The sequence below is a fragment of the Siphateles boraxobius genome, unplaced genomic scaffold (genome assembly GCF_051911475.1).
Source record: "Siphateles boraxobius isolate OS27281-9 unplaced genomic scaffold, OSU_SipBor_1 22, whole genome shotgun sequence".
In the NCBI taxonomy this organism is placed as follows: domain Eukaryota; kingdom Metazoa; phylum Chordata; class Actinopteri; order Cypriniformes; family Leuciscidae; genus Siphateles; species Siphateles boraxobius.
In genome coordinates, this window is record NW_027508833.1 from 13953018 (window position 1) to 14021233 (window position 68216).

General features: G+C 44.5%; 2 long non-coding RNA genes across 2 annotated transcripts; both read left to right on the forward strand.

Annotated features, from left to right (window-relative positions):
* The first annotated feature begins 4583 nt into the window (after window positions 1-4583).
* Window positions 4584-5390, forward strand: LOC143746355 (uncharacterized). The gene is made up of 3 exons (XR_013206508.1): window positions 4584-4922; window positions 5071-5188; window positions 5312-5390. It is a non-coding gene; the product is annotated as an uncharacterized LOC143746355 (long non-coding RNA).
* Window positions 5391-8054: 2664 nt separating this feature from the next.
* Window positions 8055-45361, forward strand: LOC143746356 (uncharacterized). Its single transcript, XR_013206509.1, has 3 exons — window positions 8055-8193; window positions 8280-8452; window positions 45333-45361. It is a non-coding gene; the product is annotated as an uncharacterized LOC143746356 (long non-coding RNA).
* Window positions 45362-68216: the final 22855 nt, after the last annotated feature.

Consider the following 68216-nt stretch of genomic DNA (forward strand, 5'->3'; position numbering starts at 1 on the left):
AGGTTGTATAGTATTTACAGTCATTACGTTCCTGTGTATATTGCGTGAATGACGGGTGGTTGAGCAGATATTGTGTTTTGCGGTAGGTGGTATGCCATACGGAACCGTTGCCACTGAAACTGCACATTAACGCACCAGTGGGGCTCGACAGCCTTAGTCAAACGGGTTGGCGCGTATGGTTGGGTTGCGGAGAGATTGTGAGATTGTGGTTAGGTCTCAGCAGCAAGAGGGAAGTAGAGGTCAGTAAGCTGGGCTGAGTTGAGTGGGGGACGGAGGGGGGTGACTCTGGGACGCCAGAGTCACTGTCGAGCCCTCTTGAGGTGTCGTGGGCTAGTCGACGAAACACTGAGGACGGAAGGTGCCCACTTGAAGACCCTAGAGATGTTCCCTACTCCGCTCAATCCAGAGGGTTGTTATGGGGGGACCGCACTGTTGTTGCAGCCGTTGTGTGTGCTGACGCGCAAATACACAGCTATTAACACCAGACAGAAGGAGATTCACGTCACCAGATGGAAAGAAGCGTAAATGGATGGAGAAGCATAGGTTACTGTAAAGCTACGTCTTAGTTGGTGCTTATCTTGGCGAAAGCCGAGTACAAATCAGCATGAAGTTTTAACATCTACTCTCGTGTAATGGAAATCACACATCCATCGTTTTGACAGAAAGTTTAACCGGAAGGGGCGGAACTAGGTCAAAGGTAACAGGAAGGGGCGGGACAGGAAGGGGAGGAACCGGAAGTGGCAGGGAAGATCAAAGGATAGCCACGCCCACCTGTCAATCAATCTTTTTGACAGTTAGTGTCTCATATTAACTACTCAGCTGCTTTACTCCAGTTTCTCTCAATGAACTTGGACTGTGTGTGAGACCTTTTGGATGTGTAAAGAACACAGGACATTAGTTAATATTGATCCCGATCGATCCTGTCAGCTGTGAGGAGATTTTAATAATCAGTGAAGTTACGCTGCTGTTCCTCGTGCGCAAATGCGCACAGTGTCATAGTAATGCGCCCCTAAAATAACAAAAACATTGTAAGCCTAACAAGACCATATATCAGGTGTGATGAATCTTTAAACAAGCATGATCAATGCATGATCTGTAAAATGGCTCAAAGTTGCCAAGTGTAAAATACACTCCAATCATTTGTGTCTTTTTAGCTGACCCAAGGGGATTCACAATCTCAAAGGCATCCTCGCACAAGATAAATTGGATTGTAATCTCAGGCTGCTTAAACAAGTCATTGCATTTGAATACAGAGCAAACACAGATGTCAGAGAACACAGAAGAGTGTATGCTGATGTTTGGCACACTGCTCCCACACCACTGGGTTTATTAACATTGTTTTTTAAGTGTTCTTCAATGGAATATACTGTGCATAACGTTGGTTTCAGTTCTCATCACGACCAAGACACATACTTTGTGGATGCACGTACGAATTTTTTTTTCTGATAATACTGTCTTTGGTATTTTGTGGAAAGTAATGAATTAAAAGCTGAATGTAAATCTTGGTGTGGCGAGTGGGACTTTTTTCCCTCTTCTTCTGCCTCACCCTTGGGGGCGTGGAACACCTTTTAACCTGTTCAACGTCTTAAATTTTGATGAAAACACCGACTACGCCACCCAGGGAGTTTCACGCAGGGAAATAGAATTAGACTAGTTCAATAATTAACCCTCCAAATTTACAGGAAGCACACAAGTTCGGTTCATGCACGAAGCCAGAGACGTAGTTCCAGTAAAACAACAATCATTTTATTTATATTAAAATAAACATAAAATATAGAGTAACATTCACACTAAAATGAAGAAAATAAAGAAAAAAAAGAAAAAAAAGGGAGTGCGGAGGCCTTACCAGTGGAGGAAACCGGGTCAAAAGGTGTGGGATCTCAGTGGTTAAGGACTCCCTAATCACAGGTACACACAAAAATAACCCAAACTCAAAATACACCAAAAAAAAAAAGGGAAAACAGCACACGGGAGGAGACACCACCACCGAGGACACCGACGCCCCACTTCCGGCACTCAGCACTAAAAGAAGAACATTCAGTTAATGAAGACAGGAAATCGAACAATAACCCATAAAATCAATGAAAACAAACAAAAAGGGAATCTTCTTTATACACACTTAAACCAAAGAAATATAAACAAATCAAAAATCACTTAATCATAATCAAAAAAAAAAAAAGAATCACACACTAATAAACACAAGACGGGCCAGAAAAAGGCAAAGTTATAGTCTGTCACAGTCACTGAAATACAGACTGGTCAAACGCCCAATTGCGCGACTAATCCCGCACTGTAAAGCATCAAGGCGTCCAGAACCCGGAGCTCATATAGCTTTCCCCCAATAACAGTCTGTCGTTGAACAGAAATCAGTTGAGACAAACAACAATCCGTAGAGACAAAACAGCAGCGTGGCGGGAAGGGAGAGACTCGCGCAGAAACCGGCAGTAGCCCCTCAATGCAGTACATGAGATCCACGGTGAGGAGTCGGATCAAGATCCAAGGGGTGGAGATGGGTAGGATTAGGGTTGGGTTTAGGGATTAGGGGTGTGTTTAGGGATCAGGGGGCGAAGTTGGCTAGGTTTAGATGTATGTAAGGTGGGAGGAGTTGGATCTGGATCCGACTTCTCCCCGTGGATTTCATGTTCCGCAGTGAGAACCATCTCGAAACCGGTGCAAGCGCTTCACAGTCCTGACGTACATAAATCACATTCAATAACGGTGCCTAATTAAATATACACACAATGCCGACTGGCATACATACATACCCGTCAGGGAGCTTCACATCTATATACTAATCGTGTCGTTAGTACAGCTACACGAAGCCTACAATAAAACGGCCCATTACTTTACACTCAGTCACGAAGATGTTTAAAGAGGAAACAGATTCAACCTACCAGCAGCACAACGCAACCCGGTTCCGTTACAGGAAAGATCGGGTTTGTGACAGGAGAAACACTGCAAAAGACATCGCACAGACGCACACTGTAATGCCCATTGCAACACTAACGAGGCTTCTAGGAAATTAAAAAGTTAGCTACGCTATATTATCTGTCCGATAACCGCGACTTCACCACGAACGCGAGAGGGCCCACAGCGGAAGTGCCTCTGATGACAAAAACGTAAAGTGTCACGAGGGCCCACCCTCTGCCCATATAGCATGCAGTTTCGTCCTGATTGGTCCAGAAAGTGTGAATAACACCGCTGCAATCAATCAACCGGCTACATTGGCCTTGCAAAATCTGCACCACAGATTCAATATCACATTGTGAAAAGGCCGTTTTTGACTTGGGTATTTCCCTGAACATCTTCTGTGTACTGGTGACAGATATAATTTAAACCATTGAATTCCTCCACAATCATCTGAATGGTTGACGATGGCACCAGATATTTGGCTTGTAGCTGCATATAAAACAGGCAAAGATTTTTCATGTACAATGACTTTGCGTTACATTTCGTCAGTGAGTCTGTGAATTCACTTTCATCAACCTCATCCTCAGTAACATCAAAAACTGCTGAAGAAGGTTGCTCAGATAAAGTATCCATAATCCGTAATTGTGCAAATGTAGAAGTCCTGTGCTTTCGTGAAACATGGGCAGTGAAACTTGATCTTTAACTGAAATTTTTTCAGAAGGACAACACACTCCCTTGGCTAAATGTGCTAAATGACCTGAGATGAGAAAGGACATTGTTCATGTCTGTAAATTGTTGTTGGCAGTCTGTATTGTTGCAAACAAACGTGTCCGTCGAATCATCAAAATGAGCATGTGGTCTTTTGTGATGGCGATAAACATGAGCTTTGGAGCATTGTTTTTTTGAGAATTTACATTTGCATTCGCCAGGCATAGGCATATCTTGTCAGTCAGTCCTCGATTTCCCTGCTGTGCTGAATTATGAATAATATGAAGTAACAGCGCATGGTTCGTGGTCAAAATGAACACAGATTGACATGAAAATGTAGAAATCTCACTATCTCACTGAAATTGCAGAGCTCTTTAATTCAATTAGAGAACTCATCAGAGGAGTGAGGATACATTTGAGGTTACATACTCGTTACATTTGCAGATTCAAGGTTGATGATGACAGGTGCATGTGAATTGAATGAAACGAGGGATGACAGAAGTTTTGCAGTTTATGATATGTCCAGATAACTTGGATGTCCAGGGTGTAGGTGGTCCAGTTGCTACTTAAGTTTAATTTTGAATTCAAGATACTGTATGGTTGTGTGTGCTTTATTAAAATTATTCATGGTGGTGTAATGAAATATTTGCTTGTGGTTACTTTTTATGTTTTGTAGGTCAGCCTGCTGGAAGAAGGGTGAGGCCGACATGGCATGTGAGTATTTTTCTGCTTCCAGGACCTGACATCTCCAGACTACCGTGCTCCACTATAATCACAAAATGGATTAGGTAACTTTAATTATTACTACTCGCTTGTTGTATGTTTTTTTTAGCAATATAGTATATGTCTGGAGCAGTCAGTTTACGTATTTATGTATAATATTTGAGCTGTAGCTTTTAAATTACTTTTAATAATGTGACTTTTAAATTACAAATTTAATGTTGCCTGAGACTTATTCCTAAACTGCCAGTATTTATAAATTCAAGAGGGTTGGCTAGTGGTTTGGTTTAGCCTCAGGAAGTGCAGTCTTTTTCATGAATGTTCTTTTTTTCAATAGGGAGGCCGCTTCATGAAACGCAGCAAAATCAGTTCTCCAAAGTTAATCTAAATGCAGTCTATCTGAATTTAATCAATACATTTGCCAGAGTTACCCACAAGTAAGCCTAAAGTTGGTAGGCTTTGAGTTGGCCAGGGCAGACAGATGCAAGAAACTCCAAAAAATTCTAGTTGCCTCTGTCAGGGAGCTGAAGGTAGCCATTGGTAAAAGTAGACTGTATATCATACCTTTGGCTGAGGTATATCAGGTATTTCAAGCAAGTTGTGTTGGTACTGTAGTCTCTAACATAGGATTTGTTCCTATGAACGGTTCAATATTGACAATGTTTCTTAAGGAATTGGGATCTGATGACATTGCATCCTTTTTTTTTTTATGATTTATTTATGCATTTTAAGATACATTACAAAACAGTGGGAGACAAAAAAGGCACTAAAATATGTAACAGTAAACAGATACGACGTTGCATCTTCTGAACAAATTGAAGAAACAAGACAACACGCATGCATCACTGAGGTAACTAAAATAAATGTATTTATAATTAATAAGCAGTTGACAAGGTAATTTTGGATAACATGAGTTACTTTAAAAATGAAGTACCGGTATTCCTTTCTAAACTAAATTTATTTTTATTTTTAGACCATTGAGGAATGTAGGGCTATGTGCGAGAAACAGGATCGTGAATTTAACGCATCATTATTGGCAGACAGAGAAAAGGTATGTTTTTACATAGTACATTTAAATAAATTAATTTAAAAGAACGCATTATAAACTAAATTTCCTACATTAGGAGATGAGACAGCAAAATTTAAAGTCTTAAACTTTAATTCTTAAAGCTGTCAAATATAATAATTGATTTGTTGAAGGTAATTGACGAAAGACGACAGAGGATGGTATTGTTCCCAGAGCCTTCTGATGGTGTGCCTCTTCGGTTAAAATTCCCAAATGGACTTATGAAAACCAGGCAATCTATGATGTCAGAATCAATTAAGGTAATGTGTCATAGTATGATGTTTTGTTTATGGTACTTAAACATCCCTGCAAACTTGTCATCTTTAGGCAAAATTCACCAATCTGAAACTGAAATTAAATAAAACTACTGATTTCAGCACATTTTTAGAAGAATTCAAAGACTTTTATTATTACAGTTGATCTCCCTGTCCTTCTCAGAACCTGCTTGACAATGTTAAATCCTTAGCACCCATCCATTTATTAAAAAAGTTGTAGCAGGGTTGGAAATATTACTGTTTTTGATTGCATATATTCAAATTGCCATTTTAATAAAAACAATAGCATTCCATAAAAATAACTATCCATTTTGATTTCATATTTCTTTTTTTTTCTATTTCAATTTATTTTCCCCAAGACACTGTTTGATTTTGTGGGGCAAGAATACTCATCCACTGAACATTTTAGCATAAGAGCTAAAATCAACTGATAATCCCCTTTGATTCTAAATGTCAACTTGAAACTTGCATAAACCAATCATAAACTGAACAATTACATTTTAGATGGGTAAATCGTCTGTGAGCAGCACAGCAAAAATAGACAGTGTGAAATTGCCCCTTAACTGTTTTGATGTTGTCATTTCTTTGTGTATTGTAAACCAGCCTTTACCTTCTATTACCCATCACCAGGTACCAACGGAGTTGCAGATGGCCTGAACTATTTCACCTCCGTGCACGTCTGCCCCTTCACCTCCACGCACGTCTGCCCCATCACCTCTGCGCACGTCTGCCCCTTCACCTTCACATTCTTTCTCACCTATTTCCTCACCTACCCATGCACACCTGCATGCACAGTGGTCTCCTGGAACTTCACCTCCTGGATCTCCTGACATCTCAGGTTCTCGCTGGTCTCCTACACCTCCAAACTGGTCCCCTTTATCTATTTCCTCTGAATCAATTGAGGAAACTGAATCTGTGTATCTGTTTCATGACATTGGCTTTTTTAGTATTGCTACAACATTTTATGTCATTAATGAAATGTTTATTTTTTTATTTTTTTATACAGAGCTAATCTACAGGCCATTTTAATGAAGCTGGTTAACAAAGTGGATTCGGTGTATTCATAATTTGGTGTGAGAGACCCGGGTTCGAATCCACTGTGAGACACCAATGTGTCCCTGAGCAAGACACTTAACCCCTAGTTGCTCCAGAGGCGTGCGATCTCTGACATATATAGCAATTGTAAGTCGCTTTGGATAAAAGCGTCAGCTAAATGAATAAATGTAAAAATGTAAATGTAAATGCAATACAGCATGCTAAAATCTTTGAGGGGCCTGAACAGTGTAGGCAGTTAACGCTTGATACACATGGTAAGTATTTAAAACATCTGTTACTAGGGATGTAGGATATTGGAAAGCTGACGTTGTAATATGTTTTTTGTTAAGGGACACCTGAAGGTATGTTGATTTTTATATATTGAGATAAGAACTTCAAGAGATTACTTTTATAGCTCTTTATGTAAAGAATTAATAATTCTAGAACAATCAGGATGAATATTGACACACAAAGACATAAGCAACTACGATTACAAGGATACCTTCTGAGACTGGCATTTTGACATTTGTGTGTATGTCGCTCTGGCACAAATAGGCGCAGAAGAGAACACTTTCACTGTGTTATAATGGTTAGACTCTGCAATTGTTCCATACAGATAAACAATCCCCGTTCTAGACATCGCACATCCTGTAATGTGACTGTTGTGGATACGCATATCACTATATCAATGCTTAAATATATCATGGAGACCTAATTGTAACTCTTGTTCCCTGATGAAGGGAACGGTGATGTTGCTTGTAAGGTGATGAGGCTTGTAAAACTTAGAGCCACTGCACAAACTGATTGGTACATGACAAGCACCGCAAGAGTATACAGAGCTGTCTGCTCTAATCGCTCTTGTGGTACTTTGAAAATAAATGGCTAGTGGAATTAGCTTAGCAAGCCACTCCCACAGACAAATGGGTATATTAGATGGCAGACTATTATACAAGATGGCAGCCTGCATCTGCTCAGTTAGCTCTATGCTGAGGAGCTGAGACCGTGTCCTGGTCAGCAAGAGAGATGATTATTTGTTTGTGTGCAACCTGTGTGCTCTGAGCAAAGCAAAGATCTGAATGAGTGGATGCAGGCCGCCATCTTGTATTCCCCCATATGTCTGGGGAAGTGGCTTGTCATGCAAATTCCATTGGTCATTTCTTTACTACTCGGAGGTAATTGGGCTTCCAAGTGAGACCCCAATATGTCAGTATCAACATGACGTCAAACATTACTGACAGAAAGGGAACTTTTAATTGATTAACTTTTTATCCTAAAATATGCACATCTGTTTTTTGATTTCAGCTCTGACACCAGGCTTTATACATTAATTGGCATGATGATTTCAGTGTGTGTCATTCATGGTGGTGTTGACCACACTTTTTTTCCAAATGACTGTTCCTGCAGCTTTGTGGGAAAAATACAGAACGTGCTGTCTTTGATGAAGTTGGAGACCAGTCCTTCAAAGAAAAACTACTCAAGGTAATCTTTTAAGACCATAATCTCACCTACAGCATCTATTTTAAAACATCGAAAAAGTCAGCTGTTTTAGTGACTGCTTGTTTTAGATAAAGGAGGCAGAGAACGTAGAACTGGCAAACAATGCCATAAGTAAGGCAGAGGACAGCCTGAGCATAATGGGAGCACTTCGAACTGTCAGATCGTTGCAAGAAAGAGATTTCTTGGTCCAGTCGGCCTTGGGTTTCTACACCAATGGACGTACTCGTGCTGCATTGGCACAGTAAGTTATTACCCCTTGACATCCAGTATGCTGACTTTTATACTGTCCTCTAAGAGATGCTCTAGGCACATGTTTTCTTTTCTTTTTTTTTCCTGAAGAGATATACACAGTTTTTAAAAACGTAATGACACATATTTGCTACATTTTATCTGTGAAATGAGTTCAGTCCCTTTAATAAAATCAACACATGATTTATCTCATCCATCCGTGATGTATAAAATATTTTATTATTTGGTCTGCCTGACCCACGGATATAGTCAAGTCACCTTTATTTATATAGCGTTTTTAACAATATGGACTGTTTCAAAGCAGCTTTACAGTGATAATAGGAAATTAAAGTAACAGAGATTGTTTTGTCTTTACAGCATCTCTAGAATAAAGTTATTGTCTAGCTAAAGTTAGTTGTGATGGATTCACTTTCGTCGCAACTATCAATATTTAACTTAGGGGCCGCTAACACGACACCGTTCTAACAGAAAACCTTTAATGCTCATTTGCATAAAACAGTGCCTGGTGGGTCTGAGAAATCTTTTCTTGCTTCCGCGTAGCCACGCGAATCGGAATTGTCCCGATACTGTTTTATCAGTACAGAGGGAAGGAGGCCTTCACTAGAGAGAGACTAGTGACACTTCAGGACTGCGTTGTCGTTTTGTCCAGGCACAGGTCCTTCATCAGATCCGGATACGGCCTGGAATTTTTGAGATCGCAATAGACGTGACGGACTATAATGTGTTAAGAGCTCGCTCAAGTACCGGGGAGCTAAACCATTTAGTGCTTTGTAAGTAATCAGCACTATTTAAAAATGTATATAATGTTTAATAGGGAGCCAATGCTGTCTTGACAGAACCGGGTTTTTTTTTTCATTGAGGGTATATGACGTAATTTAGATATATTTTTAAGATGAAAAAATGCGGTTTTACAGATACTAGACACGTGTGCGTATATATAACATGTATAATGTATATGTATATAACCGCGTTTCGCTCATTACAAATGTACACACATGCCAGGTACATTAGCATCGGCTAAACTTCACTTCGGACAAATCGGCATGATTAAAAAAACATATGTGATCATATTTTTCCTTTAGATAACAAGTAAATAGACTTAAAAGGGTACTATTAAAGGGTGTTGTAAACCTCTTTCTTCTTAAGTGTAGGAGACTTAGAAGCGAAGACCAGGAGACTCGGGGTTGTATCTTTTAAGCAGGATTCTTTAATTGCTGTAGTTTGCCTTGTCCAAAATCTTACCCAAGTCTAACTAAGGGAAACGTTCCCTTGCAATTTATACACATTTAGGGGCAGGGCTTAACATTGTGATGAACAGAGCATGTAAATGATGAATGAATGAATTAAACACTTGATACTGTGGACGCATAGATAGTATGCCAGTAGAACAAATCACAACATAATTGCTATTTCCTTTATCCACAGCCAGGGTTTACCAATCAAGTTACCGAACCATGAAGAATTATCTTCAGTCATCAGGTGTACTTTTGCTGAAAGATCAAGAATGTCTTGTTGGATTTTGTTCAAGTTCTCTGTTGGATCCATTAAACCAGTGCAGCACTCAGGCAACAGGACGGCGAACAGGACGGCCGAGGGACGTGAGAGAACGGCGCGAGGCCGATGGTGTGATTGCTAATGAGCAACACCTGTGAAGCAAACCGGTCTCGCATCTCTCACGGAGGAGCGGAAGCATAAAGGAGGAGCGACGACGTTGATGATCGAGAGAGGAACAGGCCTGTATTTTAGTTGTGTTTTGTTTTTGTATTTTATTTTAGCCAGCAGTCGTCCGCGAGGGGCTGCTGGCAGTTATATTTATTTTCGGTAGCCAGCAGTCGTCCGCGAGTAGCTGCTGGCTGTATTTTGGTTTGTTTGTTTTATTTTAAATAAAGTTTATTTAATTGTTCGCCGGTTCCCGCCTCCTTCTTCCCTGAACATTGCTACAACACCATAAGATGGTATTAATGCTCCAAGAGTTCTTGACCACCATGTTTATGCACAAGAGAGTCCTGGAATGCAGCCATCTGCTTCGTTGGTGGTAGGAGCTTAATTTTGTAGCTGTGGGGAGCTTGGGGTGGAGTGTGTATTTTCTCTGATAGCTGGTAGAACATAAACAAGGGTGCACCTTCCGTTGAATTGGCTGGGGAGGATGCTGTAGACAGAAGTTCCACATAACCAAAAAGTGTCAGTTGGTGGAGAGATCATACACAACTGATTTATTGCAAATAAATTGGGAAGGGAGGGGTTTCTGGAGAAACACTCTGCTAAGTCATTTTCCTCTTTCTTATCTGTTGTAGTAACGTACACATGGGATTCTGTTCCTCTTTCAATCACAAAGCTGCAACGTTCACAAGGAATTTCACCCAGCGGAGTCCATGCTGGAGCATTATATCCATGCACCAATAGAACATTATTGGCAGGAGTAGGTCTGTCATGATGGGAGTAGCTGATGTTAGTTTGCAGGATGGTAGTCCTGGAATGCAAAACGGAGAAGCTGGAGGAATTGTTGTGTTGTGACATGTATCCTTGTTGTATAATCCACTGGTATGATGATTGAATAAGGTACACGTGTCAGATTTTGAGATCGGGTGTGCCACCCAGGGGATTCCTGTTCCTACTGAAGGTGTGTGTGGCATGCAAACGTTTTTTTCAGCAAACAGGGCATTTCTTGACATATTCATCAGCTCTAAGAATATGTTGCTTCTGGAGTCCACACTTTGCGCGATGTCCATGATGCTTAGTAGGACACAGAGATGTATAAAGTACTAGAGTCCCAGACTCGAGTAAAAGTACAAGTGCTCTATCAAACAAGTGACTTGAGTAGAAGTTGAAGTGCTCTTTAAGCACCATACTTAAGTGGAAGTACTAAAGTATTCAACAATTTTTGTACTTAAGTATTGCAAGTAGTTTATTTTAAAATGTACTACTCAAGTACTGAAAGTAAAAGTACAAGTATTGTTTTATGTAGTTATTAAAGAAAGCAGTCAAAAGTTTGAACATCATATTGTTTATTCAAAAGGTTTAGCCAGTAGGCCAAAGTGGCCACATTCAAGTATTTCTTATGTAAAAACAAAAGTGATTAGAGCACCTAAAAACACTGAGCTTAACTCTTTGTATACAAAAACAGACCAAGTATGCCCTTCCCCCTTTAAAGCATCCCTCCCCTCTCTTCCCTGCTTGTGCTTTATTTTATCCACAGCTTATTCCCTTCTTAAACTAGTGTGCATAAAGCAATCATTTTTTGGAAGTTACACATTTACTTTTCATCCTCAACTTGTTAGGGGAACTAAAGATCTCAAAGGCCAGTAGGCCACATTCAAGTATTTCTTATGTAAAAACAAAAGTGATTAGAGCACCTAACACTGAGATTAACTCTTTGTAAACAAAAACAGATTAAGTATGCCCTTCCCCCTTTAAAGCATCCCGCCCCTCTCTTCCCTGCTTGTGTTTTTTTATGCACAGCTTATTCCCTTCTTAAACTGGTATGCATAAAGCAGTCATATTTAGGAAGTTAGAAACCTTTTGTCTATCCTCAAAAGTAGTTGGTTTTCCAAATTGAATGTATTCAGTCTCGCTCTTCTAGGGCTAAAGACTAGTCCTGCGATACTAAAAAGCCTCTCGCAGGCTGCTGATGCTGGAAGGGGTGTGTTTAACTTAACAGACAATTTGCACACAGCTGGAAAAGACTTGAGCAAGTCCATGTTATCTGCTGAACAGGACAAGTACGCATCTAGCTGTTTGATGGCGTCTTGTGCCTTCGAACCCTGCATGCCAGAAAAGAAGTCGTCCTCTTCGAATGAGCTGGACCTGTTGACCTCACCGGACTGCAACGAGGGGTCTTCAATGCGTCGTTTGATATAGTCCATTCCTGAAATATAAGAGTGTTCTATAAACAATAATAGTTTCAACCCATCATGACAGTAACCACAGATTTGACATGATGACATTGTCAGTAAGAGAATGATTTTAATGGAAATGACGACTCTATACTTTAAATAATTCCCTTAAACAAAAATCCACCTTTTGCAGAATTTACAGCCTGGCAGACCTTAGACAGGAAGGCTTGGCCTTCATACTACTAGTGAGTCTCTGCGTTGTGTATTTTTTTCTTTCATGATAGTTGGTTCGACAGTGGGTCTAGTTGTTTTCTTGAGGTTGTGGCTTCATACGCAGGTGAGGAGGTTGGTGCGTATGGGTCTCGGGACAGTCATCAAGATGTGTCTGCACAGAGTAAGAAAGAAAAACAAAAGACAGTAGATCAGTATTTGTTCAAACACTAGGATTGTGAACTTTTTCTAAGTCTGCTAAACAGTAGAGCAGTATTTGTTCAAACACTAGGGTTGTAAACTTTTCTGAGTCTGCTATTGTTGTTCCCTCTTTCCCTATTTCTTAAACCCTTTGACACCTAAGGAACAGTGAGGTAAGGATGGACTAGGATAGGGAAGGCCTATGAGGGAAGTCTTCACCCCAGGGTTAACCTCCGACGCCTGCTGCATTCGGTTCTTCCCGGGGCTCCTCACTGGTTCCGTGTCCTAACCTATCGTAGGTGGGGGAACAACTTTACAGTGTGACACGTGAGACCAGGTTTTCCTTCCCTGACACAATACTGCAGCTGCTGTAATCAACATCACTTGATGTGGTCCATGCCACTTAGGCTCTAATGGCTTGTTTCTGAATTACTTTATCATGAACCATTGACCTTGGATGATTGTGTGTCCACCTTCTGGTGGAGTCTGCCAACATGACTCAACTCTCTCTCTGGCACTCTGTACCGCCTTTGTTATGTTTTCACAGTAAGCAATCAGGGCATCTGAGGCAATGTGTACATCAGCATTTCTAAGATCAATCAGACCTGGCATCTGCATGGGGCGTCCAGTAATAATCTCATGAGGGCTCAGTCCTACTGTTCTGTTAGGTGATGCTCTCATACTACACAGTGCTGCTGGCAGCGCTTCGACCCATGGTACTTCTTCCTGATGCATTTTGCTTAGCCTGGTTTTGATTGTTCTGTTCGATCGTTCAACCTGTCCTGATGCTTGTGGCCTGTATGGGCAGTGAAGATTCCACTTAATCTTCAAAATTCTCGACACTTCCTTGACTACCTGTCCTGTGAAGTGTGTACCTTGATCTGAGTCAATGCAATCTGGTAATCCCCATCTGGGAAAGAAATCAGTGACAAGACATTTAGCAGTATGTGCAGCTGTAGCACTCCCTGTTGGATAAGCTTCTATCCATCTTGAGAAATTATCTATTACTACCAAAACATCAGTTTTTCCCTTACAACGAGGCAATGATATGTAATCAACTTGCAGGTGATGGTCCTGGTGGGGCTGGGGTATGTGCTGCTGGTGTAGTGGCTGCTGGTACATCATTATTTTCCTGACATGTAACACACCTCTAGGCTGTTTCTGTGGCTACATTTCATTTGAGAACCTGTGATTCATCGTTGCTGGACCACTGTGACCCAAATTGTGTATTTGTTGAGCCAAATATGGCAACAGTGATTCGGGAGCGACATACTTTCCCCCTTTGGTCCAGCAACCGGATGAATCCACTGTGGCTCCTTTGTCTAACCATGTCCATGCTTCATACAGAGGAACGTCTTTGTACAGATCAATTATTGATTCAGGAGGCAGAATTGTCTTCTGTGCTGTACTACCTGAACACACTTGTATAGTCGCATAGAAACAAGGCTGTTTAGCCGCTACATTAGCAAGAGAGTTACCTTTAGCTTCTGTAGTATTAGTTGTGAGATGTGCTTTGTGGGGCAGTCATGGCCTAATGGTAGCAGAGTTGGACTGGTGACCCAAAGGTTGCTGGTTCAATTCCAGTACCGGCAGGAATATGACTGAGGTGTCCTTGAGCAAGGCACCTAACCCCCAATCGCTCCCCGGGCGCCACTCAAGGCTGCCCGCTGCTCCGGGTGTGTGTATCCACGTTTGCAGTGTGTGTGTGTACACTACTCACTACTCTGCTCCTAATGTGTGTGCACTTACTTGGATGGGTTAAATGCAGAGGTCAAATTCCAAGTATGGGTTACCATACTTGGCCATCACGTGTCACTTTCACTTTCACTTTCACTTTCACTTTGATCACTGCAAATTTCTTTCGAAGTTTCATGGCAAACATTAGATCTTTCACTAATCCAGCATGCTTAATGGGGGATCCAGCAGAAGTTAGAAACTGTCTGGTTTGCCAAATGACACCAAAATCATGAATTACCCCAAAAGCATACCTGGAATCTGTATAGATATTTGCAACCGATCCTGAAGTTAGCGTACATGCTCTTGTTAGGGCTACTAGTTCTGCAGCTTGAGCTGAAAAGTGATCTGGAAGACGTCCGGAAGCTAACTCTTCCGTGGTGGACATTACTGCATAACCTGCTCGTCTGTTACCTTCAATTACTGGAGCTGAATCGTCAACAAACAACTCAAATTCTGAATTCTCTATGAGAATTTCTTTTACTTCACTCGTAGGTGTATATAAGCGTAACACAATCGTGAGTCATTTCTCCCAAACTGGAGGAGGTTACAGAAGTGACCTTTGCTTGATTCTTTAGTGTGGACACTGCATGAGGGCATTTTACATTTACAGTCTGACCTAACACCATTATTGTTGAAGCCTGAAGAGCCAGATGAACTGCCTGCAATGCTCTAAGACATGGGCCCATACCTTGAGTGACTATGTCAAGTTTACCAGAATAGTAATGAATTGGGTGTAAACTGCCCCCATGATCTTGCATTAGACATGCAGTCATAAAGCCCAAGTGTTCATGGTCATAAAGCACAAAGGGTCTATCAGATTGGGCAATTCCTAATGCTGATGCTTGACATAGTGCTCTCTTTAAATCATTGAATGCTTTGAGGTGAAGTTCTTCCATACAAACAGTATCTGAATCTTTACCATGGCCTTTCAACAAGTCATAGAGAGGCTGAACAATCAAGGCATATTCTTCAATCCACCGTCTACAGTAACCTGCTGTTCCTAAAAATGAGCAGAGTGTTTTAATGGTAGTAGGCGGAGGTATGGTTTTGACTGAAGCTGCTCGATCCTGTGTATTGGATCTATTTCCTGCACCAATTGTTTGACACAGAAATGTGACTTGCTTTTTAGCAATTTGAGCTTTGTGAAAGCTGCATTTGTGTCCTTCTTTATGCAAATAGTCCAACAATGCTGCCAATTCAGTTTGATGCACCTTGTGATCTGTTTAGGTTATCAAAATATCATCGAAATATTGGATCATAGTGGACTGTTTTACCGGACATTCTGGGTCACACAAATCTCGTCTGACAGCCTGATGGTATATGGTTGGGGAGTTTTGAAATACCTGTGGCAAACGTGTCCACTGGTATTGCTCATAGTCAGTGTTAGGGGTAACGATTTACAAAGTAACGGATTACAGTAACGATATTACTTTTTTGGGTAATGAAGTAAAGTAACACATTAAACTAAAAATATCGGTAACTACACTACTTTATTATTCTATAGGAACACGCTTTCCTGCGTTACCCAAGCCGTGTTTGCCTGTGTGTTAAGTTCTGTCTAGTGGTGCATGCGCACCGTTGCCATAGAGATCGATTTGAGACATAGCTGCCGGTGGCGAAGGAGAGAGGGAAATGGAGACGGAGTCAGGGGGTTTCGGCCAGTGGCGATATTCACATTACTTTCAGTTTATTGCTCGAAAGGACAAAAATATTTGTGTGAAATGCACTCTAGTAAACCTTAAGATTATTAATTGTGACATTAGAACAAAATATGTGGATATAAAAACATTTATGTAGGCTATAGAACTAAATTAACGATCTCTTAAATATTTTCTAATTTCACTAAACATTTCATTAAGTTTCGTGGACATTTTTTTAAAACATGGATTTTAGGCTCATTGTGTAAACATAAGCAACTGATTTAGACACGCAAACTGGGTGCCGGTGCGGTGAGACTGGGTGCGCGCTGCACGCGCTGTTACAAAAATGCCGCGCACACCGCCAAGAGAAATGGGGTCTTGAGCACCCAACGCGCAAGATCGCCCACACCACAATGACATAATTTTTGCCGCACGCACCTTCGCGCTCGTGCGGACGCATCGAGTATAAACAAGGCTCGCTTTCTCAAGTCTTGGGTAACACAAAACGAAATGAACAGGCTTGTTGCAGGGTTCATTGTAGAAGACATACTTCCCCTGTCGACCATTAATCGCCCAGGTTTAGAAAAATGCATTTTAAATTAAGATTAAGAATTTTATGGGATAAAGTGACCTTTATTTTATTATTTTTCATTGCCCACTTAATTTTTTGTTTTTATTGCCATGATTCGTATAAAAAGCTGGTTTTGTTCTCAGGAGAAGAGTTTTATTCTCATGTTTCCCAAAGCCTGTGTTTTGAAACTTGTGTGTGTTGACCCCATTTTAAAATGATCGCACCATAGCCTCCTTTATCCTGTTGTTTGTGGATTTTACAGTGAGACATATGTCTTTGTGCAGACAGGGATATTGTTCTTTCATGCCATTTTGTATAAATTTGTACAATAAACACTATGCAGACAGGCTAAGTGATGATAGGGCTATGATGTTTGTCCATGTATCTACACGGTAAATTAAGAAACGGGAAAGTAAAGTAATAAGTAGTGAAGTTACTTTTCAAACGCAGTAACTAGTAAAGTAATCTCATTACAATTTACAGAAGTAATTGGTAACTAGTAACTAATTACTTTTTTTGAGTAACTACCCCAACACTGCTCATAGTCAACTGTGAAAGCTAACCATGGCTGGCTGTCAGAGTGCAATGGTACAGAAAATAATCCATTAGACATCAATTACTGAAAAAATCTGACACTCTAATGGTAAGCCATTACAAATTGTGGACGGATCTGCCACTAGGGGGGTGATTTTATCAATATGTTTATTTGCTACTCTGTAGTCTGTGGTGAGTCTCCATGTCCCATTGGATTTCTTGATGGGCCATATGGTTGAATTACATGGACTGTTGGTTTTAACTAGCACTCCTTGCGTCAGCAATTTTTCTAAAATAGGCTTGATCCCATGTATAGCTTCCTTATTGATCGGATATTTTTTGGTGACCGGAGGTGGAGTTCCTGTCAATTTGACTGGTTCTACACCTGTCAATAATCCACAATCATCCTTTAGCCCAAATTGGATGATTCTGTAAGAAAGCATACTCTAGAGGGATTGCATTATTGGTAGAAACTTGTGCAGAGGAAATTTTGAGGCTAGCAGATTCTGAGGACATGTCTAAAGTTAGATGTACTTGTCTCAGGAGATTTAATGGTTCACATAGCAGTTTTTTAGTCAGAGTTTTCGGGCCAAATTGTACCTCTATGTGCGAGGTTTCATACAAAACAGAATCTTCACCTATCACGCCAGTTAAACAAAGTTTGGTTTTCTTGTATGGGATAAACCCGGTTTAAACCTTTAGTTTAAACCGGTACGGTTTAAACCTATAGCCAATTTTGTAGGAATTACTGTAATTTCTGCACCTGTATCAAGCAAAAACTCAATCTCTTTCTCTTGTATGCTACCTTTCACAAAAATTATTTTGTCATTATGATGGATCAAAGCCTGAGATTGGAGCCTACCTAGAGATTGGCATGGGGTACTTTCCATAAGATCATCTTTCAATGCAAATCAAACCAGCTATTAGGCTAACTGAAATAAAACCATGACAATCTCTAGGTATGGTGAAGGGTGTGTGATGATGTGGGTCTATTTTAATTCCAAAGGCCAAGGGATCCTTTATCAGGATGCATATTATCCTGGATCCATGAAATAACTGGCCTTTAAAAATAAAAATCTGCCTGTCTCTATGGGAATTTAACATAGGGGTGTCCTGACTTATGCACCCTGTATTTTAAGGAAGAACATTTATTTATTTATGATACATTATTCATTCACAAAGAAAATTGGTGTCCTTAAAGGTTGGATTTTTCCTCATTTTTTAAATTAAGGCATTAAGATCAATTTCCAAAAGATGATTTTTTTATTCCTCTTTTTAGGCAACTTTAGCATGGGTGTCCTAACTTATTCACATCACTGTATATCTAGAAATGGCAAAGCTCTTCTGTATTCGGCCACAAGGCCATCTGACCAGATACGAATCAGTGGTCCTTTGTCATCGAGCACACTTTCAGAGTCATCCACTATTCCACTGTACGTTACGGCTGACTGGTAAAATCTCTCAGTATATTCGCTCACATTTTCTTCTTTCTTTTGTACACAGCTAGTAATTCTAGACCAATCTATTGGTCCTAGATATTCTTTAGGATTTTCAAAACACATTCTCTCATATCACTTCTACTTGCATGTTGTACGGAGAACGGGTACTGGCTCTGCCTCAGGCTCTGGAACTGCAGACACTGGCTCCGGCCCTGGAACAGGAGACACTGGTTCCGGCTCTGGAACAGGAGACACTGGCTCCGGCTCTGGAACAGGAGACACTGGTTCCGGCTCTGGAACAGGAGACACTGGCTCCGGCTCTGGAACAGGAGACACGGGCATGTCCAGGATCCGAGCCAGATGCTCCAGATAGTCCAGGTCCATGAAGGCAGACGGCACTGGCTCTGCCTCCGGCTCTGGAACGGGTACTGGCTCTGCCTCCGGCTCTGGAACGGGTACTGGCTCTGCCTCCGGCTCTGGAACGGGTACTGGCTCTGCCTCCGGCTCTGGAACGGGTACTGGCTCTGCCTCCGGGGGTACTGGTTCCGCCTCCGGCTCTGGAACGGGTACTGGCTTCGCCTCCGGCTCTGGAACGGGTACTGGCTCCGCCTCCGGTTCTGGAACGGGTACTGGCCCCGCCTCCGGTTCTGGAACGGGTACTGGCTCCGCCTCCGGCTCTGGAACGGGCACTGGCTCTGCCTCCGGCTCTGGAACGGGCACTGGCTCTGCCTCCGGCTCTGGAACGGGCATTGGCTCTGCCTCAGGCTCATGAATGGGCACTGGCTCTGCCTCAGGCTCTGGAACTGCAGACACTGGCTCCGGCCCTGGAACAGGAGACACTGGTTCCGGCTCTGGAACAGGAGACACGGGCATGTCCAGGATCCGAGCCAGATGCTCCAGACAGTCCAGGTCCATGAAGGCAGACGGCACTGGCTCTGCCTCCGGCTCTGGAACGGGTACTGGCTCTGCCTCCGGCTCTGGAACGGGCATTGGCTCTGCCTCAGGCTCATGAACGGGCACTGGCTCTGCCTCAGGCTCTGGAACTGCAGACACTGGCTCCGGCCCTGGAACAGGAGACACTGGTTCCGGCTCTGGAACAGGAGACACGGGCATGTCCAGGATCCGAGCCAGATGCTCCAGACAGTCCAGGTCCATGAAGGCAGACAGCACTGGCTCTGCCACCGCAGGGAACTACACTAACATTTTCCACTGGTGGCACTTGCGCTACTAACTTTTTCAGTTACTAGCTTAAAACATGATTTGGTCGCACAAATTATTTATATAGTAAGCCGCTCTGGATAATAATGACCAATAGTGAAACTGTATTGCATACAGATGTGCTTTTTATTTTACTCTCCATCTTTTAAAACACATGCCTTCTTGTTTTCTTTAAAAATGGTTGGGGATAGATTTACTGCAATAGAAAATACAGTAGCCTACACAATAAAGTGCTAAATTAATTTCTTTTGGATTTCACCATGCTATGGTTGGCACAGATGGGCAGACTTCTGAACTCTTAAGGAAAAGTAAAATAAATATAATATGTCATTGTGAAGCTTCAATGATTCGTGTTTGAATTGTTTTGACGCAGTTACAAATTTGGACAGTCCTGCAATTGAAGGCCCACAGAATTTACAGTAGGGCTGCACGATATTGGTAAAAAAATGACATTGCGATATTTGATTTTTCTGCGATATATATTGCGATATAAAAACAATTTCACCAGATGACTTGAATAGCTCTACTTGGAAAGAATGAATCATTCTAGAATGACTCTTGAGTTCAGTGTTGGACAGATCAGTTGTTATTTTAACCATTCATTAAAGTGAATCGGTTCAAAGGAGTCAGTTCGCGAATTGGACGTGTCATTAACGGACCACGGCACACGTTGTGTGATTATCCAGGCAGTTTAGGACATCGCACAAGATTTGTCTCAACACAGAAAACATTTCATCACCAGATAGATTTTTTGTTTTGTTTATTGAAAGAGTGGTTTATGCCATCTGAATGTGTGGAAAGCTTTTCAGAGAAGATGAGGCAACGTTATTTTAGCACAATTCACAACCAGTGGTAGTTCAGAAAAAAAAAAACTTCGGTCTTCCGACCTTTTACCATCGTGTATTCTCAAAGATATTCAGTCAACTCAATTCATTATTATGAGCGAGGGAGGGAGAGAGAGCGCGCGCGCGACTGGGGCTTTCACTCTCTCTGCTCGTTCTCTCAGTTAAACAAGCGCGAAGCCAACTTGATGTGTTGAATGCTCAGAGCGCGTTATAAAACGTATTCTTAAAATACACATTTCTGTTTTAATAAATGCTCATAGTAAATCATAGCATATTGCCTAAAACATTAGGTAGGTACAAAAATAATCAAACGGTGATACATTTGCGACCCATTAAAAATTAGGGTCGCAATGGCATTTCAAAAGGTCGCATATGCGACCATTTTGGTCGCAGTGTAGTTCCCTGCTCCGGCTCTGGAACGGGTACTGGCTCTGCCTACGGCTCTGGAACGGATACTGGCTCCGCCTCCGGCTCTGGAACGGGTACTGGCTCCGCCTCCGGCTCTGGAACGGGTACTGGCTCCGCCTCCGGCTCCGGAACGGGTACTGGCTCCGCCTCCGGCTCTGGAACGGGCACTGGCTCCGCCTCCGGCTCTGGAACGGGCATTGGCTCTGCCTCCGGTTCTGGAACGGGCACTGGCTCTGCCTCCGGCTCTGGAACGGGCACAGGCTCTGCCTCCGGCTCTGGAACAGCAGACACTGGCTCCGGCTCTGGAACAGGAGACACTGGCTCCGGCTCTGGAACAGGAGACACTGGCTCCGGCTCTGGAACAGGAGACACGGGCATGTCCAGGATCCGAGCCAGACGCTCCAGATAGTCCAGGTCCATGAAGGCAGACGGCACTGGCTCTGCCTCCGGCTCTGGAACGGGTACTGGCTCCGCCTCCGGCTCTGGAACGGGCACTGGCTCCGCCTCCGGCTCTGGAACGGGTACTGGCTCCGCCTCCGGCTCTGGAACGGGCACTGGCTCCGCCTCCGGCTCTGGAACGGGCATTGGCTCTGCCTCCGGTTCTGGAACGGGCACTGGCTCTGCCTCCGGCTCTGGAACGGGCACTGGCTCTGCCTCCGGCTCTGGAACAGCAGACACTGGCTCCGGCTCTGGAACAGGAGACACTGGCTCCGGCTCTGGAACAGGAGACACTGGCTCCGGCTCTGGAACAGGAGACACGGGCATGTCCAGGATCCGAGCCAGACGCTCCAGATAGTCCAGGTCCATGAAGGCAGACGGCACTGGCTCTGCCTCCGGCTCTGGAACGGGTACTGGCTCTGCCTCCGGCTCTGGAATGGGTACTGGCTCTGCCTCCGGCTCTGGAACGGATACTGGCTCTGCCTCCGGCTCTGGAACGGGCATTGGCTCTGCCTCAGGCTCATGAACGGGCACTGGCTCTGCCTCAGGCTCTGGAACTGCAGACACTGGCTCCGGCCCTGTAACAGGAGACACTGGTTCCGGCTCTGGAACAGGAGACACGGGCATGTCCAGGATCCGAGCCAGATGCTCCAGACAGTCCAGGTCCATGAAGGCAGACGGCACTGGCTCTGCCTCCGGCTCTGGAACGGGTACTGGCTCTGCCTCCGGCTCTGGAACGGGTACTGGCTCTGCCTCCGGCTCTGGAACGGGTACTGGCTCCGCCTCCGGCTCTGGAACGGGTACTGGCTCCGCCTCCGGCTCTGGAACGGGTACTGGCTCCGCCTCCGGCTCTGGAACGGGTACTGGCTCCGCCTCCGGCTCTGGAACGGGCACTGGCTCCGCCTCCGGCTCTGGAACGGGCACTGGCTCCGCCTCCGGCTCTGGAACGGGCATTGGCTCTGCCTCCGGTTCTGGAACGGGCACTGGCTCTGCCTCCGGCTCTGGAACGGGCACTGGCTCTGCCTCCGGCTCTGGAACAGCAGACACTGGCTCCGGCTCTGGAACAGGAGACACTGGCTCCGGCTCTGGAACAGGAGACACTGGCTCCGGCTCTGGAACAGGAGACACGGGCATGTCCAGGATCCGAGCCAGACGCTCCAGATAGTCCAGGTCCATGAAGGCAGACGGCACTGGCTCTGCCTCCGGCTCTGGAACGGGTACTGGCTCCGCCTCCGGCTCTGGAACGGGTACTGGCTCCGCCTCCGGCTCTGGAACGGGCACTGGCTCCGCCTCCGGCTCTGGAACGGGTACTGGCTCCGCCTCCGGCTCTGGAACGGGCACTGGCTCCGCCTCCGGCTCTGGAACGGGCATTGGCTCTGCCTCCGGCTCTGGAACAGGCACTGGCTCTGCCTCCGGCTCTGGAACAGCAGACACTGGCTCCGGCTCTGGAACAGGAGACACTGGCTCCGGCTCTGGAACAGGAGACACTGGCTCCGGCTCTGGAACAGGAGACACGGGCATGTCCAGGATCCGAGCCAGACGCTCCAGATAGTCCAGGTCCATGAAGGCAGACGGCACTGGCTCTGCCTCCGGCTCTGGAACGGGTACTGGCTCTGCCTCCGGCTCTGGAATGGGTACTGGCTCTGCCTCCGGCTCTGGAACGGGTACTGGCTCTGCCTCCGGCTCTGGAACGGATACTGGCTCTGCCTCCGGCTCTGGAACGGGCATTGGCTCTGCCTCAGGCTCATGAACGGGCACTGGCTCTGCCTCAGGCTCTGGAACTGCAGACACTGGCTCCGGCCCTGGAACAGGAGACACTGGTTCCGGCTCTGGAACAGGAGACACTGGCTCCGGCTCTGGAACAGGAGACACGGGCATGTCCAGGATCCGAGCCAGATGCTCCAGATAGTCCAGGTCCATGAAGGCAGACGGCACTGGCTCTGCCTCCGGCTCTGGAACGGGTACTGGCTCCACCTCCGGCTCTGGAACGGGTACTGGCTCCGCCTCCGGCTCTGGAACGGGCACTGGCTCCGCCTCCGGCTCTGGAACGGGTACTGGCTCCGCCTCCGGCTCTGGAACGGGCACTGGCTCCGCCTCCGGCTCTGGAACGGGCATTGGCTCTGCCTCCGGTTCTGGAACGGGCACTGGTTCTGCCTCCGGCTCTGGAACGGGCATTGGCTCTGCCTCCGGCTCTGGAACAGCAGACACTGGCTCCGGCTCTGGAACAGGAGACACTGGCTCCGGCTCTGGAACAGGAGACACTGGCTCCGGCTCTGGAACAGGAGACACGGGCATGTCCAGGATTCGAGCCAGACGCTCCAGATAGTCCAGGTCCATGAAGGCAGACGGCACTGGCTCTGCCTCCGGCTCTGGAACGGGTACTGGCTCTGCCTCCGGCTCTGGAATGGGTACTGGCTCTGCCTCCGGCTCTGGAACGGCTACTGGCTCTGCCTCCGGCTCTGGAACGGGTACTGGCTCTGCCTCCGGCTCTGGAACGGATACTGGCTCTGCCTCCGGCTCTGGAACGGGCATTGGCTCTGCCTCAGGCTCATGAACGGGCACTGGCTCTGCCTCAGGCTCTGGAACTGCAGACACTGGCTCCGGCCCTGGAACAGGAGACACTGGTTCCGGCTCTGGAACAGGAGACACTGGCTCCGGCTCTGGAACAGGAGACACGGGCATGTCCAGGATCCGAGCCAGATGCTCCAGATAGTCCAGGTCCATGAAGGCAGACGGCACTGGCTCTGCCTCCGGCTCTGGAACGGGTACTGGCTCTGCCTCCGGCTCTGGAAAGGGTACTGGCTCTGCCTCCGGCTCTGGAACGGGTACTGGCTCTGCCTCCGGCTCTGGAAAGGGTACTGGCTCTGCCATCCGGCTCTGGAACGGGTACTGGCTCTGCGTCCGGCTCTGGAACGGGTACTGGCTCCGCCTCCGGCTGTGGAACGGGTACTGGCTCCGCCTCCGGCTCTGGAACGGGTACTGGCTCCGCCTCCGGTTCTGGAACGGTTACTGGCTCCGCCTCCGGCTCTGGAACGGGTACTGGCTCCGCCTCCGGCTCTGGAACGGGCACTGGCTTCGCCTCCGGCTCTGGAACGGGTACTGGCTCCGCCTCCGGCTCTGGAACGGGCACTGGCTCTGCCTCCGGCTCTGGAACGGGCATTGGCTCTGCCTCAGGCTCATGAACGGGCACTGGCTCTGCCTCAGGCTCTGGAACTGCAGACACTGGCTCCGGCCCTGGAACAGGAGACACTGGCTCCGGCCCTGGAACAGGAGACACTGGTTCCGGATCTGGAACAGGAGACACGGGCATGTCCAGGATCCGAGCCAGATGCTCCAGACATTCCAGGTCCATGAAGGCAGACGGCACTGGCTCTGCCTCCGGCTCTGGAACGGGTACTGGCTCTGCCTCCGGTTCTGGAACGGGTACTGGCTCTGCCTCCGGCTCTGGAACGGGTACTGGCTCTGCCTCCGGCTCTGGAACGGGTACTGGCTCTGCCTCCGGCTCTGGAACGGGTACTGGCTCTGCCTCCGGCTCTGGAACGGGTACTGGCTCCGCCTCCGGCTCCGGAACGGGTACTGGTTCCGCCTCCGGCTCTGGAACGGGTACTGGCTCCGCCTCCGGCTCTGGAACGGGCACTGGCTACGGCTCTGGAACAGGAGACACGGGCATGTCCAGGATCCGAGCCAGACGCTCCAGATAGTCCAGGTCCATGAAGGCAGACGGCACTGGCTCTGCCTCCGGCTCTGGAACGGGTACTGGCTCTGCCTCCGGCTCTGGAACGGGTACTGGCTCTGCCTCCGGCTCTGGAACGGGTACTGGCTCCGCCTCCGGCTCTGGAACGGGTACTGGCTCCGCCTCCGGCTCTGGAACGGGTACTGGCTCCGCCTCCGGCTCTGGAACGGGTACTGGCTCCGCCTCCGGCTCTGGAACGGGCACTGACTCTGCCTCCGGCTCTGGAACAGGCATTGGCTCTCTCCTCTGGTTCTGGAACGGGCACTGGCTCTGCCTCCGGCTCTGGAACGGGCACTGGCTCTGCCTCCGGCTCTGGAACAGCAGACACTGGCTCCGGCTCTGGAACAGGAGAAACTGGCTCCGGCTCTGGAACAGGAGACACGGGCATGTCCAGGATCCGAGCCAGACGCTCCAGATAGTCCAGGTCCATGAAGGCAGACGGAACGTGAACAGTCTCTGACTGGGCAGACGGAACGTGAACAGTCTCTGACTGGGCAGACGGAACGTGAACAGTCTCTTACTGGGCAGACGGAACGTGAACAGTCTCTGACTGGGCAGACGGAACGTGAACAGTCTCTGACTGGGCAGACGGAACGTGAACAGTCTCTGACTGGGAAGACGGAACGTGAACAGACTCTGACTGGGCAGACGGGACGTGAACAGTCTCTGACTGGGCAGACGGAACGTGAACAGTCTCTGACTGGGCAGACGGGACGTGAACAGTCTCTGACTGGGCAGACGTGACGTGAACAGTCTCTGACTGGGCAGACGGAACGTGAACAGTCTCTGACTGGGCAGACGGAACGTGAACAGTCTCTGACTGGGCAGACGGAACGTGAACAGTCTCTGACTGGGCAGACGGAACGTGAACAGTCTCTGACTGGGCAGACGGAACGTGAACAGTCTCTGACTGGGAAGACGGAACGTGAACAGTCTCTGACTGGGCAGACGGAACGTGAACAGACTCTGACTGGGCAGACGGAACGTGAACAGTCTCTGACTGGGCAGACGGAACGTGAACAGTCTCTGACTGGGCAGACGGGACGTGAACAGTCTCTGACTGGGCAGACGTGACGTGGAAAATCTCTGACTGGGTAGACGCAGGTCTCCTTCTCCTCCTCCGTCTTTTCTGACGGATGTGTGCAGACTCGAGGCTGGCCAAAACCATCGACGGAATCCCAACGCTGGACGGGTCCAACGACGATGATCCCATTCCAGGAGAGACCAGTTAAGAAGACTCCCTCATTCCTCTGGGCACACAGAGAGAAATATTTAAAAAGAGAAATCCCATTCTCTCTCTCAGCCAGACAAAGTTCGCTCCGCTGAATCCACATGTGGCTCGTTCGTTCTGTCACGGTGCGTAGTGGGAATAAATCCGTGAACTCAGGTGCGAAGTGAATGAGTTCTTTTAATAAAGACAAAACATAAAATAAACAAATCAACAAAAGAAAACCATGATCATACTAACTAAATCCAGAACAAACAAGGCAGGGCAAGACAGGCACGGAACTTAACGCAACAAGATCTGAAACAAATACGACGAACAAGCACAGAACAGCAAACACAGGAAGACTAAATAGGAAGGCAAATAAGGAGGGTAACGAGGATAACTGGTGGGACAAATAAACCAATAATCAGATAACAAGGGGGAGGGACCAGACAATAACAAGAGCACATGGCCCAACATAACAAAACACTCATGTGCATAACCAAGACAGGACAGACATGTGACAAGCATACAGTATAATATCTTAAGATTATTCATCATTATGTTGTCTCTGCCTTTTCTGTTTTAATGATATTCAGAACAGAAAAACTAAATGTTCCTTAAATTTAATTAACACTAACTTTATTCTCATCTGAATTATAAATAATTGATTTCCGTATAAAATGATTTCTGCGCCTCTCTCTCTCTCTCTCTCTCTCTCTCTCTCTCTCTCTCTCACACACACACACACACACACACAGGGCCGGCGCTAGCCATTTGGGTGCCCTAGGCACAAATGCTTGGTGGTGCCCCAATATTTAAAGGTATATATAATATAAATTATATATAAATATATACAGTATATACATGCAAATATTTTTTAAATATATACGTGCATATGTGTGTGTATTTATACAAAATAATTATACACAGTACACACACATATATCAAGTAGACACAAACTTTTATTTTGGATGCGATTAATCTTTTCCCAGCCCTAATAATTTGACAACTCTGTGAATATGAAAATATACAAACACTGAGATTGTGGTTTTTTTTTTCCTAATTGCAGTTTCACCAACAGATGTCACCCTTGTGTGGAGTAATGGGTTTTATTATGAAAGGGGGGTTTTATTTTGAAGCGTCTCAGAGGAAGCACCGGAACTACTGGGTGCTCGGGGAGGGGTCAAAGAAAGATGTGAGTTGGAAAATGACGATAAATAAATGCTGTTCAGTTACTCTACAATGTGTCGCTTGAATCTATGCCTAACAATACGACATGGTGTCAGAAGTCGGGCGGCAGTAAGAGCTTAATTGCCGGAGAGTGAAAGTAAGCTGTTCTGGGAGTGAAAAAGAAGACGTTATCGGAAGAAAATAATGTCGGATGCAGAGGAAGCGGGAGCAAGCGCACCGCATACGCAGCCTCGCAGGCTACCGCCCCAGCTACAGGTAAACAGCGGCAACAATGGTAACGCAAATCCACCCCTGAACGCCACATTCACCATTCAGCCTCCCGAAGCGTTTGATTTTTCTAAGCCTCAGCAATGGGAAAAGTGGATACGGAGATTTGAAAGATGCCGTCTAGCCAGCAATCTGCATCTTAGCTCTGAGGCTAACCAGGTGAACACGCTCATCTACTGTATGGGGGATGAAGCGGACGACATTCTTCGAGGTCAAGCTTTATCGGATGAGCAGAGACAACAGTACCAAGCGGTAAGAGACACTTTGGACATATATTTTGTGCCCAGGAAAAACATTATCTACGAAAGAGCCCGGTTTAATCAAAGAGTGCAGCTAGCTAATGAGACTGTTGACTCGTTTGTCACCGCGCTTTATGCTTTGGCGGAAAACTGCAACTACGGGGCACTGCACGATGAGTTAATAAGAGATCGCCTCGCGTGGGACTCAGAGACACTAGCTTAGCTGAGAGATTACAAATGGACAAGGATTTGACGCTGGAGAAAGCAGTAAATCAAGCTCGGCAGTCAGAAGTCATAAAAAGGCAACAAACTGACATCAGGGGCGAAGGCAACATGGAAATAGATGCTGTGGCAGTGAAATATAGAAAACAACAGCATCCAAAACAACAGTATCCAAAATACAAGTCTCCAAGCCAACCAAAGTACTCAAAGTCCAAAACACCAAATGAGAGATCCTGCTACAGATGTGGTAAAACACCTGCACATGCTAAAGTTCAATGTCCAGCAAGAGATGTGACCTGTCACACTTGTGGTAAAAGAGGACATTACAGTAAGGTGTGTAAGTCTGTTAAATCTGTGCATGTGATAGAAACAGAGGATTATAACGACACACCCATGTTCCTTGGTTCTGTGGACGCAGGTTCAGATCCTTGGTATGCAGATCTTACCATCAGAAACCACAAAGTCAGATTTAAGATAGACACTGGAGCGGATGTTTCAGTTATCCCAGCCCAGATGTACTACAGTATAAACCACAATGTGGCAGAGTTATGCAAATCAGACAGACCATTGTTTGGACCTGGGGGCACTCCTCTCAATGTATTGGGTATGTGCAGAGAAACATTGTGCAAAGGTGAAGAAGAAATTGAAGAAAACGTATATGTTGTCAAAGATTTGCACATAGCGCTGTTGAGCAGGCCAGCAAGTGTCAAGCTAAACCTTGTGTCTAGGGCAGATAGCATAGACATGAAAGTGTTAAATGAGAAATACCCAAAGCTGTGTCAGGGTTTGGGGTTAATGCAGCAACCTTATACTATTAAGCTAAAACCTGACGCTGTTCCTTTTTCCCTGGCCACACCAAGACGTGTCCCCATCCCTTTGTTGGGAAAAGTGAAACAGGAACTGGAAAAAATGGAGTCCATGGGAGTAATCAGCAGAGTTGAAGAGCCAACTGAATGGTGCTCAGGTATGGTCCCAGTGCCAACTAAAAATGACTCAGTGCGCATTTGTGTGGACCTCACTCACCTCAATAATGCAGTGTGCAGAGAGAAGTACATCTTACCTTCAGTGGAACAGACACTTGGATCTCTGGCTGGAGCAATCGTCTTCAGTAAGTTAGATGCAAACAGAGGGTTTTGGCAGGTCCCATTGTCACCTGAGTCGGCACACTATACAACATTCATTACCCCTTTTGGACGTTACCATTTTAACAGACTTCCTTTTGGAATAGCCTCAGCCCCAGAGCATTTTCAGCGGAGAATGTCAGTGATTCTCAACGGGCTGCCAGGCGTGGTTTGTCACATGGACGACATACTCATTTGGGGAAAAGACCAGCAGGAACATAATGTCAGACTTCACACAGTGCTTCACAAACTGCAAGAGGCTGGTGTCACACTAAATATGGAGAAATGTGACTTAAGCAAACATGAGGTAAAGTTCCTTGGACACATTTTGTCTGCGGAGGGAGTCCAACCTGACCCGGATAAAATCAGGGCAGTCAAAGCGATGAAAGAGCCGTCAAATGTCAGCGAAGTTCGCAGCTTCCTTGGGATGGTCAACCAGTTAGGCAAATTTATTCCAGGACTGGCTGAAAAAGATAAGCCCCTAAGAGATCTGCTTTCAAAGGAAAACCAGTGGGTTTGGTGCTATGCACAACAAAAAGCATTTGATCAGCTGAAAAGTGAACTGACATCACCACCTGTTCTCACACTCTATGATCCAAACAAAGATCTGAAGCTGTCTGCTGATGCCTCATCCTACGGACTCGGAGCAGTCCTATTTCGGAAAGAAGGCGAGCAGTGGAGACCGGTAGCATACGCCTCACGCTCTTTAACAGAGACAGAGCAGAGGTACGCACAGGTGGAGAAGGAGGCACTTGGATTAACGTGGGGATGTGAAAGATTTAAAGACTTCCTCATCGGGAGACACTTCTCCTTGGAAACTGACCACAAGCCACTTGTCAGTCTGCTGGGACAACAAGACCTAACCGAGCTTCCACCCAGGATCCAGCGGTTCCGACTCAGGCTCATGAGGTACAGTTACTCCATCTCACACACTCCAGGCAAAGCACTCTTCACAGCGGACACCCTTTCACGTGCACCCGTCGTGCAAGATTCCGATTCTAAAGCTGCAGCAGATTTGATGGCTGACACAAACATCTACGTCGATGAAATAGTCAGAAGCCTACCTGCTAGCTCAACATACATCACACAACTGAAAGAACAATTAAAGACAGAGAACACATGTTGTGAAGTCATGTCTTTGTGTCAGAGAGGCTGGCCAGATTACAGCCATCTCACAGGTCCAATCAAAGCATATTGGCCACACAGAGACACTCTAACTGTACATGACGAACTGTTACTGAAAGGCACCAGACTTGTGATTCCTACTACTATGCGCAACTCTGTTCTCATAGCTTTACACGAGGGACATCAGGGAATGTCTAGGTGCAGAGAGAGAGCTAGAGAGACAGTGTGGTGGCCTGGTCTGAGTGGCCAAATCAACGAGCTTGTCAAAAACTGCACCACATGCATTAAGGAACGTCCCAATTCAGTGGAGCCTTTAATGCCCAGTGAGCTCCCTGAAAGACCATGGCAAAAAGTTGGAGCTGATCTTTTTACTCTTAACAACAGTAACTATGTTCTGGTGGTGGACTACTATTCCAGATTTGTGGAGATAGCTAAATTGATGCCCACAAGATCAGAGGATGTTATAGTTCACCTAAAGTCAATCTTTTCCAGACATGGCATTCCAGAGCTTTTCTACAGTGACAATGGACCTCAGTTTTCAAGCCAGCTGTTTAAAGACTTTGCTGCACCATATGGTTTCAGACATGTAACCAGCAGTCCAAAGTTTGCTCAAAGCAATGGGGAGGCTGAGCGTCATGTCCAGACTGTGAAAAGACTACTAAAGAAAGCAAAAGACCCATATCTTGCGCTTTTAGCCTACAGAGCTACCCCATTGGCTAATGGATACAGCCCAGCGCAACTATTAATGGGACGGAGACTTCGTACGCCAGTTCCTCAGCTTCCCTCGTTGCTCATTCCCAGCCTGCCAAATGAGGCTACAGTGGTGAAGAGAGAGAGAGAGAGGAGACTAAAGGACAGTTCAGTGTTTAACAAAAGACATCGTGTGAGAGTTCTTCCTCAGCTCTCACCAGGACAACCTGTGTGGATCACAGACACCAAGAGTGAAGGGACTGTCGTCTCACCTCATTTTACACCCCGCTCATACATCGTGGAGAGCCCGTCAGGAGTCATCAGGAGGAATAGGCATCATCTGTTGCCATTGCCTGAAATCACACCAAAGGTTCAAATTCCAAGTACACCAGTCTGTCCAACAGAGGGCGCCAGGCTCACACCTAACTGTTCAGAGCCTGCGGTTAAGACTCTAAAGGCAGCTTCCCCAGGTCCTGTCAGAACCAGGTCTGGTAGAAGTGTTATAAAACCTCAAAGACTGGACTTGTGAATACAAAAGAGTTATATCAAAAAGAAAGTGTTTATTTAGTCGTAAAATGAAAAAGAGAGAGAAAAAAAAATGTTTTCATTTATGCAGTAAATGTTCCTTTGAGTCTGCATTCATCTCCTAGAAAGGGGGATGTGGAGTAATGGGTTTTATTATGAAAGGGGGGTTTTATTTTGAAGCGTCTCAGAGGAAGCACCGGAACTACTGGGTGCTCGGGGAGGGATCAAAGAAAGATGTGAGTTGGAAAATGACGATAAATAAATGCTGTTCAGTTGCTCTACAATGTGTCGCTTGAATCTATGCCTAACAATACGACACCTTGGGCCTTGGCCTATGAACCTCTTGAAAATGACCGCATTATCCGCATAGAACAACAACGAAAAAACGTATCTAAGCGGTCTTCCTTTTCTTCACAAACAAACTAACTGCATCTTAAACAGCCCAAGTTTCAAAATTTACCGGGGGAGAAACCCCCGGACCCCCGTTAAAATAAAAGATTCAACATGCAGGGCTAAAAAAGCCTTCCCCGGATCATTTGCACTACTAGCGACGCCCGTCTGGACATGCATACACGACGCAAGGGCGCCCGCACTACAAAACTAACATTTTTATTTAAAACGTTGTCTTACCAGCAAGTGAGGCGCGAATATCATCCCGCTGTCTCTTCTTTTTCCTTTTTCCGCCCCCGACTCTTGGTGCCGTTTCGAGGCCATGTCTGAGGACGGTGTCTGCCAAATTTGACATTGATTGAGGCATGAACAGACCACTGGGAGGTGGGGAAGGGGGGGGGCACCAGAGGGAGACTGGCACAGGAGATTCACCTTTTTCCTGACTAATTTGGTCTAGGCCTATATTACTTTTGTATTGCTTTTGTATATTAACATGCTTTAGACATTTTATTTGTTATTTGTAGGCTTACTGGTAGCCTATTGTGATGATTTTTCACGACCCAGATTTTTTGGTGCCCCCCCAAGCACTTGGTGCCCTACGCGCAGTGCGTGATGTGCGTTTGCGGAGCGCCGGCCCTGATTATATCATAATACTTTTGCGCAATGAAAGATTATTAATAGCGTTTTTTGTTCTGTTCTGTCCTATCTATCATATGTTGCTGCCTCGTTAAACAGCTGTGCTATGCATTTAAAAATGTCTTAATTTTATAGTAGACTATATATATATATAATTGATCTTTCTGATTTTTTTCTTGTTTTTCATGAATGTATTTTACAACAATACAAAGAGCAATGTGTAACGTTTTACCAGATTAAGTGCTACACTTATTGTCTCTTTGAGCTCCACTAAATAATGTTTTTTCCACTAAATGTTCATATTTTATACAATTATTGTTTTTCTAGACTACATTTTACTGAGTTTTCCACTAATCTAGTTTATAATGTAATTTTTGTCATAGGTTATGATCATATATTTTTTTTTATTTGTTATTTTTATTTATAATGAAGTTGTCTATATTAAGTAGATTGTGTTTAACACACAAAAGAGCGATTATCAGTTCAACACACAGAGTTATAGAAATTCTACTTGATTTACAAAAAAACTGCGCTGGTATCGGATCGGTATCGGTCGATACTCAAAATTTTTGGTATCGGATTGGATCGGTTCAGAAAAAATGCTATCGGGACATCCCTAATATTTTCTGGTATGCTATATCTAAGTTACCCAGGAGCTCTGTTGACAGGCTTAGCTTGATGAATTGAGCCGTTGAACACAGCAGGAGAGAACGCAACGTGAGCCAGCTAGCTAAAGCTCCGGTGGAAAATTATTAGCTAACGCTACGGAGGCCATAATATTTTTGACTCATGGCTGAAGTTAAGTTTCTCCAGCTCTCCGCAGGTTGGCAAAAATGCATCTCAAAATGCATCAGATTGATGCTTTAAAATATGGAATATTCAAAATTTTCTTCCGGGGGAGCATGCCCCAGGACCCCCCTACAGGGGGAATATACTTCTCACCTTTTTCACCCCTGACCCGTTTTCATGCCTGCTACAGTTCCTTTTCCAGACTTATACAAGCAGACTGTTGGAGTGATTTATGTGTGTGTGTGTGTGTGTGTGTGTGTGTGTGTGTGTGTGTGTATAAATAGATAAATGGATATAGATAAATATATATAGATAAATATCTATATACACAGTATATATATATATATATATATATATATTAGGGCTGTCAGTTAAACGCGTTATTAACGGCGTTAACGCAAACCCATTTTAACGGCGTTAATTTTTTTATCGCGCGATTAACGGTCTTTTTGGCCAAGCAAACTTTGTAGTTTTTTTTTCACATGCTTTTGCAATAGGACGCGGCATGGACGTTTTGAAAGCGCAAGCGGATCTAGCTAGACCGGAAACAAAATAACAGGCACGCCGCACACACTTGTTTGGGCTTGCGAGCCGGATGCGCGAGCGCGAATCTCTCTGCTTGCGCGTGGAATATAATGTGCCGAGCACGAATCTCTCTGCTCGAGTAGCGCGCTCTCAGATACAAGCTGCTCTTGTTAGAATTTTCTCTGGGCTCGCTCAAACAATATGTGCCTGCACTTAAAACGTGTTCAGTGCAATCGCGAATCTCTCCTCTTCCCCAGCTAACAATTTTAGGTTATAAGAACGTTTTCATAACGTTCCCATTAAGTTATAAAAACGTTATTTCTGAATGTTATAGGAACGTTCAAAACGTCCAGTTTTGAGTGGATGACGAGCGCGAGACACCGAAATGGATGCCAATAAGATTCTGAATGGAACGTTTACTTTTAAAAAGTTGCCAAATGGTTCCATTGACGAGACCAAAGTGATCTGTGTGTTTTGTCGTTGTGAACTGAGCTATCATCATCGCAGCACGTCCAGTCTGAAATACCACTTGATGATGGCCAAACACACACACATACACACACAGCTGATGCGAATTCTCCGCCCCCTCGTCAATATCAGGACCTCGTCAGTATTTCTTTCACCCTTTTATTGATGGACAGTGTTATATTGTGTGAGAGATTATTTGCTCCAAGTAAGAATGTTTTAGTGTGAAATTGAACACAATATATGCCAATGTTGTTTTCAATAAAAAACATTTGCACAAAGCAAGCCGATCCACTTTTCCATGTTGATAAGAGCATTAAAATGAGAAAAATAATGGGACAAAAAGAAATCAAGAGACATTTAGAATAGATAAAAATGTGCGATTAAATGCGATTAATCGCGAGTTAACTATGACATTAATGCGATTAATCGCGATTAAATATTTTAATCGTTTGACAGCACTAATATATATATATATATATATATATTTTAAATGATACAGAACTATATATATATTTTATTTTATATATATATATATATATATATATATGTTTTATATTCATTTTTTAAAATATTATTTAATATTCATGTATTATTTATTTGTGTTTCTGTGAATAGCTGTTACAGTTCTACAAATAAAGCATTGTATCTTTTTACCTATCATTTAAAATGCTACAAAAAATGCACCTGAATGCAGGAAATGAAGTGTTTAATGCCCAACGTTCCCGGGGGGAGGTCCCCCAGACCCCCCATTTATATTATTATTGCTTATTATTATGTGCCTCTGAGTAGAAGTAGTAGTTACCAAAAGCGGGGGTGGGTTGGTGGTGGGGACTGGGCTAAGCCCCCAATGCAGACCCGTTGCTATGGGCGGGCCATAGGGGGCTGGGCCCGCCCCAACAAATGCTTGTGCCCCCCCACTTGAGGCACAGATAATTTTATTTTAATTTAATTTAAATATTATCATAGTTGCTAATTTTGTCTTGCATTCATGTTGCATTCTTTATCATTAAAATATTAAAAATATAAAAAATATAAAGAAACAACGGTGTGATTTAGTTTGATTGATGGGAATCTACACTGCAACAGCCTATCACGGCCTTACAAAAGAACGTTAGGCTACGTACGTGACATACAACTAAGCCGCTCAACACTTACCGCGCATTTTTGAAAGCTGTTTCAAAACGAGTTTTCGCCGGCTTACTCGCTTCAGTTCCTTCTGAGTGGAATGATACTTTGATGAGGAGGTTCTGCTCGGAGAAACGCTTCCTCCCGCTGTACTGGGACTGGAGAGAGGACAGCGCTGCCTCCACTCAAAGTATCTGTGCGAGTGTATTTGCGTGCGTATATATGTGTGTGTGTGTGTGTGTGTGTGTGTGTGTGTGTGTGTGTGTGTGTGTGTGTGTGTGTGTGTGTGTGTGTGTCATGGCAATGCATATCCCTCTGTTGACTGCTTTAAAATGCAATGTTTGAGAGATGCTTCTAGTGTTACATCTAATATGTTGTGTAGTCAAGTGTTTTATGGATATTCATAACATTGCTTCTGTGTAATGTGGTGTAGGCTAGGCTACCTGGTCATTGGCCTATTGCTGTTGGTTATATGTTTAACGTGATGATTACTTGCTGCGCGACTAGAGTTATATATTATATAATAATATTTATTATTATAAATATACATACTGTAGGCTAATAATAATTGTGCCCCCCCATACATTTCATATGCCCCCCTTAAGACTGAGGTCTGGCGACGGGTCTGCCCCAATGTATCAAGACCCTAGCAAAGGGTCTTGATACATAAATATAGGAGGTAAATATAGGAGGACTATGTCAAAGGATTTGTATTTGCACACTTCCTTCTACCAGCAGGTGGCGCTATTGCTATAACCAAATATGAGCATGGTTATGTGTTCAGGACAGGACTCTTATCAAACATGTGAAGTTTGGGGCAGATCGGACATTGTATGCCTGAGTTACTGCAGGCTGTGTGTGGTTGCCTAGCAACATCGGAACTGCAAGCAATATTGAACTATATGACATATTCATGCACAAATCACCAAAAGGCTGAAATTGGGTGACCATTTGTCAGGCCGCCAAGGGCACAACCTTCGACAAAAACTCAAGATCTTCGCAATTTAACATCGCAAAGGCCTTAAGATTACACTCACCAAATTTGAAGAGAATCAGATCAAAACCGTAGGAGGAGTTCGTTAAAGTACAACATCAGGAAATTACGAAAAATGCACAAAATCTAGGAGGAAGTTCAAAATAGCTGACTTCCTGTTGAGTTTAGGGCTATGCTCCAAGAGACTTTTTTGTAGGTATTGGGTCATTACATGTATGAACCAAATTTCATACCTGTACGGAAACGTAGAGCCGGGGCAAAATGTGGGGGCAATAATTTACAGAATTTGCCACACCCAATTTTGAAAACCATATCACATGTAAATTTTCACCACTTCTGAAGCGTGTGCAAAGTTTCATGAGTTTTCGAGCACGTTTAGGCCCTCTAAAAAGCGATTCATTTAGGAGAAGAAGAAGAAGAAGCGGAATAATAATAAACGGAGCAAAAACAATAGGGTCCTCTCACCATCGGTGCTCGGGCCCTAATTACATGCAGGTATTTTTAAAATATAATTACAATGTAAAAACATGTATTTACCAGGGTGGGAATTATACCGCGGCCACGCGGCCATGGCCGCCGTTGCCCTACACTTTGGCCTTCATGCCCCGTGAAAAAAAAAATCATCGTACGGCCACAGTGGCCTGTGTGCCCTGGCCCTGTCCAAGTTCCATATATAAAGCGCCAGTGTGGCATAGTGCGCCACCCAAGTAGTCTCTGAACTTCAATTAGTTCGTGGATTCGCGCAGGTGCAGTGTCATAACCAGTGCGTCGGCGCACTGAAGCGTTTGTTTTTTCCCATCGCGTTCCCATTCATAAAAAACTCATGTGCTGTCGTCATGACAGCGATTCACAAAACTACGTCACTCACGGCTTTTAGCTCAGAAGTGTGCAGATTTGGAGAAATATTTATATATTCTCAGTTTACATCAGATTTCTATTAACAGGAATAATATTTTATTGAATTGAATAGAATGGTATACTATATGAAGCCATACTATAGTAGCCTATGATGTGAAATGAAAGTCATTAAATTCAAGTTCACGAAAACTTTTCCCTCCGCTGCGACTGTGAGTCATTCTCCATTCAGCATTCAAACAGCGCGTCGCGTTTGGTTACAGATGAAACCCTCTCCAAGATGATTCAATGTTAATATTATTATACTTGATCTGTAGATAAAGCTCTATGGTTTCGCATAAAATGACTATCTTGCTGGACTGTATTGCTGTACCTAAATCATGTTACTTTCTATCGTGTGTCTGTTAGATCACAACACTGGAGCACTATAATTGTTCTTCACGCTGAAATAACTGAAATTTAAAACTGTTAAAAGAAAAGGCTCAATAAACTATTGCATAGATAGATACTGTATAATACACTACGCATCGATATGTCTTTCCTTTGTGCTTTGAACTTTTCAATGAGGACGCGCTGCACGCTGTGACTCTGTGTTGCTTCAAGCGCATCATTCTGCGCTCGGGATGCGCATAAGCGCTTTGAGCCGCACTGTGTTGGATCCTTTCATAATCATATAATACTTTTGCGCAATGAAAGATTCTTAATAGCCTTTTTTGTTCCGTCCTATCTATCATATGTTGCTGCCTCATCAAACAGCAGTGATATACATTTAAAAAAATGTCTTAATTTTATAGTAGCCTAGACTATATATAAAATAATTGATCTTTCTGATTTTTATCTTGTTTTTTTATTTTCTTACATGGGAGCATACCCCCCGGACCCCCCTAGAGGGGTAATATCCTTCTCACCTTTTTCACCCCTGAACCGTTTTCATGCCTGATTATACATAAAATATCATATTTTCTGTCTGATTTTTTTTTTATCTGAAGCCAAATCAGATCACAGAAGGTAAAATTTTTATTTTTTATTAAAAAAAGTCATAATCCATGTCTTATTCCAAATTAGGATGTTATGATATCAATCTGAATGGGAAAACCATCGAATTGTACTCAATGGCCTTTGTGCCCTGTCATATGGCCTTGGTGCCCCTAAAAAAAAAGAAAAGGTGGAGGCCAAATGGCCTTGCCCCTAAAATTACATAATTCCCACCCTGGTATTTACACAATAAGTCCATTGTATGATAATATGTGCGAGTGTATTTGCGTGCGTATGTATGTGTGTGTGTGTGTGTGTGTGTGTGTGTGTGTGTGTGTGTGTGTGTGTGTGTGTGTGTGTGTGTGTGTGTGTCATGGCAATGCATATCCCTCTGTTGACTGCTTTAAAATGCAATGTTTGAGAGATGCTTCTAGTGTTACATCTAATATGTTGTGTAGTCAAGTGTTTTATGGATATTCATAACATTGCTTCTGTGTAATGTGGTGTAGGCTAGGCTACCTGGTCATTGGCCTATTGCTGTTGGTTATATGTTTAACGTGATGATTACTTGCTGCGCGACTAGAGTTATATATTATATAATAATATTTATTATTATAAATATACATACTGTAGGCTAATATTAATTGTGCCCCCCCATACATTTCATATGCCCCCCTTAAGACTGAGGTCTGGCGACGGGTCTGCCCCAATGTATCAAGACCCTAGCAAAGGGTCTTGATACATAAATATAGGAGGTAAATATAGGAGGACTATGTCAAAGGATTTGTATTTGCACACTTCCTTCTACCAGCAGGTGGCGCTATTGCTATAACCAAATATGAGCATGGTTATGTGTTCAGGACAGGACTCTTATCAAACATGTGAAGTTTGGGGCAGATCGGACATTGTATGCCTGAGTTACTGCAGGCTGTGTGTGGTTGCCTAGCAACATCGGAACTGCAAGCAATATTGAACTATATGACATATTCATGCACAAATCACCAAAAGGCTGAAATTGGGTGACCATTTGTCAGGCCGCCAAGGGTACAACCTTCGACAAAAACTCAAGATCTTCGCAATTTAACATCGCAAAGGCCTTAAGATTACACTCACCAAATTTGAAGAGAATCAGATCAAAACCGTAGGAGGAGTTCGTTAAAGTACAACATCAGGAAATTACGAAAAATGCACAAAATCTAGGAGGAAGTTCAAAATAGCTGACTTCCTGTTGAGTTTAGGGCTATGCTCCAAGAGACTTTTTTGTAGGTATTGGGTCATTACAAGTATGTACCAAATTTCATACCTGTACGGAAATGTAGAGCCGGGGCAAAATGTGGGGGCAATAATTTACAGAATTTGCCACACCCAATTTTGAAAACCATATCACATGTAAATTTTCACCACTTCTGAAGCGTGTGCAAAGTTTCATGAGTTTTCGAGCACGTTTAGGCCCTCTAAAAAGCGATTCATTTAGGAGAAGAAGAAGAAGAAGCGGAATAATAATAAACGGAGCAAAAACAATAGGGTCCTCTCACCATCGGTGCTCGGGCCCTAATTACATGCAGGTATTTTTAAAATATAATTACAATGTAAAAACATGTATTTACCAGGGTGGGAATTATACCGCGGCCACGCGGCCATGGCCGCCGTTGCCCTACACTTTGGCCTTCATGCCCCGTGAAAAAAAAATCATCGTACGGCCACAGTGGCCTGTGTGCCCTGGCCCTGTCCAAGTTCCATATATAAAGCGCCAGTGTGGCATAGTGCGCCACCCAAGTAGTCTCTGAACTTCAATTAGTTCGTGGATTCGCGCAGTTGCAGTGTCATAACCAGTGCGTCGGCGCACTGAAGCGTTTGTTTTTTCCCATCGCGTTCCCATTCATAAAAAACTCATGTGCTGTCGTCATGACAGCGATTCACAAAACTACGTCACTCACGGCTTTTAGCTCAGAAGTGTGCAGATTTGGAGAAATATTTATATATTCTCAGTTTACATCAGATTTCTATTAACAGGAATAATATTTTATTGAATTGAATAGAATGGTATACTATATGAAGCCATACTATAGTAGCCTATGATGTGAAATGAAAGTCATTAAATTCAAGTTCACGAAAACTTTTCCCTCCGCTGCGACTGTGAGTCATTCTCCATTCAGCATTCAAACAGCGCGTCGCGTTTGGTTACAGATGAAACCCTCTCCAAGATGATTCAATGTTAATATTATTATACTTGATCTGTAGATAAAGCTCTATGGTTTCGCATAAAATGACTATCTTGCTGGACTGTATTGCTGTACCTAAATCATGTTACTTTCTATCGTGTGTCTGTTAGATCACAACACTGGAGCACTATAATTGTTCTTCACGCTGAAATAACTGAAATTTAAAACTGTTAAAAGAAAAGGCTCAATAAACTATTGCATAGATAGATACTGTATAATACACTACGCATCGATATGTCTTTCCTTTGTGCTTTGAACTTTTCAATGAGGACGCGCTGCACGCTGTGACTCTGTGTTGCTTCAAGCGCATCATTCTGCGCTCGGGATGCGCATAAGCGCTTTGAGCCGCACTGTGTTGGATCCTTTCAAAATCATATGCAAACTTTTGCGCAGTGAAAGATTCTTAATAGCCTTTTTTGTTCCGTCCTATCTATCATATGTTGCTGCCTCATCAAACAGCTGTGATATACATTTAAAAAAATGTCTTAATTTTATAGTAGCCTAGACTATATATAAAATAATTGATCTTTCTGATTTTTATCTTGTTTTTCATTCATGCATTTTACAACAATACAAAGAGCAATGTGTAACGTTTTACCAGATTTAGTGCTACACTTATTGTCTCTTATTTGTTCCCCAGTAAATAATGTTTTTTTTCACTAAATGTTCAGATTTGATAAAATTTTTGTACATTTGTGATTTTTCTAGACTAAATTTTACCGCTGAGTTATCCACTAATCTAGTTTATAATAGAATTTTTGTCATGATTGGTTATGATCATATTTTTTTTTATTTGTTGTTTTTCTTTATAATGAAGTTGTCTGTATTAAGTAGATTGTGTTTAACACACAAAAGAGTGATTATCAGTTCAACACAGTTATAGAAATTCTAATTGATTTTTTTTAACTGCGCTGGTATGCAAAAAAATGCATCGAAAAATGCATCAGATTGATGCTTTAAAATATGGTATATATAAAATTTTCTTACATGGGAGCATACCCCCCGGACCCCCCTAGAGGGGTAATATCCTTCTCACCTTTTTCACCCCTGAACCGTTTTCATGCCTGATTATACATAAAATATTATATTTTCTGTCTGATTTTTTTTTTTATCTGAAGCCAAATCAGATCACAGAAGGTACATTTTTTATTTTTTATTAAAAAAAGTCATAATCCATGTCTTATTCCAAATTAGGATGTTATGGTATCAATCTGAATGGGAAAACCATCGAATTGTACTCAATGGCCTTTGTGCCTTGTCATATGGCCTTGGTGCCCCTAAAAAAAAAGAAAAGGTGGAGGCCAAATGGCCTTGCCCCTAAAATTACATAATTCCCACCCTGGTATTTACACAATAAGTCCATTGTATCAAAATATTAGTTTCAATGTAAGTACATAGTACTTAAAGCCACTTAATATAAAGTGGGACCCAGAAAACTGTTTGCGTGCTAAGGGGAGGCTCCGGGACAGTCTCTCTATATCTTTAGGTCCAAGTGCTTTTGCAACAGTTTGGATTTGGACAACAGAAGAGTTGGGAGGAACACTTTCAGTTCCCTCAATTCCCTGCGATCTCTTTCTAGCACAAAACACATTGACTGAATTTACAGGCACATCAGTTAATGGGCGGAGAGCCGCATCTGTTTCAAAGAATGCTTATAAGTTAGGGTAAATGTTATCTGGCTGACTAACTTCTACTACATAATTTTTTCCTATAGGTTTGTTGCGGTTCAATTTCTTGGTCAAAGAAGAAATTCTAGCACGTAGCTCTTTGTTCTCTTTCTCTAGTTCTGAGTTATGCTGAGACTGTTGTGTAGCTAGTGCTAAACCAAATTCTCTATGGCAGCATAATATGCCTTTCACATTTTTTTGCGGATACTTGCTCCAAGCACCTTTTTACACTCATCTACCTACCAAGTCTTGTCTGGATGAATCTCATATTTCTGTGTTAGTTCTTGTCTAACTTTTTCTGTGATTATAAGGGTCATTTGTTCTCCTAACAGTGTTTTGAATTCACTATCTGACCACACCGGAGTCGCAAGACCACCTTTTTCAGTTGTTGGAATCAACCTAGCATTCCTTCTGACCATTTTGTGAGTTTCTTTTTTACCACACAAACAAACACTAAAACTTCTCTGATCAAACAGAGGATACACTTGTTAACTCCGATTAATTCTTGTTAACCTTCTAAATTACCAACACTTAACACTTAACTCCCCTGCATACAAGAACAGAGGATAAACAATATTAACACGTAATGCTAATCTTCCCTGTCTGCACAGAGGGTAAAACAAAATATTAACACGTAATGCTAATCTTCCCTGCCTGGACAGAGGATAAACAAATATTAACACGTAATGATAATCTACCCTGCTTGGACAGAGGATAAACAATATTAACACGTAATGCTAATCTCCCCTACCTAACAGAGGATAACTTTTATCTCTAACAGAAAACTTTAGAGGATAAACTTAGTTAGGGAATATCAAGGAATATCAAATTTGTACTGGTCTTCAGTGGTTCTTTGAATAGAGTGAAAACTCACCAAATCGTTGGTTGTACGGAAAGATTCCGTCTGGAACAAAAACTCAGTCAGAAAGGTTAATTCTTTGTTGAGATTCAGTTCTGGAACTCAGTCAGCTTTGTTGAGATCTTTGTGTTGTAAATCACACGCATCACACACATGACCAGCGTCGGCCAATAGTGAGCCTACGTGTGACGTAGCACTACGCAATCACACTACGTTAACTGACTAGAGGCCCACAGAGAAGGAAATGAATAGTTGAAATAAAGTCGTTATTTTTATTTTTTTTACCAAATAAATTCAGCTGCTGAACTAATGAGACTTTCAAAACTATTAATGTTTTCAAAGTTTTGACCAGTATAAAACAGTTTGGTCTGGTTCTTGACCAGCCTTTTCCAGCCATGAGATTTTCTAACATGTAATATCAGCACTGGAACAGTTTCACTGTTTGTCACTCCACTTGCGGTGACTGTCATGATGGTCAAGCAAATCCACCAAATAAAAAATTGTGTTGTAGCTCGTTGTCTGGGTTACTGTGATTGTAAATAGGTGTCATTTGTGTTTTAACAGTGTTTATCTCACGAATATTGATCCGGGAAGGTCAAAATTGTGAGTATATTGCCAACTTCACTGAATCCCTTGAGTTAAGCATTCACTGAGCGCATTTCTTTATATTTGAGTCCAAGTTCAAACACCATGAAACACTTCATTAACTTACGGAGCTCTGAAACACTGCCAGCGGGACATTAAACATGAAGTGTCTGTCTGAGCTCACAACAGGTTTTGCAGGAACGCAAAAGTTTTGCCTGGGAATGCAAAATATATATATTTTTTAAAATTCTCCCATCCCAAATTATTTCCACCACCACGTACCTTTACTGGCTCCGTAGTTTAGTTGACTTGAGCCCCATTACATTTCATGGGTAAGGTGGGGTTTATGACCTATACTGCTTCCAGCCACCTGGGGGCGATGACGCGAGATGCTTTAGCTTCACTTTTCAGGACTTGTGTGGCAGGCGTGGTCTAAACCCTGAATATAAGACTCACCTGTGTTTTCAGGTGTATTTCTAAGAAAAAAACATTGTCTTATATTTTGAACAATATGGTATTATTGCTTTATTGTTTATTGCTTTTGTATACGTACATGCACAGTACTGGTCAAAAGTTTGGAAACGTTACTATTTTTGATGTTTCTGAAATAAGTCTCTTATACTCAAACCTGCATTTATTTGATCAATAATACAGAAGAAAACAATATTGTGAAATATTATTACAATTTAAAGTAATTGTTTTCTATTTTAATATATTTTAACATATAATTTATGGTCCCACCTTATATTAAGTGGCTTTAAGTACTATGTACTTACATTGAAAATAATAATTTGATTCAATGGACTTATTTTGTGCATACATGTTATTACATTGTACTTATATTTTGAAAATACCTGCATGTAATTACAGCTGTAATTAATTTATGTAATTACATTTGTAATTACACAGTTGACCCTTCCCTTACTCTTTAACCCACCCTTAAACCGACCCATACCACCACACCTGTGCCTAACCTTACCCGTATCACATCTCAATAGCAGCACAAGTGTTTTACAATACAACATCAACACAATAAGTACATTGTACTTATTTGTCGATGTAAGTACATTATACTTAAAGCCACTTAATATAAAGTGGGACCTAATTTATTTCTGTGATGCACAGCAGAATTTTCATGCGCCATTACTTCAGTTTTCGGTGTCACATGAAATCATTGTAATAAGATTAAGCAATTTTTGAAAAATGGTGGAAAAAAGTTGTAACAATTTTAATCGGTTCAATGTTACATTTATCAGCTTGGAAAATACATCAATTTGATTAGAAACGCCGGAATGCTTTTTATGGTATAAATTTATTTTACTGTAATATCCATGATCCTGTCTTTTGACTTTTTATTGAAATTTTTTTTTACCTGTTTGTAGAAGGAGAATGCAGTCCTCTAACAATGGAGATGTTGTGGCAAAAATCCTGTTAAACATCATCACTGCGTAACTCAGACACTCAGAGTAAAATTAATAAAAGGAAAGTATTTATTCTTGCAAGAATAGGTTCAGTCTAGTACACCGAAGTTAAGCTGTGCAAGAGAGTGACACCCCACAGGAAGATATGAGACAGCCTTTATACTCTTTTCAAGGTTCCTCCTCGCCCGCTGTACCTTTCACCCACCCAGATAAGGTCCTTACTGCTATTCAGTTTCTACTTAAAGACACAAACTGGTATTGAAATAAACTGGCCAAAACTGACCGTCCCAAAGGTCAGAGGTCCTGTCCCATATGTTCCTGAAACGTCACACACAAGCACGTACACACATATATTTTTTATACATTGAATAGGTTCTCTCTCTTACCTGTTTGGGATCAATGACTATTAAAATTTCTACTACAGAGATTATCCTTGAATTTGCTTCAGGAGCATCAACCGTGCCTCCACTTGGGTTTACTCAACCTCCCCAAATCCAGTTTCTACATTGAACTTCAGACTACAAACCAATACACTCACCTAAAGGATTATTAGGAACACCATACTAATACTGTGTTTGACCCCCTTTCGCCTTCAGAACTGCCTTAATTCTACGTGGCATTGATTCAACAAGGTGCTGAAAGCATTCTTTAGAAATGTTGGCCCATTTTGATAGGATAGCATCTTGCAGTTGATGGAGATTTGTGGGATGCACATCCAGGGCAAAGATGCTCTATTGGGTTGAGATCTGGTGACTGTGGGGGCCATTTTAGTACAGTGAACTCATTGTGATGTTCAAGAAACCAATTTGAAATTATTCGAGCTTTGTGACATGGTATATTATCCTGCTGGAAGTAGCCATCAGAGAATGGGTACATGGTGGCCATAAAGGGATGGACATGGTCAGAAACAATGCTCAGGTAGGCCGTGGCATTTAAAAGATTCCCAATTGGCACTAAGGGGCCTAAAGTGTGCCAAGAAGACATCCCCCACACCATTACACCACGACCACCAGCCTGCACAGTGGTAACAAGGCATGATGGATCCATGTTCTCATTCTGTTTACGCCAAATTCTGACTCTACCATGTGAATGTCTCAACAGAAATCGAGACTCATCAGACCAGGCAACATTTTTCCAGTCTTCAAGTGTCCAATTTTGGTGAGCTCTTGCAAATTGTAGCCTCTTTTTCCTATTTGTAGTGGAGATGAGTGGTACCCGGTGGGGTCTTCTGCTGTTGTAGCCCATCCACCTCAAGGTTGTGTGTGTTGTGGCTTCACAAATGCTTTGCTGCATACCTCGGTTCTAACAAGTGGTTATTTCAGTCAAAGTTGCTCTTCTATCAGCTTGAATCAGTCGCCCCATTCTCCTCTGACCTCTAGCATCAACAAGGCATTTTCACCCACAGGACTGCCGCATACTGGATGTTTTTCCCTTTTCCACCATTCTTAGTAAACCCTAGAAATGGTTGTGCGTGAAAATCCCAGTAACTGAGCAGATTGTGAAATACTCAGACCGGTCCGTCTGTCACCAACTGTCACGGTATAGTTGGACACAGGATCCAGTGTCTCTCTCTAGTCTCGTGCTTTGTTGTTTACATGCGTGTGAGTGTGTGAGTGGGTGTGTCCGGATCGTCACAGTTAATCAGCATCCAGCTGCGATCACTCACCAGTACCAGCTGCCACTCATCTCATCTCCTATAAATACTTACCATTTTCTCACTCCCATTGTCAGATCGTTGCATGAAGTCTTCGTGTTACCTGTTCCTGTTCCCGTGCTTCGTGTCCCGTCTCGAGTTCCTGTGTTCCTGTTTTCTTCGTGTTGGATTTCGTTTCGTGTATGGATTACGTCGTCACCCTTCAGAGCACCCTGCACTTCATCCATCACTCAGTGTCTAACTATCTAAGTCCCTGCGCCACCGCCTGCATCACCTGAAATAATCATCATCATCATCTTTATTTACACTCAATAAAGAGTTTGTACTTGCATCTTGTGTCCTCGTTTTCTAACGTAACACCAACAACCATGCCACACTCGAAATTGGGAATTTCTTTCCCATTCTGACATTCAGTTTGGAGTTCAGGAGATTGTCTTGACCAGGACCACACCCCTAAATGCATTGAAGCAACTGCCATGTGATTGGTTGATTAGATAATTGCATTAATGAGAAATTGAACAGGTGTTCCTAATAATCCTTTAGGTGAGTATAAAAGAGGAGACAGGATACAACACCTGCCCAACACCTGTCCATCATCGTCCGTTGATATCTCTGACCTCCTGTGAGTTCCCGAGCTGGTTCGCACCTCTATGAAGTCCCTGAATGCCGAAAATGCTCTGCTGTCTGAACGGAGGATTTAAGTTGTTTTTTACTCATCCTGTTTCTCTGGAGGACTTTCGTTGTTTCTTTATTTTGTACTGAAGATTTCTTTTTTAACCTCTGGACAGCATTTTCTGTTCATTAAAGACTGTAGTGCTGCATCTCGCTTTTGGGTCATCCTTCTCTCACCATCACAGAATAATCTGGCCAGTATGGACCCAGTGAGCGGCAATCACTTTCAGTCTGCTGTCGAACTCCAGGGTGCTATGCTCGGTCGGCATGAAGAGGAGCTTTCTGCCGCAAGGCAATCCGTCGAGTCGTTAGCCTCCCAGGTATCTAATCTCACTACACGGCTTCATCATCTGCATTACGAACAGTGTTGGGAAGGATACTTTTAAAACGTATTTCGTTGCAGAATACAGAATACATGCCCAAAAATGTAATTTGTAACGTATTCCGTTACGTTACTCAATCTGAGAAACGTATTCTGAATACTTGGATTACTTCCACATTGAATTGCATTTTATAATATAGGAATGCGGCCATCAAATCCTGCTTACTAAATCCTGCTTCTGTTCCAACTGGCTGAATGTGTTAGGCCCATGTCTCCCTGAAAGTGCAATATGCTATATTATAATTTGCTATAGAAGAACAAAGACTATAAGTGTATGTTGCGGTCACCGGTGCGGTCGTGAGGCGTTCATGTAACATGTAAGGGTGGCGCTGCCAATAAAGCACCTAAAAGCTGTCACAAAGAACCGGCAAAAGTAATGATTGAATATGTTAGTGTCGGCTGCAAAGATGAAGTTGACGATGCTGACCGCATTGTTCTGTTTAAAGTAATTTAAACAATTCTGTAATTGTTCTGTTTCATTTTAAAGAAATTTTTTGTCTGATGTTTTTTCCTCATAAATGTGTACAAGAAAAATAAAATAAAATGAATATTTTATGTTCTGTGGAGAGCCAACCCTTCTTCATCCGGTGGGTAAAGTATTACTTTTGGTTTGCGCAGTGTAGCCTAATTCACAGAAGTACTAAAAATATATTTGGCCTAAAAGTAAAAAAAAATAAAATAAAAAATAAGATGCTTCTTCAGGTTGGAGGTGGAGTCTTTGGATGCTGAAAGGAGGATGGTTGCTTGCAAGCAGAGGTTGCACTGCACAGTTATATTTGTTCTCCCTTCTCTTTCTTTAATGTGAAATTCTGTTTGAATTTCCAAGATAGAAACGCATTCTTGCCCTGGCTCTGTTGTTCCGGCTCCATCTCTACCTCTAGCTCTAGCTGCTCCTCTTCCGACTCCATTGTGACTGATCACGCAAACCGCGCATTTTTTCGTTTTCATATTGGGGCTTCTGGGAAATGCATGGAGTTGCCTAAATTTATTTAGAGAGTGAATAAACTCATGAAACAGAGTATTCTCATGTGATCCATTGATTTCAACAATGTAACTGTATTCTAAATACCAACTATTTAAATTGTAACTGTAACGGAATACAGTTACTCATAATTTGTATTCTGAATACGTAATGCCGGTACATGTATTCCGTTACTCCCCAACACTGATTACGAAGCACCTGTGACTCAGGATCACCGCGAGACACCAGAACCACAAATCAACAACCCTCCGTGCTTCTCGGGTGAGCCCACTCAATGTCGCGCCTTCTTAACTCAGTGTGAGGTTGTCTTCTCTCTCCAGCCCTCGACCTATGCTTCGGATCGAGCCAGAGTCGTGTTCGTAATATCTCTCCTTGCTGGACGAGCCCGTGAATGGGGAGCAGCCAACTGGGTGGCTGAGACAGACTGTGTGTTTAATTTTTCCCAGTTTAAGGCCGAGATGATCCGTGTCTTTGACCGCTCGGCCTTCGGGGAAGAAGCTTCTCGCATACTCTCCTCGCTTCGCCAGGGTAAGCGCTCTGCTGCGGATTTCTCAATCGAGTTTCGCACTCTAGCTACCTCTAGTGGCTGTAACGAACTGACCTTAGTGGTCCGCCTCCTGGAGGGGCTTAATCCCGAACTCAAAGATGAGATCTACGTTCGAGAGGCGCCGACTCGTCTTGACGCTCTCATCGACCTGGCTATCTGGATTGAGAAACGCTTCAACCTGCGCCGACGGGCACGGAGCCTGGAATCTTCTCTGCTCTCTTCTCCACCTGTCGCCTCTTCTTCGCCTCCTACTGGTCCGGAGCCGGAGGCGATGCAGGGGAACGGGAGCGGAGAGTGACCATCCGCCTCTGCATGTACTGTGCTTCGCCTAACCATTTTGTCAATGTGTGTCCGGTAAAAGCCAGGGCTCGCCAGTAAACGGAGGGCTACTGTTATATCCAGCGATTACTGGAGAATCGACTCTTTGTTAAGACTGACAAGTGCTCTTTTCACGTTCCCTCTGTTACGTTTCTCGGTTCGGTCGTTTCTGCGGAGGGGATCAGTATGGATCTTACTAAGGTCCAGGCCGTTACTGATTGGCCAGTCCCCGACTCTCTTGTCGCGCTTCAGCGATTTCTCGGTTTCGTTAATTTTTATCGCCGCTTTATACGCAACTTTAATCAGGTGGCCGCCCCTCTCACCGCCTTGACCTCAGTCAAGTCTAAGTTCGTGTGGTCAGTTCCTGCTCAGCGCGCTTTCGATCTTCTTAAGGCCCATTTCACTACCGCTCCCATTTTGCTCACTCCCGACGTCGCGAGGCAGTTTATCGTCGAGGTCGACGCCTCTGAGGTGGGGGTCGGGGCTGTTCTTTCCCAGCGCTCGCCTGCTGATGAGAAAGTACACCCCTGTGCCTTCTTTTCGCATCGTCTCTCTCCCGTGGAACGCAACTATGACGTCGGTAACCGTGAATTACTCGCCATACGCTTGGCAGTGGGAAAGTGGCGTCAATGGTTAGAGGGAGCTCTGGTTCCTTTCATAGTTTGGACGGATCACAGAAACCTTGAAAATATGCATTCCGCCAAAAGATTAAATGCTCACCAGGACCGCTGGGCTCTGTTTTTCACGCATTTCGATTTTACCATCTACTATCGTCCTGGATCTAAGAAGGTTAAGCCAGATGCACTCTCCCGCCTCTTCGACACCTCGACTCCCACCACTTCCCAGGAGGAGATTATTCCCTCCAACACTGCGTAGTGGGGGCGGCTGTCTGGGGAGTCAAGACGTTGGTAAAGCGCGCTCTCGCTCGCGCCACCGTTCCGCGCGCCTGTCCGAAACACCTTCTGTTTGTTCCTGTCTCTGCGCGCTTGGCTACCCTCCAGTGGGGACACTCCTCCACATTGTCAGCCCATCCCGGCGTGCGGGGCATTCTCGCCTCCATCCGCCAACGTTTTTGGTGGCCTATTTTGGAAAGTGAAAGCGGATGTAGCGCATCTACTCCGCGCAGAAATAGACAAACTGCTGTGCAAAGGGGCCATAGAACCAGTACCTTCTTCTCTGAGCGAGTCAGGCTTTTAAAGCCGCTATTTTCTCGTACCCAAGAAGGACGGAGCTCTAAGACCTATCTTAGATCTGAGATATTTGAACAAAGCTCTCATGAGAAGACCGTTAAAAATGCTCACGACCAGACAAATCCTTGTGCAAGTTCGCCCGAAGGACTGGTTTATCTCTCTTGATCTGAAAGATGCATACTTTCAGATTCCGATTCTGTCACAGGCCATTCTTGAGATTCGCCTTCAACGGTCGGGTATATCAATACACCGTCCTCCCGTTCGGCCTTTCTTTGGCACCCTGTACATTTACGAAGACTGAAATTATGCTTGTGGATCATTTTCCAGTGTAATAAAACCTGTTGATGAAACACTGATAACTTAGCAGGGTGTTTTTTAAGGTCAATCACATCTAAGGAAACTTCTAATTTCAAAAAGATTTGACTGGGGATATGAAACCAAAAACTATTTTTCAAAAAGGATCTTAGCCTATTCGTTTTAATATTAGGCCTATCATTAATACATTCAAAGTCGATTACGGAAGTTTACAGTTGCTTGAAACGCTCGGAGACTACAATGATGAAAAGTTTAAACTTTTGAAACTATGTACACATCTCACCCTCGATCAAGGTCAGAGCAAGCTTGCTTGCTTGTCCATAAAAAAAAAGAAGTTTTTGCTAATTTGACAGTTTATTTAACAGGAAACCAAAGATTTATACAGGACCACCATGTTCTAGTCCGCTCGGACAACATGTCTGTAGTGTCCTACGTGAACCGCCAGGGCGGTGTTAGATCCAGAAATCTCTGCAATCTGGCAGAACGCCTCCTCGTTTGGTCTCAGCACCATCTGCGCTTGCTGAGAGCTGCGCAGGTGCCAGGCCACCTGAACGACGGCCCAGACAGACCGTCCAGGAACAATGTTCCCCCGGGGGAATGGTCCCTGCACCCCCAAACAGTCCAGTTGCTATGGCGCCTTTTTGGCAAAGCGGAAGTCGACCTATTTGCGTCACAGGACAACACTCACTCCCCAAAGTTCTTTTCAAAGAACTAGGACCCGCTGGCCCAGACCTGGCCCAGCCGCCCACTATATGCTTTCCCTCCGGTCTCTCTGTTACCACAGGTGATCAAGAGAATCAGGAAAACGTGCCAATCAGTGCTCCTCATAGCCCCGCGTTGTGAGAACCAGACTTGGTTCCCAGAGCTTACGCTGCTGTGACAGACAGCCACGTGGCCAATCCCGGTGAGAGCAGATCTCCTCTCTCAAGCTCGCGGCTCGATATGGTATCCCCATCCAGAGCGCTGGTCTCTGCACGTATGGTTGACCAACGGTTACCCGTTGCCCTGCCAGACGCAGTAATGAACACAATCACTCAGTCTAGAGCTCCTTCTACCAGAAGGCTCTACGCGTCTAAATGGTCTGTGTTCTCTAAATGGTGCGCTGACAAAAATCTGGACCCACGGACGTGTGGGATTCCGCAGTTGCTTAGTTTCCTTCAAGAGCTGTTGGAAAAGGGAAGGTCCCCATCCACGCTCAAAGTCTATGTGGCAGCCGTCGTAGCGTTCTCAGAATCGACGCGCGGCCAGTCAATAGGCAGGACGAGCTCATCATCCGCTTCCTCAGAGGAGCCAGGAGGATGAATCCCCCGCGCCCCCCTTCAGTTCCTATGTGGGATCTTTCTTTGGTCCTCGAGGCCCTGAATGCATACCCCTTTGAACCTTTAACCTCTGCGGATCTAAAATACTAATCACTTAACCCTTTAGGCGCCAGAGGTTTTTTCCTAAAACGTTCGATTTTGACATCTTAATTTCAAAAGGCTATATCTTAAAAGTGATAAAAGATAGAGACTTTCTGTAAATTAGAGAAATATTAACGATGACCCAAATTTTATCTAGGGATTACATTTTCCCATCTAATTTGCATATTATGACGTCATATGGTGGTGGCAATCTTGGATTATAGAATTTTCATGAAAAGTCACATGTTTAAATGATAAAATGCAGCACTTCTTTCCCCCAAATGTCCATCACCTTCTGTATGCTATATTGCACAATACTGAATGCTCAGGTATATAGTAAGTAGTAAACAAACTGTGTAAATCATTACTAATAAATGTTAGAAACAAACCGAATGCATATAGTGGTTGGCCTTTTGCTGTAGAGATTTTCCATTTACTAAATACAGTAGGCACTCTGATTCCATGTATGGGGCACATATATATTATTCATATGACATACAAACACAAGTAGACAAGACCTGTTTAGTTCAAACGCTCACTCGCCACGGCAAGGCACAGATCATGAGTGAGATGATACGAGCAGCGCGGCCAGATCTGCCTCGCGCGCGCGCAGAGTGTGCACAGCTCGGACTACTGTCATTGTCATTGCGACTCCTCACCCTTCCTCCACGTTGTCTCCTAACTGTCCTATGAATACTTCGACTTTGTCTAACATACCCAGTGGTATTAGACTAAGTCTCCACCACAATACTGTCGCCGCGATTGCGGAGAGGATCTGATAAAATGGCTCACTCGCACACTAGCTCCGCTTTTGATCGCACTGATTCAATGCGCTCTAACTCGAACATTTTGTATAGAAACATGACGTATTTTTGATTCGGGGATGAAGTATGACATGTCTGCCATCCAGTGGAGGGGAGGTCGAACGAAATTTGACACCCAATTTGACAAAATCGGCCGTTTTATTCAGTGCCGCATCTTGTCGAGTAAACTCGACCGTGGCGCCTAGAGGGTTAAAACCTGTTTTTCTGATTGCTCTGTCATCAGTCAAACGCGTGGGGGACTTACACGCGCTGTCTGTTAGCGCCGTGTGTCTTGAGTTTGGCCCGAATGACTCAAAAGTCATCCTCAAACCTAGACATGGCTATGTTCCTAAAGTGATTGGCACACCGTTCAGAGCACTGGTCATTTCGCTATTGGCTATGCCAGCATCCGATAGTGAGAGTGATATTAATCTCCTCTGCCCGGTGAGGGCGCTGAGAGTTTACATTACGCGCTCCGCCCCTTTCAGGCGCTCTGAGCAGCTTTTTGTTTCGTTTGGTGGGCGCACCAAAGGTCTCACCAAAGGACACCAACGGAGTCTATCCAGATTGATAATAGACACGATTGCAGCTGCTTATACAGCAAAAGGTCTGCAATGCCCCTTGGGCGTCAGGGCTCATTCCACCAGAGGCGTGCCCTCTTCGTGGGCATGGTCCAGTGGAATTTCTATTCATGACATATGTGTAGCGGCGGGCTGGGCCTCCCCTTCCACCTTTGTCAGATTCTATAATCTGGAAGTTCCCGCCCTGCAGGCGAAACTACTATCAGTTTAAGTGAGAGGTAAGTTCTGCACAGGTACTATCGTGCGCAAACTACTCTCATATGACTTAGCTCTTCTGGTTGAGCTGCACTGTATCAGGTTATGTGCTATATGCTTATAGATTGAACGGCGTCGCCGCTCTGTATTCCCTGTGAGTGCTTATTTACATGCGCTTATTCCCGCTGATCTGGGATCCCGGATTTTTCTGGGACTCATAAGTTGATTCTGGCGCGCAGAGCATTGACAAGGGGTTCCCGTAGCGTAAGCTATACTTATGCAATACGAGAAAACCTCTCGTAAGAGAATGTACTCGGTTACCTAACGTAACCTCGGTTCTCTCTAGAAGAGGGAACGAGTATTGCGTAACCTGCCGTGCTCGCGCCACGAGCGGTTTTCGCTTCAGTCGATGAAAACCAGAGAATCAGCCTACGAACCCTGCTTATATATGCTAAGCCACGCCCATATTGCCGGGCTTTGACGCTGTGAAGGCGACCTTCATTTGAAGTGACGTCACGTCGGGTTCAGTGGTAGGCTGCTGCAGTTCCCGCAGGGCAGCCTATGAGCACGCTAGACAGCCTACTCTAGGTCTGCTAGCTGCTGCACTGCGTTGACAATGGATACAAAATTAAGGATAATTTTTTGGCTTCAATATCTCGAAAAGATGAATCTTTCCCGTAGTGTAAGCTATACTTACGCAATACTCGTTCCCTCTTCTAGAGAGAACCGAGGTTACGTTTGGTAACCGAGTAGTACGTTTTAATTTATCATAGCTGTCCATATGTGGACATATCTGGCATGTATGCCAGAGTGCATTTGGGCCAGCGCAAGTGTACCAGCGTCTTCTCAACAGCTCCTTCGTTGAAATTCCACACCTTGAGGATCAACAAGTTTAATAATCTGTCCTATGGTATCCTGGGAAACCACGAAACCCTGATGAATCGCGCGTAGGTGAAGCCATCGATAACCTTGCATTTGTCCACTGGTTGTCATTTCATGTTGGACAAAAGCGAGTACATCGCACCAATTGGACTGATTTTTTTTTTCTAAAAAGAGCTAGCCGCTTGCAAATTCCCTTTAAAGTTTGTATGCTAATTATTATTCTGTCATAATTAGCTAAAGTTGATAGTATTTCTATGTTACTGAAAGAAAGTCTAAAATATAGCTTGACTAAGTGATCCAACTCTGCCATGTCCTCTATCAGTAGGGTAGACTGTGTACAGTTGAGACATGAGTACAGTTGAGACACCTTAAATAACTTGCGTTTGCAGCATGCACAAGTTGTGATTTTTGCTGTGCACATGTGTATTAGTGTCCTCTTTAATCATGGGAAATTTTAACAACGTAAACATATCCGATCCGAAGATATCAGCAAAAGTTTTTTTTCTAAGATAAGACTTTCACTTTACCATGCACACTCCACAATGAATAGCTTATTATCCTTATGTGACTGTTAAACGTAACTGGTATCATCACAAATGTTATTCTTGTGCAAGGTCATTGCAAAATCTAGAGGAATTTGCGAGGTGACCAGCGGGGTATGGTTGAGACACACGTGTCTCAACTGTACCCCGATAGATTTTATTAGTAAACACTGTTTAGTTGTTCAGTGTTATGATAACAGGTTAAACGTCGTAATTAGCCAGCATAGGACGCAAATGAAAATAAAATTTGATATTTGTGATATTTAAACTGTGTATTATTAATAAAGATATTAAATATATTGTTCCTGTTTTATATATTTTAACCAGTGCTAATTTAAATAAAATGAATGAATTTGGATGAATAAATAAACATGTTGCCCAATTGTTTTTTTTTTATTTGTCTTTATTTATTATATTTGCTATGAACATTTAGTTACCTTTACATCATTAAAAATGGGTGTCTCAACTGTACCATGGTACTGTCTCAACTGTACCACATATGGGTACAGTTGAGACAAAGTTGAGACAAAAGCACCTTATTTTTATGAGCTAATTGTGGAAAATATAAACTACTTATGGGTATTATTGATTGATAATATCTTAGTCTACAAGCTAATGAAATGTCATGTGGCATGTCATGTAGAAATTCACTTCTTTTCAGTATCTATTTTTTCTGTGAAAAATCAAAACGCAAAAAGTGTCTCAACTGTACTCAGTCTGCTATGCCATTTAGACTGATCGAATGCGTTATTCCCTACATTTCATTTTGACTTTTTTTCTTGAAACACAATGACTTTATTCTCGAAACTTAATGAGTTTATTCTCAAGATTGTATTTCGAGTTTTTTTCTCGAAATTTAACAAGTTTTTTCTCGAAACAAAATGACTTTATTCTTGAAATGTAATGAGTTTATTCTCAAGATTGTATTTCGACTTTTTTCTTAAAATTTAACAAGTTTTTTCTCGAATCACAACAACTTTATTCTCGATATTTAATGAGTTTATTCTCAAGATAATTTTTCGAGTTAATTTCTCGAAATTTAACGAGTTTAATTTCGCATTATGATGACTTTAATCTCGAGATGGTTTTATTTTTTTATTATAGCTTGGCCCTAATCCTCTTCCGTATTTATTGCCCCTTACTAGCAATACATTGATCAGGGCTGAAACCTGAACCCATGTCATTCCAATTTCAATCAATATCATACATCATTTGTTTTCTTTCTATAATTTCTCCTCTATATGTGTGATATACAGTTCTATCAGAAAGACCCGGGAGAATAAATACTGTAACAATAAATACATTTATTGATAGCCCAGCAAGCAATAAAGTTCTTTGGCGTAGGCCAAATACGCCATTTATACTATGGAGGTCCATAGCTCACAATCCGAGGGTCCGGACTCTGCATTTCCTGCCTGAAGACGAAGGCGGGGCACAGCCGACCCCCTGGGAGGTATAGGAAGGGACCATCTTGGTGGTGGTGGGGAGGATGGACGGGAAGGAACCATCTTGTAGGTGGAGGTGGAGGTGAATGGAAGCGTCAACATCTGCGAACTCAGACATGTGTAAGTACCGGTCTTTTATACCGCAAGTATTAGACATGATTGGATAGATGGGAAGGTAATAAGTGACGTAGCAATTGAGTCTTCCTGGCAGAACTTAACGCTAAAACTTCCATTGCATTTCAAAATGATTAACAAATTGATATTTTCTACCTATAAAACACTTTTAACATATTAATCCTCTGATGTTAAAAGTGTTTTCTAGGTAGAAAAGCTCTCTAGCTGTGATCACAATGCATTTCATATTTTTGCCAGAGAATCAGTTTGATGATCATGAATCCATCATGAAATACTGAAAAGGAAAAGTTAGGTCCGGCACTGTTTCTGTCTGCTACAACAATAACCCAGGCCAGGATAGTTAGCCAAATTAATCCATGACCATTATTTTATTTGATGTGTTCTGCCTAAACTTCAGTCCTCAAACAGTCGGGAGCTTCCTCATGACTCATGATCAATCAACACTCATCAATGTTAGAGCTACTCTTGAAATTTATTTAAACAAAAAGAAAACATTCAAAACAGGCAAAATAAACTTGAAAAATAAAGTCCATGAGTTTGTGGCTTGTTTGAGTGTGCGAGCAGTCAAGGGGTGCATCTCAATCACCCTCCTCATTTCTTTGCTCCTCCGTCCTCCATCCTATGACCCGGAAACCGATCGAGCTCAGCCATCTTGGACAACTCAACTCTCTAATTGAACCACAAGGAGGTGAGGATCAAGGGCTGCGTCCGAAAACTGATAAATGCTGCCTACGGAGGACACATTCCAAGGTCGGAAAGCAACAAGACACGTCCGGATGCAATGTAAGTTTCACTTCCTGTCTCCTGAGATTCCTTCATCTAATCGATTTTTGAAGGCTATAAGATGTATCCTTCCCTACCTTTGATATCCCACAATGCTGTGCTTTCCATTCTTTGACAGTTGAGCTAGAAAAATATGGCGTCTGAAAATTGCGGCTGGTCATCAGTTTGTGTGTAAATGTACATTTTTGATCAATGTTTTCCACTTATGATGTAATTTCTAGCAAGAAATTACTATTGTAGTCATTAAATATTTACTTAGTTTTCACTAAAGCTCACTCTATTTTAATGTATATCATTAAACCAGATGGCGACAAAGGCAAAAAAAAGGTGACAGTGGCGAGGAACCAAAACTCCATCAGGTGACAGAATGGAGAAAAAAACCTTGGGAGAAACCAGGCTCAGTCAAGGGGCCAGTCCTCCTCTGGCCAACGAATGAACAGGGCATGATTATGATTCAGGCAGCATTACAGAAGTCAGATTGGTTCGGAACATTATATTATGCAGTTCATCTGGTTGAAGATCAGTCTCATCACGCGCGTATGGGGACAACTTTGTTGAAGATCAGCGCCGATGGCTGTCGCGTCGATGAGGCCTTCACAGGGGAGAGTCTAGTTGACACAATCTCTGCTGACATTTCAGGGATGCGTTGTGGTCGTGTCCAGACACAGGTCCACCATCTGATCGGGATACAGTCCGGCTGATTACAGTTAACTTCGGAATAAACAGAAAGGAAGACTGTTCCAAAGTTTAAGTGCTAAAAAGGAAAAGGATCTACCGCCAGCAGTCGATTTTGATATTCTAGGTATTATCAACTGGCCGGAATTTTGAGATTGCAATAGACGTGAAGGACTATAATACCTTAAGAGCTCACTCAAGTACTGAGGAGCTAAACCATTTAGTGCTTTGTAAGTAATCAGCAATATTTTTTTAATTTATACGATGTTTAATAGGGAGCCAATGTCTGCAATGCAATGCAAATGCAATTTTTAATTCATAAAAGAGAACTCTTACATATGCTTATCAGTTTTACATGAAGCTGTCTTGAGAGCAGTGTAAACTCTCTCTCTATACTTAAAAGCATCACCAATGATCAAATTAAAAGTTTACCCCTAGTTAGTATGTAATATGAATGGTGCAGTAGACTGTCACAAATCAGAATGACACAAACATGTAAAGTTAACAAGAGGTTTATTTGAATGCACTCGGGGACAGATACGGCAGGTGAGAAGCAGGTTTGAAGACAGATGAACATATGGATGGTAGCGTTATGGTTGATTAAGTCTCTTATCTGATGCAGGTTGTAGAAGATCTGGTTGATAGGCTGATGGAGGACTGGCTAAAGAAGGACCAGACTGGAGAGGAAGACGGGATCGAGGTAGCAGACGGGTAAGTATCACAGCAGGTAGGTAAACAGCAGGTTGGAAGGGTTTCTTGATAGAGAGTCAGGTTTGTCGTGTGGATAGACGAGACCAGACAACAGGGAAGGTGAACTGGTGTGGCTTTTAAGCAGTGGGTGAAGTGAATGTGGCTTGCAGGCAGGTGGTGATGACAGGTGCGGATGGTTAGAATTCAGGTGAGGCAGAACGAGTGGGCAGAATGTAGAAATCTGGCGCTCAAACTGGTGTATCCGTGACAGTACCCCCCATCTCCACGGCCAGCTCCTGATGGCGGAAGGGTCCGACCACGGGGACGACCACGACCTCTATGCGCAGGACGATTGGGATGTTCAGAGTGGAATTCCTGTAGGAGAGTGGGGTCCCGAATATCCTCTCCTTGAACTCAGCACCTTTCTTCAGGACTGAATCCCTCCCAATGAACGAGGTATTCCAGGTGGCCGCCCCATCGTCGGGAGTCTAGGATGTCATGGACCCGGTAGATGTTTACGTCCTCAGGGTCCACGGGAGGAGGAGGAGGTACGTTCTCAGCACCAGACCCTGGGGCAGAAGGAGTGAGAGGATTAGTGTAGGGTTTGAGTAGGGACACGTGAAATGAAGGTGAGATACGGTAGTGAGCAGGGAGTGACAACCGGTAGGTGACCTCGTTGATCTGCCTCTGTATGGCGATCGGACCGATGTACCTGGGACTCATCTTATGACAGGGCTGTCGGAGACGGATGTCCCTGGTGGAGAGCCAGACCATTTGTCCCGGTTGGTATAGGGGCGTAGCAGATCGTCTTGCGTCGGCCTGGCTCTTGTGTCTCCGAACAGCCCTTTGCAGATGGACATGTCTGTGTCCCAGACCCTCTCGCTCACCTGGAACCAGTGGTGGACTGCTGGAACGTCGGAAGGCTCTCCTGACCAGGGAAACAGGGGCGGCTGGAAGCCGAGTATGCACTGGAAGGGCTTGAGTCCTGTGGTGGATTGCTGGAGAGAGTTTTGTGCATACTCTGCCCAGGGAAGGTAACGGCTCCAGCAGTCCTGATGATCATGACTGTGGATGGTAACCAGAGGTTAAACTGACTGAAACCCCCAAAAGGTTGAAGAAGGCCTTCCAGACACGGGAAATGAACTGAGGTCCATGGTCAGACACAATATCTTCAGGTATGCCGAAGTGACGGAATATTTGATTGAAGAGTGATTCAGCGGTTTCGAAGGCAGTGGATAGACCAGGTAGAGGGATGAGTTTACAGGCTTTGGAGAATCGACCAATTACAACCAGGATTCATGTATGGGAATCTGAAGAAGGTAAGTCGGTTACGAAGTCCACGCCGAGATGAGACAAAGGCATTGTGGGCACTGGAAGTGGTACTAGTTTTCCATTCGGTAGGCGTAGAGGAACCTTGGCCATGGCACAGACTGAGCAGCCCCTTACGTACCGGGAGACATCCTGGGTCATATCGGGCCACCAGTAGCGTTGTTGGATGAGCGAGAGTGTTTGTTGGCTGCCTGGGTGTCCAGAGCCCGGAGATGTATGGACTGAGTCCATGAGGGACAGACGCAGACGAGTGGGAACGTAGGTCCGTCCCTCAGGACCTCCCGGCGGAGCAGGTTCTGATCGTGTGGCATCGGCGATGTGGTCATCTAGACTCCACTGTATGGGACTGACAACCAAGGCTGGAGGGAGTATGGGTTCCGTCTTGGAGGTGATGGTATCAGGTTGGTATAGGCGGGAAAGAGAGTTGGCCTTGGTGTTCTTGTCTCCTGGGCGGTAGGTAACCTTGAAATTGAATCGGGTGAAGAATACTGACCAGCGGGCTTGACGGGTGTTGAGTCTCTTTGCATCTCGGAGGTATTCTAGATCGAGGTGATCGGTGATGACGTCGACTGGATGTTTTGCTCCCTCCAGCCAGTGTCTCCACTCCTCCAGGGCGAGTTTAATAGCCAGCAGTTCTAGGTTGCCGATGTCATAGTTCTGCTCCGTTGGGGACAGCTTTTTGGAGAAGAAGGCACATGGATGGAGTCCGAGTGGTGTCCCCTGCCGCTGCGAGAGAACCGCTCCTACCCCGGCGGTGGAGGCGTCCACCTCGACGAGAAACGGTAGATCAGGATTGGGATGGACTAGGGTAGGAGCGGAAGTGAAGGAGCTTTGAGCTTCTCGAAGGCGAGGGTGGCTTCAGTGGTCAAGGACAGAGACTCTCGTATTGCGTAAGTTTAGCTTACGCTACGGAAAAAAGATTCATCTTCTCGAGATATTGAAGCCCAAAAATTATCCTTAATTTTGTATTCATTGTCAACGCAGTGCAGCAGCTAGCAGATCTAGAGCAGGCCATCTCGCGTGCTCATTGGCTGCCCTGCGGCAACTGCTGCAGCCTACCAGTGAGCCCGGCGTGACGTCACGTCCAATGAAGGGCGCCGGCGCCTTCATAGCGTCACAGCCTGCCAGAATGGCTTAGCGTATAAAAGTAGGGGCTGTAGGCTGATTTTTCTTCTCTTCAGCGAGCTCTTCGAATTGCTGGATCTGAGAGAAGCCACCGCCGGCGTCGAACAAGCGAAACAGCCAGCTTAGGACAGCGCTGAGAAAGCCGGCCGTCTTCGCCACCTTCAGCCATCCGTGCGAGCTACGCTATCCGGCGACATATCCTTTTATCTCTGTATTCTGTTTTCTACACTTCCTAAAAGAGCAGTGAGACGTCTTTTTCAAGATCTTTTTCAAGTCTCGCACTTCCTATGGCTCATGCAGAGCCGCTCAGCGTTACGATACAAGAGAGTTTCCCGGCCCTCGCGCCCCCGTTTCGCGCATCATGCAGAGCCCTCTCGAGCTCTCTGCATGACCCGGACGGGCATCATCTGTGTCACATGTAGGTCCCGTGCCCACTACTAGTGCGTGCGCCCACATACAAACACTGTTCCCAGTTCTGCTCGACCAACGAGCACGCGGCTAGCTCTCTTTACGTTACAAGAGAGCTACCCCGCCCTTGCATCGCTGTTCGCGCGTCATGCAGAGCCCTCTCGAGCCCTCTGCATGACCCGGACGGGCATCAACATACGCGACGTACTGGATGCGTGGTAAGAGCAGAAATTTTTATACAGTTCTGCTCGACCAACGAGCACACGGCTAGCTCTCTTTAGGTTACAAAAGAGCTACCCCGCCCTCACGTCGCCGTTCGCACGTCATGCAGAGCCCTCTCGAGCTCTCTGCATGACCCGGACGGGCATCAACATACGCGACGCGACGTACTGGATGCGTGGTAAGAGCAGAAATTTTTATACAGTTCTGCTTGACCAACGATCACGCGGCTAGCTCTCTTTACGTTACAAGAGAGCTACCCCGCCCTCGCGTCCCTGTTCGCGCGTCATGCAGAGCCCTCTCGAGCTCTCTGCATGACCCGGACGGGCTTGCGCGCTGCCGTCGAAAGGTCTCGCCCTGTCAGTCCCCTTAGATAAGGCTACTGCAGCGGTGTATTTGGCAGCCAACGAGCCAGTAATGCAACCCGCTCGCCTGCACACATCCGCCGTTCTCGCAGTGACCCAGAGAAATCTCAAAAAGAGCATAATGTCTGGTCCGGCTCACGCCGTCTGTGTTTTAAGTGTAGTAAAAGTGCCCACATCTCGGTGTTCACCCCTACACACAAGCACTTCGAATCTCGTGTCACTCACAGAGCACACTCTCATAAAGCGCAGAAAAGCCGCTCGAGTGTTGAATGTAAGAAATGTGCCCACAGGTCTGTGCCCACTATCTGCCAGCTCTGTTACACAATCCAAAAAGCAGGTTATGAATGTAAGTCTCGTGCCCGCCAGAGAGCATTCACGCTTGCTAACACAAACCTCCCCCCGGGCTCCGCCCGCGCGTTTAAGTGTTATCACAAAACGCAGGGCATAATAAGACGCTCCCCATCCATTATGATCGAGAAAAAAAAGTGAAAAAAAGAATGTTCCCCATCCCTTATGATTGGGACATCTCACATAAATCAGCCGGTTTCGGCTTTCAGCGAGCAGCCATTGCCCAGAACCGAGAGCGCGCGCGCCGCGCTTTCGGCTCCGGTTCAGTTTCACAAGCCCGCAAATGGCGGCGATCTGAACACGTAGGCTATTCGCCCCCTAGCGGCTCACATAGCTGCGTGGGAAACTATCCCAGGGATTTCAGAATGGGTGCTGAGCACAATAAAGCAGGGCTATACACTTCAATTAATTCGACGTCCCCCACGCTTTCAAGCCCGGACCGCGACGATAGTGAATGCGGAAGTAGCACACCTACTTCACGCAGAAATAGCAAGCTGCTGTGCAAAGGGGCTATAGAAAAGGTACCGCCTTCTCTGAGCGAGTCAGGTTTTTACAGCCGATATTTTCTCGTACCCAAGAAGGACGGAGCCTTCAGACCTATCCTAGATCTGAGACATTTGAACAAAGTGCTTGCGAAAAGACCGTTCAAAATGCTTACGACCAGGAAAATCCTCGCGCACGTTCACCCGAGGGACTGGTTTATTTCTCTAGATCTGAAGGATGCCTATTTTCAGTTTCAGATAATACCCCGTCACAGGCAATTTTGGAGATTCGCCTTCGACGGTCAGGTATATCAATACACCGTTGTAAGGATAATGAAAGGTTATCCGGCCAGATGTTCTGAATTAGCGAATCATGACTTTCAAACACAGCCCTTTTGTCAGAGGAGAAGACAAGAGCTTCTGTTTGACCGCCTTAGGGTTAACTCCCTAGTGCCACGTTGGCTGAAGTCTCCCGAAGCGCCGCGTGACTTTATAACAAGGCAACATTGTGTAACCTGTCCACCACTCGTAAAGCGCTGATGAACTTTTCACCGCTGACACTCACACACACATACACATTGAACACACAAAGACCAGCCATGGCACTTTTCAGATAAAAAGTGCCTGTAAATATTTTTAAATGTATTCCTTTTGTGCGTCGATGTCTTCACATGCCACACGAGAACTACTGACAATTTTATTGTGTTAATCAAACTTTAAAATGCTTGTAATTCTGCATATGAATGTCACTTTGGTTTTCTTTCATATTTCATGTTTGGTAGCCTCATGATCGTCGTGCTTTGACTGAACTAGTCATACATGGAAAAATTACAGTAAAATGTATTAGTCTATGTGTACAGCCTGTCTAATTAGAAATGACGGAAGTTTATACCATCATAAACTATGCAAATAAGTTCTCCTGACGAAACAAAGAAGAACTTCTCCCGTTCAAAGTGCTCCAAGATGATTTGCCCTCCCCGCAAAAAGGGGCGGGGATGGGATTCCCTCAAAAGAGGAACTCGCCCGTTTCTCACTTTCTTCTCTTCGGTCAAAAATGGGGAAACACCAGCTTCGGACAGGCTTCGGCCACCGTCTCGGACGCGCACCTCCGCGTCACACCCGATCTTTCTTTTCTTTTCTTTACTAAGTGTTATTTTCATATTCGCCTCTCCCTCTACGAGGGAGATGAACTCTGAATCATTTCTTTGGTAACTTCACGCCGTTGAACCTTTAAAGTTTAAACTTCCCACGAGTCTGCTTGCCCGGAAAAGACACGAAAGAACACGTCGCTCCGAAAAAGGACCCACGCACACGACTGCGTTCCTCAGCAACACAACGAGAACCATATGCAAGTATTGGTTATGACCTGACATGATTTCTTGTTGTCTCTCTTAAGGTTACATTGTCTGTGATTTTTGCCATGCTGAGATAATCTAGGTGATCTCTCTCTCTCTAATCCTGACCTTTAGTTTCACTTTCTCATCCTCTTACTCTCTCTCTCTCTCTCTCTCTCTCTCCCTCTCACTCAATCTCTCTCTCTCTCACTCCCGTTGTTATTCGTTTGTCTCGTTAGTTTTACTGTTTACTGTACATACATGTATCCCGGGTTTAAATGTAGAATTCTGTATCCGTAGTTTCATTTTATTAAAACCATATTCTTGATTGCTTTCTGTCTAAAGTGCTCATTTTTACAAAGTCAATGAAATGTTCGATCCTTTAGCTACAAAAAGCTTTATTATTTACTACGTTGAGTAGTTTAATTTTATAAACACAGGAAAATTAATGTTCACGGCCAGAAAATTAATATTTCTTGGAGTTTATAAGAAGTGATAACTTTTGTTGGGAAGTTGATGAGTTAATCTTACGGCCGTTTGCTGGACAAACAGATTGTTCGATAACTAAATTAATTCCATTTAAGATTATCTCATATAATCGATCTGTAATAAGACTATTGATATATTAATGACGAACCATAACCCATTATGGTGATCATTCATATATACAATCGATCTATTTTCAGCTTCGATAATTTAACTGTAATGTGCAATATATTAATCATTCATGATTAATTATTAAATTCCCTATATATAATTTGAGCTAATTTAATGTAAGACTCATTGTCGCTACACAGTCCTGCCGTTCGGCCTGTCCCTAGCACCCCGTACATTTACGAAGTGCATGGACGCGGCGCTCGCCCTCCTGAGAAGTCAGGGGTTGCGAATAATGAACTATCTGGACGATAGCTGAAGCACTAGCTGGGCCTACTGCGCATGCTCCAACACTGGTTGAATGCCTGCGCGTCCCGCCGAGCCTGGGTTTCTGGCGGCCAGAAAATCAGAGTGACTCAGACCTGCATAGCGGCTCTACAGCCCTGGTTAGTAGCCGACTGGTACCAGCAGGGAGTGATGATGGGAACCATCTCTTATCGGAAAGTCATTTCGACAGACACGTCCAACTCGGGTGGGGCGCGCTGTTGGAAGGCAGACCAGTCTTCGGCCAGTGGTCAGACCAAGAGAAGTGTTTTCACATAAACTGTCTGGAAATGATAGCGGTCGAGAACGCGCTGAAGCACATCCTCCCGTTCATACAGGACCAACAAGTTCTTGTCCGCTCGGACAACATGTCTGTGGTATCCTATGTAAACCGTCAGGGCGGTGTCAGATCCAGAAATCTCTGCAATCTGACGGAACGCCTCCTTATTTGGTCTCAGATGCACCTGCGTTCGCTGAGGGCGGCGCATGTGCCTGTCCATTTGAACGACGGCCCAGACAACTGTCCAGGGACAATTTTCCCCCAGGGGAATGGTCCCTGCACCCCCAAACGGTCCAGAAGCTGTGGCGCCTATTCGGCAGAGCGGAAGTCGACCTATTTGCGTCAAAAGACAACGCTCAATGCCCGACGTTCTTCTCGAAGGACGAGGACGCGCTGGCCCAGGTTTGGCCCAGCCTCCCGCTATATGCTTTCCCTCCGGTCTCTCAATTGCCACAGGTGATCAAGAGAATCAGGGAAACGTGCCACTCGGTGCTCCTCATAGCCCCGTATTGGGAGAATCAGATTTGGTTCCCGGAACTAGGACGGCTGTCACTTACAGCTCCGTGGCCGATTCCGGTGAGGGCTCCTCTCTTAGGCTCGCGGCGCGATCTGGCATCCCCATCCAGAGTGCTGGTCTCTGTACGCATGGTTGATCAATGGGTACTCGTTGCCCTGCCAGAAGGAGTGATGAACACGATCACGCAGCCTAGAGCTCCTTCCACAAGAAGCCTATACGCGTATAAATGGTCGGTGTTCTCCGGATGGTGCACCGACAGAGGTCTGGACCCACGGACATGCGGGGTGGGGCATCTGCTTACCTTTCTACAAGAGCTGTTGGATAAGGGGAGGTCCCCACCCACGCTCAATGTATACGTGGCGGCCGTGGCAGCGTTAGCAGAATCGACGCACGGCCAGTCACTGGGAAGACATGAGTTGGTCATCCGCTTCCTTAGAGGAGCTAGAAGGATGAACCCGCCGCGCCCCCCTTCGGTTCCTATGTGGGATCTTTCATTGGTCCCGGCGCGCTGCTCTGTATTCCCTATGTGTGCTTATGTACAAGTGATGGCCCGCGTGGCTGGCCACCTCATTTTTTCCACTTATGGGGTTCCCCTGAAAGTTCGGGGTCTCATGGTGGATGCTTGGCGCGCACGGCGTTGACAAAGTGTCCCCGTAGCGTTAGCTAAACTTACGCAATACGAGAGAATCTCTCGCATCAGGAAACGATACTCGGTTACTAACGTAACCTCGGTTCTCTCTAGAGAGGGAACGAGTATTGCGTAACCGGCCGTGCTCGCGCCACGAGCGACTTCGCTTCAGTAGACGAAAAACCAGGGAAGTCAGCCTATAGCCCCTACTTTTATACGCTAAGCCACGGCCATTGTGGCGGGCTGTGACGCTATGAAGGCGCGGGCGCCCTTCATTGGGCATGACGTCACGCCGGGCTCACTGGTAGGCTGCAGCAGTTGCCGCAGGGCAGCCAATGAGCACGCGAGATGGCCTGCTCTAGGTCTGCTAGCTGCTGCACTGCGTTGACAATGAATACAAAATTAAGGATACTTTTTTGGCTTCAATATCAAGAGAAGATGAATCTTTCCGTAGCGTAAGCTAAACTTACACAATACTCGTTCCCTCTCTAGAGAGAACCGAGGTTAAGTAACCGAGTATCGTTTCCTGATGAAACTCACACTTCTCTAACTTCAGATAGAGTTGATGATCTCGTAGACGCTGGAGAACAAATGGTGGTGGTGCTCGGATAGGTTGGCTGAGTATATGAAAATATCTGCAAGTTGCAGTTTTGTGACTATAAAATTACACTTTTTGTTATGAGTAAGCAGGGAGCGGCCACTTA